Raw genomic sequence first — 71,101 nt, 5'->3', positions numbered from 1 at the left:
CTGTGTGGGTGATCGATGCACACCAACCTCACTGTTCGCAAGCCTTTTTGAACACAGAGCTCAGCCCAGGCTCTGGCTGTTTCCTATCAGCTACTTAACTATTTCCCTGGCAGCAGGGATGCAGTGTTAGCAGGGGCACTGCCAGAACAGTGGGCAGCAAAGACGGAGTCAGGGCGTTTGGGGCTGTGCAGTCTCTGGGCTGGGTCCCTGCTGTGCTGAACCTGGACCAGCCATGCCAGGCCAATGCAAACCTTCAGGAGCACGCCTGGCCCTTGCTCCTGGTGGTCCCTGGCTCTTCCTGGGGACCTTCATGTACCCCAAAGGCAAGCTGACAGGCAGCACCACCCACACCCTCACTCTCCAGCCATCTTAGGGAGGCTGTGCCGGGGAGGGTCCTGGGGGCACCTCCTCCAGCGTCCCCTCCCATGCAGGGCAGGGAGGCAGCAGACCCATGACACCAAGCACAAATCCTGTTACATGGTCCACAGCACTGAGCGGCAGCTCCAAGCCCTGAGCCTCCCAAAGGATGCAAGGCTGCTTAGGACACCCTAAGCATTTCATGCAGATGAACACTTGAGGCCATCAAAGAGGGCTTAAAAGCTTAAAGCAGGTAAATGTTTAAACTGCTCTAAGCCCTCGCAGTGTTGCAGCTGGGCCAGAAGGAAGTCCCCAGCGCAAAGCTGTCCCGACAGAGCAGCCCTCAATGGCCATCAGGCCCCCACATCCTCAGCCACTCCCAGGGATGCGTTTCTCCCCCCAGCCTGTCCCTCCATCCTGACTGTCCTCCTCAGACCGTGTCCACACGGCAAAGGGTCAGGCCACCACGTCCCTCTCAGCACTGTATTTATTTTCTGTCTAGACATTGGTGGATTTGATATGCAGCCCTCCAAACCCTAGCCGCAACTTCTGCTCCCTCTCATCAGGAGAGCAATAAAACAAATGGGGTTTTGTGGGCAGTTACACACTTAATTCAAGCTCTACTCACTGTAAAGCCTGAATGAAATTACACAGAGTGCAGTTGGTGCCCCAAGAGTGTTTTCATAAATAAATCTGGAGGTTTCAGTGGGATCTTTAATACACACGAAATAGGAGTCTATCACAAACATGCCCTCTTGCTAAAAGACAGCAGCATATATCTTATTCACAACAGCAGATCAATCCACACAGATTTTCCTCAAGTGGTTTCTCAGTGTCACTAATGACTTGTCCCTTCTGGTTGCAGAGAAGCATAATTGCAGTAACAGGATACCGCAAATTATTTCACTTGCTTCCAAGATGCTGAAGCTGCCCTTAAGCTTAATACGGCAAGTTATTGCAGGTATCTGCTTTTCTTTTCTCTGAGGTACCATGAGAAAAGCCTTGCTGCCTGTCTCCTTTCCAGGTCTTGTGTTCCTACACGTTTATTTTTGGTGTGGGAACAAACTGAGCTCTCCAGTTCAGGCTGTGCAGCTGCCCGAGAGAGGACCCTGAGTAGGGGATGCTCACCTGGCTCTGGGTGCTGGATGCTCACCAGCTGAGCTTCACCCACACCCACAGTTGTTTCCCTCCCCAGACTCCGTTTACTCAGCAAGTGCTGCAGGCATAGTGTTTCCAAACATACTCCCACAGGGCAGGAACACTGTGTCCTTTCCTGGAGCTGCCTGCCTTGGAGCAGGGCTTGCTTTCAGACTCCCTCTTTACTTTTAGGAATATTTATTTCTGCAGCATCAACCTTTAGTTTTCTATCTGACTTTGCTGAGATACACACCACCTGAAGCACACAGGCATTGCAAAGTCAAAGCAAAGCAAATTAATGTTTTATTTTGGCACAAGAAACATCATACCCGGCCAAGTGATTCAACATCTGCACACATCCTTCTCAGCATCATCCCCAGCCACCTTCCCACCATGGCACCCCAACCAGTGCAGGGCACTGCTGCCGCTCCTGCTCCCAGCCTACAACATCCCCAAAAAGACCTCTTGGGAGCTTCCCGGCTTCTGTGAGATGACACAACCACCGTTTGTGACCAGTGCTACCCGTAACACACTGCTCCCTCTGAAGTTCAGTCTGGGAAGTGCCCTAGCAGCCACATCCCCAGGCCTGGGCCATGGGTGGGAGGGATGGCCGGCAGATGATGGATCACCACTTTCAGCCCTGTGACAGGCATGAGAATCTACTGTTGGGGCTTTCATAGGTTTTATCTCTACGTGGAGCCATAAAAAAAGGCAACCAAGCACTTTGATGTGGATCAGCACAGAGAGTTCCCAGCATTTGGGCAGCTACCTCAGACTCCTCAGGTCACCAGAGGACATTTGCTTCCTCCAGCTAAGGGCCCAGACCTCTGAGAAAACTCTGCTCCAGCCCCAGGAGCCCGGCATGGGTGAAAATATATTGGGAGTGAAGGATTTCCATATGAAAGGAGGAGTCGACTTGGGAAGAAATAGGAAGACTAGAGAGTGATGCTAACATGAAAAGCATGCTCATGAATATGGGCTTTGTAGGAGAGCCTATAAACACCCATTTCCACACTTTGCAAATGCAGATTTATTTTGCATGCAGGATGAATGCTTGCATGTCCCAGCTTGGTACTGCACTGCCAGAGGGGCTCCAGGCCCTTCCAACAGAAACCTGCAGTGGCATGCTCAGGATGCTCCCGTGCTGCTGCCACGAGACTTGGACCCTGCAGATGGGGAGGGACACACCTGCAGGTCTCATCCCAAAACACACTGCTCCCCATGACTTGCACTGCTGGAAGGGGCATGAGGGGTTTGCGGCATACTGCTCGCAACCCATTCCTGCTGTTCCACTGTATGCAACCCTGCTTCCTAACTCACAGTCACAGTCTGGGAGACCCCAGGATCCCAGCACAGCAAACACTGGGAGATACAGTTCCCTAAGGCTGAGGTACCTTTTGTGTAAAAGGATTCTCACATGTATTTCAGTTTCTTTAAATAAAATCCACGCCCCGACCAGCAAATTGAATCCTTTACTAGGGTACTAAATTTCATACAAATTTTTAAATCTAAAAAAGCATTGATTAGGATGCTATTAAAATAATAACCATGAAATTACATCATGAGACAGGAAAATAGCGAGAGAATTTATAAAAAAAGCCAGGCTTACTCAGCTTTTAATGTTGCACAAGTGTTCACTCAGGCATCCTTGGAATGAGAATTTTGAATTAAGGTTGATGATAGCCAGACATAATAACCTCCATACTGTCTACAAGGCTTTTATTCTATTAATTCCAGCATCTTGAGTAGGATGATAAATTTACTCAGTAGTGATCAATTAGCACCTTTTCTTACAGCTTGTATTTTCTGCAGATACCATCTCTGCAATCCAGTCTGTGCTGGTGCCGAGGGCACCTGCAAAAAAGCTTTCTATTCAACTGACTTTTAATGACTGAGAAGCTTTGCTGCTGGGGAAGTTTTGGTCCCTGGGATGAAAATAAATGGGACATGCCTTTATGTCTCTCTCCTCTGTGCTCTGCCAGTTCTTTTTTGTACAGAAATACCACCCAAGTCCCCAATACATGGACCACTACATTTGTAAGCCCAGCCCTCTGGTCTCTGTGACCTGGTTCAGCTTCAGTTCTCCTCTCTAGGCTCAGACATTTTTCAGGAATATCTTGACCCCCTGAACTGTCATTTTTATCCCACACCTGGTCTGTCACCAAGTTTGTGCCAGGATCGCTGCAAGGGTAACAAGGACATATGCTGACAAGTGGGGCCACTGAAAGCAGGCACCACAAGATGCTACTTCTTTGCAAAGCCACCAGCATCTTGAGGACCCTCCTGTGTCTGGAATCCTTGGAAATTACTATGGAAAAAGAGACAATGACTTCACTGTTGTGAGCTACAGTGAAATAAAAATTACTTAGCAGAGGAGCAGCTGCCCTGGGCTACAGCAAGGGGCTACCTTGCTCAGGATCCCATCTCACCCAGCATCCCAGCTCCAGCTGTAGCACACAGCAGACTCCCATAGAAGGGTGCGAGAAGAGGGTAAGTTTAATAGTATGTCCCAGGATGTGCCACCAGTCATCAAGAATTTGTGGCCCTGGGACTTCCTGAACCAGGTGATGTCTTGTAGCCTCCAGCAGATAGCAGTGTCAGCTGCCCAACCCTGGCATTCAGCCCCAGTGAGGGACACCAGCCAAGGTCCTTTTGCCCACAAAGTGTCTTCTGCAAACTGCAAAGCTCCCCTAGGAATGCAATCCCCATGTAAGCAAGCAACACTACAGTGAGGCACTGAGAGGCTGAGGCAGACAGACAGACATGGTTTTAGACGAGCTCTGGATGGGAGCTGGGCACGGCATGGACTCCCCACCCCCAGCACAGGCCACAGCAGCGCATCTGCTCCTGGGATGCTTCTCCAACCCCACATGCTGATGTGGGAAATGATCTGCCTAGAAAAAAAAAGCACAAGTCTCATCTACAGCTCATCTCTGCCAAGCAGAGCGATCCTCCTCCAAAAGAGGTGCACGGGGAGACATGGGGGGACCCTGTGAGGACTGAGAATTGCCTTAGCAACAATGTCTTGCAAGACCAGGTCAACAGGAGATAAGAAAGCCACTGTCCTCTGTGTCTGTAGTGTGCCATGGAGAGGAGGAACAGGGTAGATGAGTTCCTGGCACTGCTGCAGGAGCGCAGAGGTTACTCGCACAGAGCGTCATCTAAATAGTGTCTTGGCTGTAGACAAAAAAAGCAAAGAGCTTTTCTGATTTATACTCAGGACACAGGTACAATAAGCAATTGAGTAAATAACATGAAATGCCAGCTGGGAAGGGCTCAGGCTCCCAGGGAAGCTTCCCCTTAGGAAAAGCTGATTCTTCAACAATCTGACATTTAAAGTGTCCTAAATTTGTTAACTTGGGCTCCTAACTAGAAAATGCAATGGTGGGTACCACCTCTGTAGTGACAAAGGGGAAAATTCAAGCCCCAATTCCATTGGCCCCTTCCCCTCCCTGGTATTTTTCCATGGCCTGGTTACCCTTTGGACACATCCCAAGTTCCTTCCTGTGGTGGTCTCTGAAATTCATTTAAATCAGGAAATTGCCCTGCCTGTTTTTCTCTGTAGACTACATGTGTCCAGGCTGACAGATCACAGCAGGACTGGATGTATACCATGATTTAACTCTTCACATCCAGGGCCAGGCCTTTTTGAAGGATGCCTGCCTGCTCCATGGTGCAAAGCATGTCAGGTCTGGCAACTCCAGGCAAGCGTGCCAAGTCCACAGCCTCTAGGGCTGTTTCAGATACCCTTCACTGGATCCTCTCTGACTCCTTTTGGTCCTTCTTGGGACTGTTCACAGTGGGTATATGGTCTACTGCATGGTGACAGCTGATGCACAAAGCAGCATGTGGATGCCATTGGCATGCAAGGTGCTGCAGACAGTCCCAGGACACATGGGAGCCAGACCAACAACACTGCTGTTGCAGGCTGGAGCAGGGCAGGACATCTGTCAGCATGTGGGAAGGGGCTTCAAGGAGTGGAGTCACAGGGCTGTGCAGAGCGCAAGGCTATTTCTCAGTGAAAGCAGATATATTGCAGGTGTTGCTACAGGATGGGACATGGCATGGGTTGTTCTGCAGCCAACAAGCTTGTGGGGGCTGAACAGATCTCATGTCCCCAAGGTACAGCTGAGTCACAAGCACCTTCAATAATTAGCGTCAGTTTCTTACAGCTGCATCAGCCTTTCTGGTGCATCAGCTCCCAGGGAGCACCAGTGACTTTTCTGAGCCTGGAGCACTCCTGGCACAGATGCACCACCAGCAACAAGCAGAGGTGCCACATGAGCTCTTGCCATGAGCACTAGCAGCTGTGGAGGCCATGCCTGCCTAAACAAGGGAAGGACATTCACTTCTGCTTTTTAAAAGACTCCCCTGGTCCCCACATAGGAACAGATCACACCCATGATGGGGCATGGCAGCTATGGCACATAGCCAGGTACAGATTTGGGGTTGACTGTAGCCTTTAAACTCTCATTGTGAATGATTTGGAGTGACCCCAGGTCCTTCTGCGGTGGTGATTTATTTGGCAAGATAATATACAGGGGAAACCTTCTGGCCTAGAAGCATATTTCAAGCAGAGCAAGTATCCGGTGCTCACTCCTACCACCAGCAAGCTGCCCAGGCCAGTGCCACCCATCCCGCCTGGCAGGATTTTCTGTAGTGGACCAGGGTCAGGAAGAGGGAGCTTAAACTGCAGGTCTAGACCAGGGCTAAACCCAGCCAAGGTTCCTGTATTCTCCAGCTCAAATGGCCAAGAAGAGCCCACTGCTAGAAGACAAGAAGAGTTGGAAAATATGATTAATAGAGGCTTGGAAACAAAGCTGGACTGATTTCTTTTGAAATGGAGAGCAGTTCCTCAGACAGCAGCCGGCATGAGCCTGCACAGCTTCCAGTTGGAAGGAAGATAAGTGTCTGTTTGGACACTGTCCAACGCAGTGCAAAGGGAGACACATTAAGGAAGCAAGAGGTTCACAAACAAACCCATGGCTCTCAGTCCCAAGACACTGAGATGGGCTTGTAGGACCCCAGCTTGGGCAGGGGCCACCCTGGAGTATGCTGCCCCTTGCCTTTACACCCAGAGACAGTCAGGCAAGATGGCATGGTCACAGCCACCTGAGGGACAGCGGTGTCCTCGTCCCTGCATGAGGCGGAGCAGAGATCGGGCAGGAGATGGACCCTTTCAGCAAAGCCAGCTGGGCCAGGAGATGCGGGGGAATGGTTTACAGACTCTTGGCAGAAGCTCCAGGAGCTGGCCAGGATGGAGAGCAGAGCTGCTGGTGGTTTCAAAGCCTGCGTTGCACTGGCCCTGTGAATCAAATGAGGAGATGTAGTAAACTCATCATGGTGGGATTAAATGGATTTCTTGCTGGTATTATGCCAATGCCATCGAGCCTTGCTTCATATCACTCTCATTTCCAGGGGCTTTAAATAAAAGCTGCTTCCATGCGCTGTTTGTGATGTGAGTAAACAAAGCACCAGCTCCTGGCTGGAGGGGTGGGGAAGGCAGCACTGAGCACCTATGCTGTGCATCACCTTCTGCAAAACAAGGAAGGGATCAGGGTGAGCTGCTCCAAACCAGTATGGGAGGGGACCTTCGGTCCCCCTCACCCAGCAGGATTGCAGAAGACACTGTGGCCTCCACTGGACTATTCCAGTTTGCAGCTGTGGCAGGTAGTTCAGCCACAAACCACACAAGCTAAGGGAATGATTCTTTTAATTAGAAACAAGCCTCATATATTAAATAGCCTACAACACTTAAAGGACTGTTTGAAAAGAAAATGTTTTATTTCCAGGGAGATGGCTCACTTATGACAGCTGTAAAACCCCATTAATGAGAGGATAAGAGCTCTAGAGCTGTTATGAAATCCACTGGCTCATTTCTTGCTTTTAGTGTTGTTTACAATTCAACTTGCACTCAGGATCATTTGTTTAGCAAACATTAGTACAGCAAAGACGAGTTCACTGCATCTAGCACTGCACTCCCAAGGCACAACCATGTGCTCCCAAAAGCCCATCTGCATGACCCACGGCGTGCAGCTGTGACCACCCCCTGCCAGGACAGGGCCAGCACACAGTCTCTCCCCACTGCAAGCACTGGTGCACGTGATCCCAGCCACTGCTTGCTGGGCTCTTGGCAGCTCCCTTGGGTTGCACCAGGCAGCTTCCCTCTGCAGCCCAATCCCATGCAGGGAGGCTTGTAGGTGCCTGTGGCAGCTCTGCAGAGCCCCAGCATAATCCTTTGGGCTTTAACTCCCGCTCCACAGTGCTCAGAGCACCTTGCAATACCCAGCCTTTGAGGGTAGGTCCTTTTACAGCTCCTCTCTTTTATGAGGCAGCAGCCTGGACTATGGCTATGATAGCACAGGGGATGGGAAGAGTGGGGCAGCGCCGCATCCTAATCCTAGTTCCTGTCCCACAAGAACAATAAATATATATGTATATACTCCCACAGGAACTCCACTCAGCTTTGCATATTGAATGGGGAGTCAATTAAACCAGACAGTCTCTCCTTGAACTTATTCTGTATAGTGTAATTAAACACTACCACCAGGTTCATGCACCCATCTTTAACAAGGAGGTAGGAAAACCTGGCTGTTAAAGCTCCAGCCAGCACAGAATACATCAGGACAGAGGTGCCGACCCACCAGTTAGGAAACGTCTGGGGTAGAAGGGCTGCTGACGCCACCAGTCCCAGGCACCTCCTGTCATTGATGCCTTTGCGACACCAACATACGAATGCAGCTCATGTTGACTGTTGCACTGAATTGCAGTGCACTGTCTCCATTTATTTGATTTGTATCGCCCGAAGGAAAATACTTTTGCTGTCTTCATGCACTCTAAGTATTTGGCTTCAAAATAAAAGCTCTGGAGACCTGTCATCACATGCTTTCCTTCCCATAAAGAGAGGGCAAGATCCAGTCTTTTTGAGCTGAATTGCAGAAAAGTGCTCAAGCCCTCTGCTGCTGCTTCGCCTTGCTCAGAGATGACCTTGCAAAGGTTGTTTTTGAAAACAGCCATCTCCTCCTGCTGCAGTTTTACATTAGAGCTGTCACGTCCTGGCTTCCCTGCTTTACTTGGAGGACTTTGATAGCCTTTGGAGGAGTCAGTAAAGTAGCAGCATGGCTCAGGCTCTTCCACTCTCAACAAATGCTCTCAGGACTTGAACTGACATACCCATGCGCATGACCGCCTCTGCTCTTCCACTGGCATCACACAAGAGCTCACGTGCACGGCACAGCCCTGCGTGCCTCTGCAGGATGGGAACAGGTCATGCCTGCTGGGGGTCTGGGTCATTCCCCTCTGTGTCCGGTGAGCTCTGGCAGGATTTCCTCCTCTCCAGGCATGCAGAGAGCCGTGGGGAGGTATGTGATGCGTGTGACTGTGCTGTGCTCAGACCTGCTCCTCTGGCTCCATGCACGTATGCACGACCAGCCCACAGCTCCCAGAGACAGTGACATGGATGTGAATGGCCTGGGTGAATCCAAAAGGAAAGTATGGGGCAGAACTGCTAAGAGCTTGTCTCTGCTCTTGGGAGTAAGGAGTGGAAATCCAGCTTCTCAGTGCAGGTACTGGTTTCTTTCTCATAGCAGATACCTCACACTTGTGCAATGCACTTTCTGTGGTCCATAGCCCAGACGCCCATCCAGAAGCACAACATGGGGGATGTCACTGCCTGCAGGGACACCAGGCAGCTGCAGTGTGCCCTGGGCTCCACTTGCTTCCAGATACCTTCACACCGCCACCTGGCACCTCTACAGCCCCATGCAGCCAGGCACTCACCCACAGAAGCATAGCCTCCCCTGCCACCCCACTGCAGGAGCCAGTGCCAGACAGAGAACTCATTCCTTGCTCTTAGAGGAAGAAAAAGAAAATTTTTGAATTATTTACTTTGCAACTGACTCCAGTCCTTCAGATCAAGACAGTCAGAACACCAAAAAAATGTTTCCCTAAATCTGTATTACTCCAAAGCACTGTTTTGCTCTAAAATATTTACCTTGCTCCAACAACACTGTTAGTGTTGTACCAGATCTTACTCCTCCTGTCTTTCACTTTCTCATCACCTCTCCTCCCTCCCCCTCCTGTTTTTCCCATCTGTGTTTGGAGCAGAGGAAGCGGAGATGAAACACAGGCTGCTGACTCTTCCTGCAGGCTCTGAATCACCCAAACCAGTCGACTCAGTTCAGTGTCTGCATCTCTTTGCCCACTGCTGACAAGCTCAGCAAAGATCACAATGTATTTACTCTTCTCACAGTGCAGTGATGAAGATGAAACATGAGTGCTCAGTGTATTGTTACAGAAAATGCAAAGAGAGGGTCTACAAATACGATGGTCGGAGGATCCAGAAAAGCTCTGACCTGACCCAACACAGGGCCCTGGTTAAGCGACTTACTGAGGGCTGCCAAGGGACTGTGCAAGCATCATGCAAGGCAGCCTGCTGCTGGTTGCAGATGTTACCAGCTTATTCCCTTTGTTAGTTCCCCCCACCACTGCCTCTGAAGGAAAAAAAGAAAGGGTCTTGAAAGCTCCCACCAATTCTGAACTGTGGCATTAAGGATGCAGAGGGAGGTGACCCCAACAGAGTACGGTTCACTCAGCAGTGCCCCGTGGGTGTTGCTCACCCGGAGAGCAGAGCCATCTCTGGCAGCTCCCTGCCCTACTTCTCTTTCATAAATGCATAATCGTGACATTATGTTACATAATTTATCATGTTCCATCGAGATTGGGGTCATCATTGTGCAGCTTATTCCTCTGGGTGTTCAAGCTGGCGGGGCGGGGCAGAGGCAAGAAGTGCTTGCAAGGGGTTTTCTCTGTTGGAGTACTGATTTTGTGAGGCCCTGTGCCGCAGGCTCGCAAACAGCCACTACTTCAGAAAAAGCTTTTAGAGTTGAGGACAGAGTCTAAGAGACCCTACCCCATTGCACACCAGCAAAGTAAGTTGCACAGAGACCAAGGCATAAGTTCAGAGCAGACCCTGGTCTGCCACAGGGGTGCAGGGATGGCATCCCCTGCCAGCACCATGCACGTGCCAGATCTCACACAGCTCCCTGGTATGCTGCTCTAACCACGGGGTGCCGGAAGGGATGCCAGTACCTCAGCAGAGGCTTCCCCAAACAGCCTGCTGCTTTTCCAGTGCTCCCTTAGGTACCAACCAAGGACACAAGAAAGGGGCAGCCACGAAGGGGTAAAACCCTCCTGGCTGCTGCCTGCCCCACCTGCGGTACCCACAGGATGGGCTGCACAGCCAAGCAAGCCAGCATTTGCTGGACCGGCATCCTTGCAGAGGAGGGTTGCACACTCACAGCCACGGTCAGACTAAACCAGCCAGAAAACATCTGTGCAGAGCAGCAGGAATTACAGTGCAAGGACTCATTTCCTAGAAGGTGCTAACACAAGCAGGGGTTCTGGATGCCAGCACCCCCACGGTGCCTCTGCACCTCCCACGGGATAAGCTGCACGTGCGCCATGTTTCCGCATCCTCCACCCACCAGGAGGATGGGGCTCAGCCTGGCCTGGGACATGCGCTGCCTCATCCTGGCTCAGCCCCTGCCTGGAGCCCTGCTCTGCACTTCCAGCTACAGCTCCCTGTTCTTGACACATAGGATTTCACCAAGATCCAATAACTTAGCTCATCTTTTGAGCCACCGCTCTCATCCCACCAGCGGCAAGACGGCTGGCTCCAGCCTGCATCCTCCCTTGCACTGGGGCGGCAGGCATCTCTCACCTCTTCCCCAGCCTGCCGGGTGATGAGCTTTGCAGGCACAGGACTTCCCGCATCAACCCAGTCAGCTCTTTAATCTGGAAATGAGTCTATCAGCCCTGGGAATGATGACACTGCGCCGGTTCTGGAGTCTCCAACATTCACCCCAGCAAAGCATGCACAACTACAGGACCTACCCATCAGGGAGGGGAGACCCAGCCATGGGCAGGGCAGAGGCACTGCACTGCTGATGGTCACTGCCCATGCCATTTCTCCCAACGCCACAGCAGGGACACTGTGCACGCACACCACTGATGAGCCCTGGCACAGCCGTGTAACCACTGCCTACCCCCAGACCTCTTCACAAGACGGGGATGCTCAGCAAGGCACCACCAGGAACTGATGGCAGACAGCAAACAGCCCTTGCTGTCCCCAGAGGGAACTTGATTGTCCCATTAATATCTTTAATTGATTGCCACTGAGTTTTGCTGTGTCTAAGCCTGTGCAATGGAGGAGTTGATGCAGCGTGGTACCCAGGAGCTGTGGGAAGGGCAGCTGCAAACCCAGCACCAGGCAGAGCCTGGGACCTTGGCTCGGAGAAGGACAGAGCAAGGAACACCCCAGTGCCACCAATTCCTCCCATAGCCAAACGGCCAAGGCACCAAGGTACAAGGTGATGTCCAAACAGTTAAGTGTGTTATACTTTCTGACAGCATGGCTTTTGACAGAGATTTGCAAAACAGAGCTGTTGTCCAATTCTTTTTTATTATTTGGAGAAGACTATAGCCCTGCCTGACAAGCTGGGCTGTTGCCTCCCAATCCAGTTTCCTCGAGGTTTTTAATGCCACCTGACAATGAGCAAAAACATTGCATGCAAACAGATACTCTGACCAAGTTTGAAGTGCAAGAGAGAATTAGAGATGCCATTTGGCTGTTACGAGCAGCTCCTAGGGGGTCAGCTCCTGGTGTTGCATAATTTAATATTTTAACCAATTAACCAAATGACTAGAAAAGTCTTTCCTGGTAAGACAAGCAGATGACACAGGCTGATGATGCCATAAACAGCAAGGAACACATGCTGCTAGTGCCAGCGATCTGAATCACCCAGGGAACAGCCACAGCCCCAAATACACCTTGAAACTGTGAACACCAGGTCAGGCTGGGACCTGAGGGCACAGGTGCTATGAAGGATGAGAGGCTTGGTACAGGGAAGCAATGGCTGAGGACATGACCTGGGGGGCACTGCTGATGAAAGCAACCAGGCTGCCCTGTGGTGGTGAGACCATTGATAAATGACTGTCCTATGCTAGACACAGCACCCAGAGAAAAGTAAAATGCAGGTTAGACAGGACCTCCGGAGGTCTCTGGTCCAACCTTCTGCTCCCAGCACGACTGTTGCAAACACTGGATCCAGACATATGAGTTTTGGAGACCTCAAAGAATGGAGACTTCTCACAACCACTTCTCTAGCGACCTGGCCCAACACCACCAGCCTCCTGGCACAAAAAGATGGGGAAAGCTGTCTGACCAGCAAAACAAGCCTTCAAAGGGAATGGTGTGAAGGGCAAGATATTGCAGGCACAGTTAATGGACACAGACACATGGGAAGTGGAACTCAGCCCTACATCACTGCAAGGGGAGACCAAACACACCTCAGGGCTGAAGCGTGACACTCAACAAATGCCACCTCAATATCACCAGCAGTTTTTCCACAACGAGATAGAGCAAATGCTGACCAGCTTACCAGGAGCTGGGGGACCGACTGCCACTGCAGGTCTTGAGCACAAGGAAGAGCAAGTCCTCCTCCCCGCCCCGCATTGCCTAAACAGCCTGACCAGGACCAGCTGGGGTGCACAAAGCCAGTGGATGGCCAATAAAAAAAAGCAAGTGAAAGCAACACACAAGCGTGTTGTGCAATGGCATTGGGTTGGGTGCCAGGAGACCTGCCAATCTTGCTCAGCTGTCAATCTTGCTCAGCTGTCAGAGTTCTCCCAAGGTAGCTGCTGACGCGCAGCTGAAGGAAGCCCCTGTACCAGCTAGATCAGCCTTCCATCATACCTCTGTTAGCCTTTTTGTCCTGCTTATACCTACAGGCATTTGTCATTGCAGCCTCCTAGGGTATGGGTGTGTGGCACAGTGGCCAGGGACCAGTGCCCCGTGCTCTGGGATTATGCCCTTCCCATGGGCATCTTCCTATTTCCTTCCCCCTTCTTATGACTGAGTCAGTCCCTGCACAAGCCCAGTGCGATGACAGTGAACCAGGCACGTGAGCTCTTGCATAGGGCCTGTAGCCCTGTGGAAGGTGCCTTGGGGCTGGGATGGGTGGCAAGCCTTTTTGGGGTGCAGAGGAGCAAGCCAGGAAACAAGTGATGCTGGATGCACAGCCCTGGGGCTGCTGTGCAGTTTGATCCCCACTCTGTGGATGGGCAGCCCATGGGTTGCACTGGCTTCTGCCTCTGCTCAGGGAGGTGGAAAGAGGCATTTGGGGTGCAGAGCAATCCGTGCATCCGTGGGGGTGAAGGTGGTGAAGGCAGGAGCGAGAGGATGGAGCTGGGTAGCAGCCTGGGGGTACTGCTGTTTAGCCTGTCTAGAGAGCTCTCCATTCCTCAGCCATGAAAAATAGCTGCCACACTGCTCTTTGGTGAGACATAGCCAGGAATATGTCCCAGCCATGCAGCGGCCTCCTTCAAAGAGAGTACAAAGTTCATGAGAGTGCAAAACGTAAGTTTGCAATTTGGTAATTTGTAGAGAAGAAATTAATTGCTACCTGCACCTTGCCCCGGTCTGCCTGCTGTGATGACTGGTGCACACGCCAGTGCAGGAGCTCCTGGGGAAGGATAATTACTGGGGGAGGGAACTGCAGGAGTCCAGCATGGCGATGAGAAGTGCCGGTCGCCCTATGGACTCGGCCAGGGCTACGTACTTGTGTGCATCGGGCACACCGCGGTTAGAGATATTCGGGTTATACTGCCCGTTCCCTGCAGCAAGGGTAGGACTCTTCCTAGATGCTGAATGCAGAAAGCCCCTTCCTCCACCACAGCCCCTGTCAGGGAACCACCAGCCTGCGCCAACCATGCTCTCTTTTGGGGCAGGAGGCAGCTGGAACAGGTCCCAGCTTGAGATCATGCTAAGGTCTCGGCTCTTCAGGCTGCCACAATACATCTTTGAAAGCATGTTTCTTTCTATTTTCTCATTGCTATTGGAAGCAAAAGAGGTTATCTGTGCAAAGTCCTAGCAACCCAGCAGCAGTGCTCCCTGGGGAGGGGTGTGTAGGAGCCCCATCCCCGTGTAGCAGAGCAGCGAGGAGCCACTCACCCTGCCATGGGACTGCTCCTTTGGAGCATCACCTCACAGGGTACCCACCTTCCCACTCCCAGAGGAGCCCCCTCCTCATGCTTTGCATGCAGGACAGGTTTTGGGTGTTGGCTCCTCTGCTTTTAAGCATGTGTGTGTGAAGCACGAAAGGCTTATCTGCCTCTCCTGGGGATGAAAGGCAGCCATCACACCCACCCTGCAGAAACCTGCCCAGCTGCACACCTCCATCTCTGTTCTGCCAGGTGGTGCCTTGGTGCAACGGCTGGAGAGCCCCAGGTTGGTGCCCGCAGAGAGAAGAAAGGGAGCAGGACAGCACCGCAGATGCTGCGGCCCAGCAGAGCAGTCGGTGGGTTGGAAAGCTCCACGCTGTGAAATCTGGAAACAATCGGCCAGGAATGGGGTGTGCAAATAGAAACTCTGGAGCAGTGGCCAAGAGCTGCCCCAGCACATGTGGGCCAGCTTCCCAAAGCTGCGACTGGGAGAAGGCGCAGGTCTGCGTGTCACAAGCTTCGCGAGAGGTGAAGGCAGCTGCAAAAATAAAGACCAGAATAAAAAGCCTAAGTTTATGACAAACTGCATGTACATCAGGAGCCTACAAGACTGATGAAAGAAGCAGTGAGCACACGGAGAAATCTCTGCCTGGCCCAAAAAGGCAGAGGGTGACAAATCATGTAGGCAGCAACCCAGAAAAGGAGAGGTATCTGATAAATAATTCAGTTCAGCATTTGGGAGGCAAAAGCCAAACAATACAGCAAATTATAAAATAAAACAGAATTGTTATAAAACGCTTTCCATCCTATGAGGGCTTTGGGAAGATGTTAAACAATAGCTACTGAGGTTAGATTTTCAAAATAGCAGGTCTGACACATCAGCGAGTGCAAAGGAGCTGGGTAAGGAGCTGCCTAATTAGCGCCTGTGACTCCCTGGGACTTCCCCCTGGGGTCCCAGCGCTGGCGTGCTGCCTGTACCTCCACGGAGTAAACAGGATGTCCCAAGCCGGTCCAGCTGACATCAGTCCTGTGCTGAGGGGTGAAACGGCCACGACCCGGTTCGATCGATAAAGATTTGAAGTGGGGAAATATCATTAGTGTCAATTAGCATGATTTTATGGAAAACAGATCTTGGCACATCTATGTTCTTGAGGTTGCCCCTATCAGTCAAACTTGTGATGGTGCTGATGTAAGAAGCTTGCGTAAGGCGCTTGGCAAATCCAGCTACTTGGAGCAAGCGTGCGACTTAGTACATTGGAAATCCAGACACTTTAGAAGTCCCAGAGCCTTGCTACAAACATGGCCCAGCCACTGAGCTCAGCTGGGGTGTTTCCAGAGGCCTCTGGTGGGGATTAATTCACAGCCCTCTATTATTTAACACCTTGGTTTCTCAGTGAAGGCAGAAGATGCCCAGGCTCTGGAGAAGTGATCCTGGCACAGACACGGCCCCAGGAGCAGGCTGTACTGGTAGCACAGCACGCGACACCCGGGCGAGGGGGGGCTGCACCCAGGGAGGCTGGGGACCCCCCCCCAAAAGGTGCCTCCCCAGGGAAGGGACTGAACACAGCTGCCCAGGAGAGGTTTGCAGCCCCCTGCAGACCCGTGCCCAGCATGGGGTCAGCATTTCTGGATGAGGCAGGGAAGCTGGATAAAGCCCAAAGAGGAAGCTGAGGAGTGACAGAGGAATGGGAAGACAGACTTTTCCTGGAGAGAAATTCCTGGGACACTATCCATGCAGGCCAGGAAAAAAAGGTTAAAGGGCTAACTTGATCCCAGCTTATTAAAGCTCTTTCTGATGTGATTAAAGCTTTGGCAGTGCCTCTGTTTGGCAGATAAGGATGCAAGAAGGCTGCGGGTGGAAATAAGGCATGGATTTCGATGTGTGAGGGTAGCTGTCCCCTGAAATGCTCTGTCGAAGCCTGTGGTGAGTTCCCCATCCCTGGCAATGCTGTAACTGAGGTTTGGGTAGGCTCAGCCTGTGTGCCCCTGACCTGGCTGTCCTGCCAGCTTGTCTCTGAAGCCATGTGAGGTCCCTGTGCATGAGACAAGTCTTCACCAGAAATGTGTTATGGAGAAATCAGGAGCAGGTCCATTTCCACCTCAGAGGGAGCCTGCAGTGCCTGAGCAGCCCCAGCCCTCAGGGGATGTCCCACTCGGCCACGCTCAGGCACTGCAGCTTGGACAGAAACTCAGGCCCGTCATTTTCCTGCTGAGGACACAGCTGCTTCCTTACAGATGGGGACACATTGCTTCCTCATGGCAGGTGATAGAGGGCACACGGCTGGAGGGCAGGACTGCGGCCAAAGCGGGTGCAGCCGCTGTCACTGGGCGCCCTGGGAAGGCCACAGTGTCCCCATGCCAGCCTCACCTGCCAGGATGTACCAGGGTTTGGGCAGATGGAGAAGCTATTGATGGGCTTTCATAGATATCGGTATAAACACAGCCTCAGGGAGGGATCTGGATTTACAGCCGACATCCCCCTGCTTGGCTTAGCCCCATCCTTCATCGTTCACCTGGAGCAACAAATCATGGTCCCTGTGGACTTGTCACTTGCCAGGTTTTGATGAACACCTCTCCTAGGCAAATCTAGGTGAAGACACCTATTTGCTCCATTTTAGAAGACAGTTTGCTGCTGACAAGAAGCAGTAAAGAAAACTTGGCTGGGTAATATACTTCTTTGACATGCATACTAGAAACAGAGGAGTGGGTAAAAAGGTGATGATAAGCAGCATGATTAGAGACCCACAAGGGGAAATGAACATGCACGTCAAATTGGAGGCAGCAGAGCACAACACCTGAGCCATGATTAAAGATGGATCCTGCAGTCTGTCCCTGTGCAGAGGCTACCGACTTCTCTGTGATTCAGCATATAATTGGAGTAATTACTCAGAGCTCACCCTAAGGAGCATGGTGGAACATCATGTCAGGTTGTTTCTCTCTCTGGTGACGTGGCGGCTCCTTGTAAATCACTCTGAAGTACCTGGGAGTGATGCCGGAGGAGCTGGTTGCTGGCAGGGCAGCTCTGTGCCACCGTCACCATGCACAAAGGCCACAGCTGAGCAGGGCTGTGCTGGCCCCTGCACCCAGGCTGTGGCAATGGAGCAAGAGTCCCTCAGCCCAGCACACTTGGCAGCAGAGGTAGTGTCCAGAAATTAATTACCCAGCAATCATTTAATTCATACTCCTCTTTTCCCCTCAATCCTCCACATCAGGACTGCTTGGCAGGCTGGGCTGCCCATGATCCCTGCTCTGCATTCAGAGCTGCATCTAATCCCTTCCAGCAGGCAGCTGCCCTTCCTGGTCGTTTCCCTCTGTGCCAGCCTCGGCACATCCCTCTTAAACAGCCCTCTGCCACCGGCCACCTCTTCCTGGGGACAGAGTGGCTGGAAGGGACATTTCTGTCTGGCCCACAGCGACTGCTGCCAGGGCTTTGCACACACCACGAAGCCGGTGGGATGGCAAAGCCGCGGCAGAGGGACCTGGCCTGGCTCTGCTCGTCCCTGATCCAGCACAAACCAAGAGCAGCACTGACAGGCATGAAGATGTGGCAGATCCCGGGGAGATGGGAGGGTGCTGTGTGTATTTTGAAACTTGAAGGGCAGAAGACTTTGCGCTGCACAGGCCACAGATCACAGACCAGCCCACGGCCCAGTTTCGGTGGCTCTTCTTCTCTACGGAGTCAGTCAGTAGTGCTGGAAATCAGCCTGCGACTTTACGCAAGACATGTACATGGATGCTTATCACTTCTCAGAAGCCGCATAGCAATCCCACTCCCTGCACCCTGGAACGTAACCTGCTGAAAAGCATGTGTGCTGCAAACCCCAAGGTTTTCCGATTTTTCCCCGTGGCTGCTGCTCTTGGGGGACTTGGGATGGGCCCTCCAGCAGGCAGGGAGCCTGCTCTGCCAAGTGCCAACTTGGCCAAAGCTCATGGGGCTTCCCAGCACCGGGTCAAGCGCACAGTCCATTTTCCTGGCTGCAGCGGTGCTCTGCTGGGAGGTGTTGATTAGCTTGGCTGGTTGCTAATTGCCAGGAAGAGCCCAGCATGGAGGTCAGGGCAGCTGCTCTCTGAGAAGAGGAAGGCCAGGGCAGCCTCTGCGTGGGATCAGCTTGGTTTAGCGGCAGCGGCTCTGGCCCTGCTTGGGCAGAAACGATCCCACCAGTGCCAGGGCTGGAAAAACCCTGCTGCTGGAGGGTGGTTCCCTTTTAAATTCCATGGATTGACACTGTTTTTGAAAAAACACAGCCAAACACTTCAGAATTTCCATCTGCGTCTCACCTCACATCTGCATCTCACATGTTGGAGGAAAACAAAGACCACAATATCCAAAAAGTTCCTCCAAGGTGCATTGAGACAGCAGGGCCACAACCATGCAGTGAGCTGCTGCTTGCCCTTGTGTTTAACAGCAACCAGCACTTTCCTGCTCAGTTTTAAATTTTTTTTTAAATTAATTCCCCCCCCACCAATTCACCTGCAGCTCTGCCCTGGGCCTCCTGCCTCAGCTTCCCCCAGCAAAATGCCTGCGGGCACGTGCAAACACCCATGTTCCTGCTCTGCAATGAAGCCACGCGTGCGCATGTGCCAGGAAAAGCACTGTCCCACTGCCCTGCAGGACACTGCCCGTGCTTTAAAGGCTGAAGAGAATGACATGAAAAATCTCACATGCCAATGCACAACGCACACCCGTGTGTGCTCGCCCTCACTCAGACACTCGTTCCCTTTGGCCAAATGTCCCATAGTGCAGATGAAAGGGACACCCTGCATTTTGGGCCAGGTGTTGAATGAAGCTGGTCTATGAGAGCCAGTGAGAATGTTTAAAGCCTTTTACTTATGATGTCTAATAATGATAAGCCTCCTAAAAAGATGAAAGATGCCCTTTGGTGCACTTTGGAAGCAAGAATAAGGCAGGAGGGAATGCCAGCCTTAAATTACTGTGAAAACTGACACTACCTTTTAACATTCAATGTGCAAAAAGCCCGTGTCCCACCACATCTTGAAAGAAGCCTCTTGCATTATAAGCGAATGGAGATAATTCATGCCTTCTCCTGGCGGGTACAAAAGCTACCAGCAGATATTGTCTTTCACGCTATCATTTTTCCCTCTGGAGGCATAGGTTCGCAAGACGTAAATAAATCCATGCAGAAAGCCTAGTTGATGTTCTCATAATGCAGAATATACTGCAGAGAATGGGAGCCCTGGCTATGGCATGGCTTGGGAGCAGGGAGCAGCCAATGTTTGGGGCTTTACCTGGACAGGCAGAATAAAGCACCACATCTTGATTTATTTTGTTTTTGGATATATATACAAAGAATACTCATGCAAAGCCTCCCTTGCAACATGCATGAAAGGTGTTTCTTTGGGGATGAAATTGCCTATTGGACTTAATATGACCAGCAGCAGGTTTTTAGTTTCCACTCAAGATCTCGAGGCTTTAAAGGGGACAGGTATTTTCACCTAGCATCGTTCTGAAAGAGGAAAAATAGCTGAGGCCTCTGGGATTAACCGCCCTTTCTGTGAGAAACATTTATCACTGTTCATACAGCTCTCTGCAATCTTTATTTCTATCAAATGCCTGTGACCAGAGATCTTTGCCCTATCTGAAAGCATTTGTTCCCCATCAAACACACATCATGCAACACTCCCCCATGCATACAAATTTCATCTTGCTAGAAAATTACAATTTCTAGCTCAACCGGGCAAGGAGTTTTGCTGGTCCAGTATATGCTGTGGGACACGAAGTGCTGTTCCCAGAGGGGAGGTTGAAGCAAGGGGAGGATGCGGTGGTGGTGAGGGGTGATGCCTCCATCCTCCTCCACAGAACCCTGAGAAGCCCAGCTCCAGGAGAAGGGTCCCCAGGCGTGGGACCTCCCTGTCACGCTTTCAGCCTAGGTTTGCAATGCTCCCCAGCAAGAGCTGCCCCATGGGCCAGGAGGGACCTTCCCAGGAGATGCTCCTGGACACCATGAGCCTACCTGCTCCCTTTTCTAACAGCAGTGCTCAGAAGAAGCCCCACAGGCTTTGTACTGGTGCTGGAGGGCTGGGAATGAGCCAAAAGTGCTGGGATCAAATTTTCTCCTAAAACAGCAAAACACCCACTGCCTGTTTGCAAGGGGGAAGGGACAGCCATGACCCACATCTCTGCCCCATGACAGGGCGCTGGCAGCACAAAGGCAAGCAGCCCCACAGCCTTCCCCACACCATGCCAGCCACGGGCAACGGGCTAAAAATGGGAGGGTGCTTTCCTAAAACACCCCTCTTCTCTAATTTGCTTTATTTGAACAAGGTGAATGCTGGTACAAGAAGAGGAACCACCCAAACAGCACCAACAGGACCTTGTGCTCAGTGTGGGAGTCAGGCTGGAAAACCCAAACCCTTGCACACAAGCCCAACACAAACCCTGGCAGAAGTTTTCCTTCTGTGTTGTCCTATCACTGCCCTAATCTGCGCTCCGCAGGGAGAGCCTACCGTCATGCTCAGGATTGGGCTTACCCACTGAGGTTACCCCAGGTTTCTGCTCCTCACACTGCCAATCCAGGCAGCAAAATGGCATGGCAAAGATTTATATTTATTCATAACTACGGAAAAAGCATATATCTGTTCCCAAAAATCCCCCAGTTTGTTGCACAGGTTTATCAAAGGGCTGGAAGGCAATAGCAAGCCAGGTTTTGTAGCAGTGTTGGACATGGCTGCTGGTGGCTCTGAGCTGCTGTGAAGGTTGTAGGAAACACCAGAGCTGAACAGCAGACAGAAGTTACGTGCATTGGATACAATACCTTAGTTCTTCTTCCAGCTGGAAAATAAACTATTAAAGGTTTGCTTAAAAGGGGCATTTTCCCTGATTGCCTTTGATACTTCCAGCTGTAGAAATATCAGAATATTTCCAACAGTTGTTCGTTAATGGCAGTTTGAAAGAAGAAACCATCGCCTGATTATTTCCAAGGCAGCAATGAAACCGAATTAACAATATTTGAAAATATAAAAAGTAAACTACAAGCAAATGGTTTGAACTTCAACAATATTTGCAGCTGATAATGGTAATGTTAAACTGGTGAGATGCTATCCTAATGACATGCTCACAGAAAATGAGGAGGAATATTTGCTTCCAGCTAATTGCCGAGACCGTATGCTGTGTAATACCACAAAGTGCATTCTAAATAAATTATCATTTGATCTTGAAGGTTGAGCAACAAAACTTTTCAATTGCCTTTTCTCATCATCAAAGGAATTTTGGGATTACAGGGGAGATTTCATTTTTTCCACTCTGGGTGCATGGAAATGCAAAGGCATGCCCTGACAAGCCTGTTATCTTTATGCTTTGCCATCTGCGACGATCTTGAGATGTTTCCCAGCTCAGAGACATTCCCTTGTGCATGAAGTGAGGGCTGCTGAGACACACTGTTCAGGGTAGGGATGGTGGGACCCAGGCAGAGAAGCTGCCAATGCCTGAACCCTCCCCGGTGCCGCTGCCCAGCCCGTGCTGTGCTGCAGCCCCCTGCGATAGGCACACTCGCAAAGACCGGGCAGCGGGAAGCAAAGTGGCCTTTGGTATTGCTCTTAGCCCAGGACACCCATTCGAACTGCACACAGCTCTAAACGAAACGAGCCTGGTGCGGCTCCCTGCCCCCTGTTCACAGCAGCTCACGCAGGCGAGAGGCAGCATCTCCCCCTGACATCACCCACCGCGCCAGTCCCGCTACTGCTGAAGCACTGCAAATGCAACTTGGCAATGAATTACTCCTATGCTACAAACCTCAGAATTCACTGATTTATCATTTTCAGCATAATTTATCATTTCAGCATAAGTGCTATTTCTCCTAACATTGCAGCTCTGTTTGTACCATCCCAGGCAGGTGTCCCAGAGCGAAGCCTCCCCTCTCCTGGGGCAGGTGCCTGCCCCCTCCCCTGCCAAGTCAAGCCTCAACTCTCTGTTGGCTCTACATGAATTATTTTCTTCTACAATGAGCAGTACTTTTTTTTTTTTACAAGGCCTGGTTAAAAATAACATGGTTTGATCTCCTCTATGAGAAAAACTGTGACATGAAGGGGAAATTAGAAAAAAGCAAATGAACTTGGCTCTTAACTAAAACCAGACGGCAGCGGGGCATACTGTGCTGCCAGGGGACCTCCTGTAATGGCACCATGGAGCTCCCAGGTCTCTGGCTTCTGCAAGCAAAATGAATGGATTCACCTGTGCTCCCCACACCTGGAATTTGGAGGAACTAGCATGCATTTTACTCTGTTGAGATCTGACAGCTTTCTGAACCTGGATGGTCTGTAGGAGGAACACGGAGAGCCCGGTGCGTGCCCAGGTGATGGGCAGCGTGCAGGCAGGCAGCCCCAGTGGTGGTGCCAGGACCCCCAGGACATCACTAATGTCCTGGTGCCCTCCCAGCCACTGAGGGTGCCTGCAGAGTGAGCTCCACCTAACAAACACCTTCCCTGGGCAGGTGTGGGACAGCCACAAACGTCCTTGCCTTCAGGCCACTGCTGCCGGCCTCAGCACTGATTTAGCTTTGGTCAGGTCCACGCCTGCTCTTGCATTACCAGAAGGCTGCTATTCTACAAGCAACTATAAAGGGCTTGGAGAGTATCAATTATGGTTTTCAGACAACTGATCCACAAAAAGCAGAGTTATTTTGAGAAGGATAAATGTAGCTGAGACCATTATATATAATTCACGTCCGCCCACAGCATTCCTGCTCTGCTGAGCGCCGTGGCACTTCCAACTCCATGTTCTGTCCCAGATATGACTTTGGGGGCAGAGGGACTTCACTTTCTAGCACCTCTGCTTCTCCAGGAGGACTTCTGACTTCAGGAGGTCCCCCCTGAAGCATGCCTTGCCACCCTCACACACCGCACACATGCACCTCTGCTGCAGCCCTGGTGCTTCTACAGGCACGTCCCCAGCACCCTGCACTGCTTCCTTCCCAGCGTGCATGCGATGCTCTGGGTACCTGCTGAACTGGCCCATCCCACCACAGCAGGGTGGGCATCACTGCCCCGTGAGGGATATAAAAATGAAACAGGGAAAAGAATCCACATCACCCCAGGACACCTGGTTCCTAGGTCAGCGTCCTGTCCCCTCTAGTCCAGGAGATTTGGCACTGGCAGCTGAAAGTTTGGCCAGAAAATCTAGACGTTCCCTCCTGGCTCCATGTCAGACAGTGGTTTCTCAGCGTCTGCTTCTTCTTCCTCTCTAAAATCAGGACAATATAGTCCCTTCGCAGGGAGGAGGCTCGGCTGAGCAGAGGCTGCAGAAACCCGCGGGCAGGAGGAGCTGCAGAATTGCAAACACCAATAATTTTGTACTGGAGCCCACAGAACCATTTTCAGGCTCCATATGTGATGCTGCCGGCACCCAGTCAGCCTGCCTCATGCTCCTGCCCGAATTCAGCTGACACATTTATTCATTAAGAACCTGGTATTCTGTTTTTATGACGTGTATGACTGCCTTGGCACTCCCTACTCAGCCCTGCATCATTTAAATGCTTCCCCTATTATTATTATTTGATAATGCATCCTATTACACACAGCTCTTGAGGGAAGATGAAACACTCAGTGCATTTTATATCCTTGTTCTTTGCTGGAAAAACCTTGCTGAAGCAGTGACTGGCAAAAGAAATTTAGTGGCATCTGCTGAAAAATTTTTGAGGTTTACAAGTAAATGACTCACGATAGGATATTTCATTACATTTGGTTTAATAGTGCTGACTTCTTCTATTTCCTATTTTTGCAATGTCTGCTGCTTTGAAAATGCGAAACACTGGTATGTCAGCATGGGCACAGCTTGCTGGCCTCCAGTTTTTCTTCCACTGTATACTATTTTCTTCTAGATCAGTTACTGCATCTTTAAAAAATGTAGTGTCCAAAGCCCTGCTCGCCGGTCTCTTGCTCCAGGTCATAACTTTTTGACATGGACAATTTGCTATCTGATGACTCTCACACCAGTTTTCCCATTCTTTTGCCAACTTGGAAGTCAAGCTGCTAGCTCGGAGTTGCCAGCCTCCTCCTTTGAACGGTGGCACAGGACTAGCATCCTCCTTGCCTTCTGCATAGGCGTTATAGTTTATTCCCATTATTTAACTGGAATACACCCCGATGCCACTGGATTCCAGGTACTGCTGTTTCGCTTCTGCTCTGTGCAGTGGTTTACAGTGCCAGGACATCTTTTTCAATTATCGGACAAAACTTGCTGGTGAGCACCTCTGCCTTTTCTATAGCACTAAGAGTTTCCCAAACCACCGAGCAGAGATCCTACATAATTGCAAAATGTCATTTGTTCCCAGAAGAGGGTGCGAACGTTGCCAATTCTCACTTGCACCATCCTTGTCCATAACCTGAAGGCTGCTTTAATCCCCAGAGAGGTGCGCTGCCACTCTCTGACCTGACACTGGCTCTGCAGCACCTGGTGGGGTCCCTGTCGGAGGACTTACAGATGTATCACGAGTGACCCTGCTCATTTTTTTCCTAAGAAGGCGCTGAAAGCCCATGGCTTTCCCCTATGGAAGATTTTCAGTTGATGCCTGCGGCACAAGGGATCATGGTTGGTGTGACACAAGGAGGCATACCACAGCTGATGCACATTGCTCTGTGCAGAAAATAGCCTCTGTGTCAGCTCCAACGGGCTAACGGCGCAGAGGCAGAGGGTGTTTTCAGGACCGGAGCTGGGGCTCTGTACGTGCAGCCTGCAGGGATGCACACAGCCAGGCAGAGCACAGACCGGCGGCTTTGGCCAGGTAGCCCATCACTGGCATGGAGCAGGCAGTGGCTTTCCTGCCCTGCGCCCATGGAGCCACTGCTGAAGCAGGGCCCCCGTGAGCCTGCCGGGGCATGGCTTGGCATGGGCAGCAAGTGGAGAGAAATCCCATCCCGGTACCCCCTGCACTGGGGTGCTTTGCTTCAGCAAAGCAGAGAACTGGGGGACGTGCTGACAGCTGGGATGTGTTCACTGACTGGCGACGCATGTGGTTTATCTGCGAGCCTCCCCTCCAGCTCCCATCCAGCTGTGGCCAGCAGCAATCCCTGCAGCACTGTCAGGCTTTTCCCATTTGTATATTTTTCTTTCCCTAACAGTTCCCAACACCTCGTTGTCTCTTTGACCACCAAGTGGGGATTTGCAAGGAGCTGTCTACGCCACCTCCCAGATCGCCTTCCCCCTTTCCACGGCTCTTCCTTGTACCCTTGGGTTGTGCCCTTCTGCATCTGCACTAGCCAGCATCTGTCAATGGTGAATTTTGTTCCCATTTAATTACCTATCTGCTCCATGTCACCCACATTTTCTGCAGCTCTTCACACTGGCTCTGCATTTCCCTCTCCTGAACAGCTCAGCATCAGTGGCAGGTTCTGCCACGTCACCATTCACCCTCATTTTCCAGATAATGTTTTTTGACTGGTTTTGCCACAGGACCATAGGGCCTGTCAGTTCAGCTGAGCATCCTTTACCTGGGCAGCTCTCTGTGCCCCCATTCCACAGCCAAGGGGCTCAATCTCACATGCCTGCTCATTTTTCCCCTACTGCTGCTGGTGTTAAGCACTCTGTATAAAACTTCCCTCTCTCTTGAGCATGGCAGATCTTGCTGGAAGGGTGCAACTTTGCTGTGTTCCCCAGGCAGCCAGAAAAGTCCTTCAGCATAGAAAAAGAGATGACTTTGAAAGTAAAAAGCATGCAGAAAGAAAATATACACCTTTTCTTTCCGACATGCTGCCTAGAGCCCCATGTGCCACAGGGCATTTGCAAGCATTTTGTTCCCTAAACTGAGACTGTCCTTACTACTTAAAAGGGTCTGTTTACCCTGACCAGCTCCAAGGAGGGGATGTGTTATGACAAAGGCCCCAAACCTTTTAATACCTGCAGGATGCACTTAGAGCGAGCAGTCTGTAGGTGATAAGCGGAGATACTTCATACAGTCCCTTCTGTTGAACAGGACTCTGCGTGCAGCCCATGGCTTGCACAGCTTTAGGATTGTCACCAGCAGGGTCACAAATTGCTGCTAAACCGTGGCTGAGCAGGAGTGGGAGGATAAGCTGGCGCTGGGGCTGTGCTGGGGAAGGCTGGCACTGAGGACAAGCGCCCTGCCAGGGCTGCAGGGTGCCAAATCCACCCAGAGTGAACCAGGAGAAAGAGCTCGAAGGTGCCTGTTTGGAGGCAGGCTGGAGCCCCAGGGCACGGTTTCCCACCTGCCCCAACAACGTGAGCAACATCTGCCCCCGGAAAAACACATCTGGCTCTCAGGAACGCCCCTCAAATCTGAGCATCCCCTTCCCCAAGTGGGCAATGCCAAATCCTCCTGCCAGGGCCAACCCACAGCCAATTCTAGCAGCTCCAGACTCTACTTTGTTTTAGCTTTTTCTTCCGACAGGCAAATTGCCTAAATTAACATTGAGAATTTAGGTAGAATATAGCTAATTCCTCTGAAATATCCCAGTAAGGTAATTTCCTCCAAGTGCTCCCCCCATTAGCAGCTGGTTAGCAAATATATAATTCAGAGAGGAGAACTGCATAAACTGACCCCTGACAGCACTGAAGAGAGTAAGACTGGGCAGCAATTTCTTAGCGATTAGTAATTAAGCCACGGAGGCTCATGACAGTCAGGGATGGAGCTACTAAAAACCTGGCTGATATATTCACAAGTGAGGTGCTAGGGAATGGGTCCCTCCATGGTTCTGCAAAACATTTGAGGAAAAGCTCACAAAACAATGCAGCAACATAATAAAAGTCTGCATTAAAAGGAAAAACCAGCCGTCGCCAACTGTGTCCCAGGCTTACTGTTCTTTTTTTGCCTCTTTCTGCATTCCCTCGGGGCAGATTTCATGCTCCCCATGGCTCTGCTGAAGCAGAGGGGTGGTTCGGGCACCTGCTTGCTCTGCTGCAGCCAGGCATTTCTTAGGGGAGGCAAAATAATAAGTTGGCTTTTTTTTTGTTTTGCAAAGTCAGGAACTCCATCTTAGTGCTCAAGCCCGTTGTTAGGTTCGTGTTATTCTTGGCACGCTGACCGGAGTGCGCTCAGTATGAATAGCAGAGAGCTGAAAAGTAAATACTGTATCCTCTGGGAGCAGCAGAGAGGGGAGGGTGGTTATATTGCTTAATGAAGCACCCCCAGCGCCTGTTTGGGTTAGGCTTACAGTAATTGCTCCCTAGGTGAATTTATACCAACAATTGATCGTTTCAAATGGGAAAGAAGTACAAATGAGTACAAGAATAAACACTGACAGTGTTACGAAATGCAGGAGAGGAGAGCAAAAATCCCATGCAGACCAAGCTCAGGGCTGAAAGCAAACCTGGCCAGAAAATATGGGATACTGTTTGCTTTACATGCATGTTCTCATGAATGCTGAACAATACAAGAAGAAAAATTGAATTTTCTCCTTAAGCTCAAGCTATACAGCTACTTTCCACAGCCTGATCTACAAAGAGTTCAAGGAGACCCCTCTGCTTTCCTTCTCTGTCCCAGAAAAACATGGGGCTCAGCATGAGCACCACTGTGCTGTGAGCAAGCAGGTGAGAAGACAAGGAGCAGGAAGCCTGCAGGCGTGACGGAGGAGCTCCGCTGAGTAACCTTGGTGTAAAACCCGCCGTCCCCTTTCACGGGCCCTGGCCGGGGCCACTGCAGCTCTCCTGTGAGTGCAATGCTCACGGCCTGCAGGGCATGGCCCCATCCCCTGCAGCCAGCCCAGCTGGTGGGGCTGGTCCCCTGCTCCCCACAGCCCTGTCCCTCCCGTCACTGTGTGTCACAGCAGTGTCCCCCCACCTGCCATTCACCTAAGGCTGCCTTTTGCCCACCATGTTTCCAGAGGGGCCCCAACCAACCTGAAGAGGGCTCTGGAGTCTGCAGATCCCCTTTGCTAGGCAGTGTACCAGTGCTGGCCCAAGGACATGGTGCCAGCCCCTGGAGACGAGGAGTTGCCAGTCAGCCCCAAGGCCACTGCTGCAAACCCCTGGTCCCCAGCAGCAAACCGGTGCTGCTTAATGTTTTCTGAGCATCTTTTACCGTGCTTGTGCTAGCAGTTGCTAGTGCTGGTTGTGATGGACCCAGGCCAGCGACATGGGGACCAGGAAGTGATGCTCAGGTTTGACCTTGTGTGCCTTGAGCAGCATCTGCCTGAGGCTGGGCTGCACAGCAGGAGGGTGTTGGAGTACAAGGAGGGATGGGGATGGAAAGTCCCTGTTCTTCCAGGAAGGGCAAAGGAAGGGCATGGGATGGCCCAGCAGCCACAAACTGGCAGGGCACCAAGCACAGGAACTGGCTGTGGGATGCCTGCAGGGGTGCTGCCCACCCTGGCCAAACACGGCAAGCTCTACTTCTGCCCCAAAGCGGACCTGGCGGCAGCGCCCTTCAAAAAGGCTGAGCTGGCAGCCCCATGCCACTCAGCCCCAGGCTGCCGCAGCGGCTTCAGCAGCTGAGCTCATTAGTGCCTGCAATCAGCAGGGCATGAAGGGGAGATAATTACACAGGCAGCATGGCCCTGGCTGCGTGCAGGGGCTATATATAGCGCTGTGCGGGTCTACGCTGCCTGCAGTGCTTAGTCATGGCCCCCGGGACCGTGCAGGTCAGGGGGTGCAGGCACTACCACATGGGGAGCTGCACTGCTGGGCCATCTGCAGTGCCTGGGGAAATTAAATGTTTCCCTTACAACGTTTTTCCTGGATGAAAAAAACGCAGTGAGTTTCCCAGTGGACTGCCACGTTGCAAGGAAAAAACTGGAAACGTTTTTTTTGCAAAATACCTGAGCAAAAGGTTTCAGCCCAGGGGGCCAGGGTGGCTGCATAAAGGCATACCCCTCCTTGCAGTCCCCCACAGAGAGGGAAAGGCGCTCCCAAGCCTGTGGAGAGCATCACCCGGCCACAGGCAGAGGGTGCCCAGCACCCGGCCTGGCTCTGGGGGTGGCTGCATTGCAGGGGGGGCATGTGGCCCCATGCAGCCCTGGCTCCCGACACTGGCAGCCTCAGTGTCACCCTGTGGCAGTGCCGCCCCAAAGCCATCATGGTGCTTCCATGCCAGCCCCGACACCCAGAACCACCCCAGAGCTACCCAGCCCTATGGAAAAGCTGCATTTGCTCATTGTTCCACCGCTCCCCAGGGCTGATGACATGAGCCACCTGGCCTGTATTGCCAGCATCGCCATTTCCAAACTGATAGCAAGGTCCTGCCCTGGCACGTGAGGCCTTCTGTGTCACCTGTGCCACCGGTGTGCCCTGGCCAGCAAGCACAGGGCTGAGTCCCTGCAGCAGCAATTTGGGCACAGCAGGGGCTGTGCACATGGGGCAGCCCCAGGCACTGCTCGGGGCAATTGCAGGGGCCTCAAGACATGCTGGGGTGGTGACGAAGCGCTGATGCCAACCACTGAACCACGACACTGCATGAGGAAGCCCTGCCCTCTTTCTGTTTCACCCAGCAAGGCTGGGAAAACAGCATGGCACTGCCAGGGCAGGGGTGAGGTGGGTGGCTCCCAGGGCTGCTCACAGCCACGCAACGTGGGGATGCCCCCACCCAACTCACACCTAAATAAGAGCAAGCACTGACCAAGCAAAGCCTCCCTCCAGAGTCCCCGGAAGGGTGCGTGCTCTCTGGGCATGGCAAACCCTCGTCTTTCACGGTGCATCATCACGGTGTATCACCTGCTCAGAATCCTACCCCGCTGCAGCCTCCAACACCTTGGCTGCTTGCCTTGCCTTGCTTAGTGAGGCCTGATCACCTTGTTTTTTCATGAAAATACAAGTCTAATAGAGCAGGCTATTGCTTCTTTCGCTAGCCCTTAATCATCTGTTTGCATTTCCTTCCCTGGGGATGTGAAGATACTTAAAGCAGAGCTTGTGTGCTATTTGGAAGTGGATCGATTCAGCAAACCAAAGAGGGCAGGGTTGGGGCTGCAGGCTGCATCTCAGCCTCAGTTAGAGGGAGGACAGCCGCTCCCTCAGTAAGGATAAACATTCATTCACTGACACGGGAAGGAGCCCAGGAAACTCCTGCCACCCACTGCATGGGCTGTTACTAGGTTAAGCCATAATTAAGTCTCCGTCCCTCTCCTGCACGTGCACAGAGATGCACACAGAGACACACACAGGCATGCGCACTCACAGGCATATACCAGCTTGGCATAAAAAAAGCAGGGCTGGAAGTGTACACCTCTGCGCGTGTACACCTCTGACAGAGACCTGCGCAGCGGCTTGCACATGCCAGCCGAGACAGGATTTACTTAGGGAGCAGAGTGCTCATGCCTGGAGCCTGCTCGTTCACAGCACAGGCAGTTCCCGGCTTCTTCCAAACCAACCCTGGCTATGGTAATGACGACAACCTTATTTTTACAACCCATTTTGTATGCTGGCCCGTTTATTTTCATCACTCGGTAGAGAGAAGACATGGGATAATCACAGTGATAAGCTACTTGGGGCACCACATTCAACTGCCCAACAGATACACATTAACTACTCTTTAATCATGATAAGAGGAGCATGAAACCTCTTATCGCACAGGACTTCAGTTGTGCCGCAGAAAAACAGCTGAGTGTGTTTTACATCTGCAGCTTTTTCTTGTACGAAAGGTTAAAGGCAAAGCTAGAAAAATGAACCTATTGGTACACGCTCACTGAACGCTTTGAAGGCAAGATAGGGCAGTAAAGCTTTTATTGCTAAGAAAAACCAATGGGAGCCTTTAAAGCTCACCTAGCATTCAGTTTTTGTTTGTAAGTAACCCAATTTAAAGCAGCTTTTCAGTCTTTAAAACCCTCTCGCCTTTCTGGAATGCTTCAAAAGGAAGATGACCTGAGGACGGCGTCTGCGGTCCAGAGGGACCAGACGGATGCTCTGCATGAGATGCAGAAACGGGCCACCGACAAATGCCAAAACGAGGCCCAGCTGCCCGGCTGTGGCCTCCTGCTGGTCATCAGACAAGGCAAGGCTGCACAGCACCCATGGAGCCAGCACCCTGCCATGTGCAGAAGCAGTGGTTGCCTGAAGGCCCTCAGCTGTCCCCATGCCGTGGAGGCTGTGGCACAGACGGGCACCATGGACTTGCCCCAAGCAGAGCCAGGTGAGAGCCGGGAGCTGGTGACTGTGAATGTCCTGCTCCCACTACCGGACTGCACTTTCTCCTGGAGGGCTGAGGCTACAGGTAGTGGGATACTGAACGCTCTTAGGATCTGCAGGGATCCCCCTTGGCATGCAGCTTGGATGAGGGCTGGCCACCCTTCCCGAGGGACTGCTGGTTCAGCTGCTATGGCTTTGCAGGGCTTGCTGCAGTCAGAGCTGCTCCCAGGGGCAGCGGGTGCCCTAGTCTTCAGGGATTGGAGTGTTGCAGTTTCCGTGGTAAATTCTGACCTCACCCTCACACTGGAAGTACTGGTCAAACACGTCACTGTATCCATGGTCTCTCCACCACGTGCAAAGCTGCCGGTTCCATGTGCAGTCAAGCACATGGAAGAGCTCTGGGTGCTCCATCCCCACCATGGTGAAGAAATCCTGGTCCCCGAGATGGCCCTTGAAGTGGTACTTCTCTGTCAGCTTCTGCACCATGGCAGGTTCCAGCAGCTGGTTGTAGAGCTTGGACTGCCTCATGGCTTCCAGGTTCAGGAGCAGGACGCCACTGTTGAAGCCGGGCAGCCCGTCAGGAGGGGGGTCCCCCACTTTGGTTTGGGGGTTCTCGCGGCGATACTGCCAGAACGTGTGCCTGTGAAGAGAGGAAAAACAGGAACAGGGGAGTCAGGGAGCGCAGCCCAAAGAGCAGCCACCTTAAGTCTGGGCAGGTCTGGACCACAGCACAGGATCTACCACATCCCAAGGGATCTTGCAGTGCTTGTCTTCTGCTGGCTGGAGGCACCCAGCCTCCCAGAGCATCCCGGTGCTTCATGGGATGTGTCTCCATCCCCCTGCACAGGATATTGCTCAGACCTCAAAACACCCTTCTTGCTTTCTCCTAAAGCCCCTTTTGTTTCTACCAGCATCGCGCTGGTGAGCCAACAGGACAGAGGATCGCATGACTGCTCACATGGCTGCAAATGTGAAATGTTTTGTCTCACATGGGGAGACGAAACCACATCCCCAGTGCCTAGGGCGAACCACCAGAAGTGCCCCCACGGCTGGTACATGCCAGGAAAATGTCCTGCAGTTAATGGGATCTCAGCAACAGAGCTCAGAGCATCATTCTTCTTATTATCATTTCATTATGGGGAAGCTTTGGATCAAAGATGGGCTCCAGTTTGAGACTGTGCAAAAAGAAGGCTTGAAATAAATTTGAGTTGCAAAAATATTTCTTCAAAATAAAAATAAAAAAAATAAATTCAATGGCAACACCTCATTAGCTAAATAAGCACTGCCTTCAGCATTTGCAGCCCTAGGAAGGCTCAGCTGTAGCAGCTCTGTCAGATGCAATCCTCACTAGCTATTTTCCAAATGCCAAGGAAAAGAGAGGGGTGAAAGTCACAACGCTAACTCCAGAGGGTGATTCAAATGGGAAAAATTTAGACTGCCTAAGCAAGCAGCCCAAAAATGTGTTTGGCTCTTTCCTCAGCCCTGGGGCGGTGAGCACACCCCACCGTACACACACCAGCTGTTCCCATTTGCAGGAATTGCATTCATCCCATGCTACTACCCAAGCAGCTGGGGTTGAATGTGCCCCCCAAAATCGCTCCCATTCAGACTGAAAGTCTTCTGCCCCCAAGCAGCATCCTCTGCTACAAAGCCAGGGAGCTGAGGGCTGGCCAAGCCTACGGTTCCAGAGAAGGGCAGGGACCCACAGGCCCCACCCCACTGTCTGACAGCCATGGGGTGCCAGCACTGCGCTCTCCTTCCAGCCCTAACACTTAAGGCAAAGCTACAGCAGGTTTTTTTGCACCTCGCTGTGAAGATGCTGGGAGAAACACTGTTAGAAAGAATAAGCCAAGCCTGCCACTGGTTCCTCTCTGAATCTGTCAGACACTGACCAAAGTCTCTGTGCACCTCCAGGAAACAAGAATTTGTTGGTAGATGCTGTGGATTTAGCAACCAAAGGTTTAAAGTGGACCCATGCTTGGAAGCTGAAGCTGGGCTAATTCAGACGCATGAAGACACAAGGACATCAGACCTTGGGACAACTCCAGTGTCACAGTGGGTTCTCCCCCACTGCAAACACTTAAGTTGAAATTTATCTTGTAAGAAGCTGTGTTCAGCTCTAACAAGCACTAGCTCAGAGAATCCTACAGCTTGTGCAGGGATCAGACTATTAAATCCACCTGTCCTCTGAATCCCCTGGATCCTAAGAAGAGCCAGGACAGCACAGGACTGTGAGAAGCCTTGCCCAGTAAAGACTGGCCAAGGCAAGAGCTGGGATTCAGCAGGCACCACAGAATTATCCCAGCAGAAAATGTGGATCTATTAATAATGTCAACTGTGAGCACCCTTTTCTTCCCCTGATCTGGAGAACCACGACCATCACACAGCATCACTTCCTTACAACTCTCCATTTAGATGCTTCAGATTCAAACCCCTGAAATTTCTCATTTCATTAAGGGTCTTTACACTGCTCCCTTTTGCCTGATTCAGGACAGAAAGGGTTTTTGCAAGCACCAGTTTCCCATGGAAGAAAGGCTCAGTTTTTGAGCAGGCATCTGCATGCCTCCTAGAGAAGGGGAGCGGAGGACTGGCTGCCTCATCAGAGCCCGTGGGCAGCAGTGATCATTTGATCTAAAGGGCAGGGAAGAGATAAAAGGGCTCTGCCCATGCAAAGAGCAGTTATGTCTTGGGGACAGGCACCAGGCCACCGCAAAGACAACTCATGGATGCTCATGAGAAAAGGAAGGCAAAGCACTCTCCACGCAGCATTACTTCAACCTGCAAAGACAGGAACCAGCCCTGTACCGATCAGGCTCCCAAGGTGCTCAGGTCCAGGATCTGAGCAGAGACTGTATCAAGCCCACCACCGCATACTCTGCTCTCTCTGCTTCTCTCTAGCAGTGCCAGGAAAGCCATCCCCATGCCCTAAAAATTATGCTGGAAGCTGGCAGGAGGGAGAGGGGTAACAGTGCTACAGAGGGAGGCACCCTTCCAGCTCCACAGCAGCAGAGCCGACTCCTTTCACCTTCTTACCTCCAAAAACACGCTGCCCAAGCCAAGGGATGAGATTACAGCCCCTGCAAGCAGCTAGAATAGGAAAAATGCAAGTGCCCAAGCCCTTGGCATCACCAGACCATGGAGGGGTGAAAGCAGATCTGTATCAAATGACTCAATTTTTCAGCAATGCCGTTGCCCAGTGGATTACTTGGTGACTGCTGATAACAAGAAGGGAGCAACGTGCCCTCTTCTGCAGGGAGAGGAGACAGACCGACAAGCAGCAATTGTTCAGCCCTTCCTCCTGGCGCTCGCGTAACAGGGCCATCCTCCCCCGGCTGCGCACAGGGACCACAGAGGAGCGGGGCTGGGGGGGGAGGCCAGGGCCATCCCTGGGGAGCGATGCTGGGGCGAGATCCAGGATGCGACGAGCTGCAGGCGGCTCCACAGTGCTGACAGCTTGGGAACCTGCTCACAGCACCACACCACAGCCTTTTCCAGTGCTGGGCTTGGGCCAACCAAGGGAAAGGTATCCTGGCAGAGCTGCCGGCAGCATCTGTTTAGCCTGGATTTTGTTCGGCTTTTGTCTTTCTAACGAAGGGACTTGGCACTGTCCTTCTGCAGGGGCCAGGACAGAGAAGAAAGGCACCTCCACCCAGCTGGAAGTGGAAGGAACGGTGGGTTCAAGAGCATCACTTTCTTTGGAGGAGATGGGGCCAGGGAAGCACAGCAACCAGCCAAACAGCTAACCCAGCCTGTGCCCCATGCCGCTCTGTCCTCCCTGACATCACCCCTTGGCACTCACCTCAGATTCTGGCAGAACATGGGGGGAAAATCCCAGGGGCTTGATGAGTGTGCTGCCATGTTGCAGGGAGGGGGTGCTGGGGGTGCACCCCTTCTTCCCCCTCCCCAACACAACCATTAAGGAACCAAACCCCAGTTAGATGCAATGGAAACATCTCCCTGCCCCAAGCTGTTGGAGCAGCCAGAATCTCCCTTGGGACAGGCGGTTCAGGCAGGGCAGCGTGCCACCAGCCTTGGCTCCGGGGTGCCCCCCTCCCCACACCCCGGCAGCAAAAGCCAGGGAGGGAAGGCAGCTCAGAGATCCCGGCGACGGGATACAACAAGGCAGGAAGCTGCTGGCTGGGAGGAGGGGAGGAGAAAGGAAGAGAAGGCATTTCAGGCTTTTGTTAACCGCCCTGGCCCCTCTAGACAGGAGGGGAAAGAGATGACCCTGGGCCTCCGACCCCGTAGCAGGGTGCAGAGCTGTGCGGGGCCGCTGCTGCAAGCGCCCGCCTGCAGCCCTGATGGGCTTTGCTTTGAGGAGCTGTTTATAAACAGAGCTGGCGTGTGCTAGGAAACATCTGGAGAAGAGCATTTCCAAGCATTCAAATGCCGGGCCCAGGCAGCCCAGATAAAAAATCCCTGCTTCCACCAGGACTTCCCTTGCTGGCCCAGCGCAGGGCGCTCCAGCCGCACCTCCACTGCCTGCAGCCCGGCAGTCACGGGCCCTGGCTTGCAAAGCTGCCATCCAGTGCTTTAAAATGCCTCACTGGGAATAGCTGCCAGAGGGGGAAGAGGCTGCTCCACCTATCAGCTGCATTCTGCAGGTCCCTCTCCTGCTTTCATGCACAGAAAGGGACAAACACTGGGTGGGGGGAAGACTTTGTCCAAACCCATGAACTTCTACTCGTTTACTTCAGCTCTGGGTTATGGGACAACCTCATGGGATGAGCTGGAAACTGCTGGTAAAGCAGCACGGTGCCCTTGCTGGAAGGAAAGGCAGGGTGGAGGAGTTACTGCCAGCTGGGTGACTAACAGCAAGCCCAAAGCACTGGCCCCATAGGCAGCAGACTGGGCTTGTGTGCCTGTACCCACCTGAGATGTTTAAGAGGCTGCAACCCTGCCACACCAGCTGCACAGCCGCCACTGGCATTGCTGATAAGGACGTGGATCCTCCCCATGCGGCTGCCTCTCCAGAAACGCGGACAGCCTGCAGGATCCCCCCAGGCAGCTGGGGAATTAAGGACCCAGGTCAAAAAGACATGAAGCGAAACCAGATGCCAGGCTAGCCCCAGGGCAGCTGCAGTCAGAGGATGCTTCTGGAAGGCTGCAGGGTCTCTGAACACTGCTGTGCACTGCGTGAGCCTGAGCAGCGTGGTACCAATGGAGGAAGGCTGCACCTCACCAAAGGGGGAAGCGAAGCCAACAGCCATGGGATAAAGCCACAAAAATAAGCGGTGTGCAAGATTCTGGATGTAATAAACATCCCTGGACCAGGAAACTCTTTGCTGGAGCTCACTGGCTTGCTCCCACCTCTTGCCAGCGCTGGCAGAGTTTGGACGAGCTGCCTGAGAGATCAGGATGGGCAGCAGCAGAGGGCCAGCACCTTGAGGACACACTTTGTCAACCAAGCCTCTCTCATGGGGGTCTGGGGGACCCTGAGCCCCATCCAGCCAGGCACGGAGCTCCTGGTGCAGAAGGGAAGTACGGGCTGCTGGCCGTCCCTCTGTGCGCCACTCTGACAGCAGCCCTGCCAGCCCAAACACCAACTAAAACAACAAGTGCACGCTCTTATTACCTCTAAATATGCTTTTCCGTTCCTGAGCCAGAAAACAGATGGCTGGTGGCGTTATCCCCAGCTGCAACTGCTGGCAAACGCTGCTGTTCCTGTGCAATAAGCCATGAGGTGCAAGCACGCCGTGCACCTCCTGTCCATGCCACCGCCAGTGCTCCCTGCAGGAGGATGCGGTGCATGGCTGCGGTCCCACCAAACAATCCCCATGTGAGCTGCCCACCTGCTCGTGCCCAGTATCTGCAGGGCCCCAGTGAGCCAGCTTAAAAGTAACCTGGCTCCCACAGCAGCCTGGAGGATCCCTGACAGCGGCTTTCGTCCTGCCCAGAGGAGAGGGTGTGGGCGGCAGAGAGGGAAGAGTGACAGCATCATCCATCTAGGGAATGATAGTGGCTTTCCCCCCATAACCCTCAGCAAGAAGTAAGAGCACAGCCAAGACACCTCCCTGCACCTTTCTCCTCCTCCTGGCTAAACCCCACTGTGGCAGGCAGCTGCCAGCCCTTTACCATCACTCTGTTTGACCAAGATTAACCCTCAGAAAAAGGCCGCCTCCTTCCAGCTCCCCCCACCCCTCCCAAAAGGCACTGCTTCAGTGAAGATGGGCCCTTCCAAGTTTCTGCTGCAGCTGCAGCAGGAGGAGGGCAGCTGCCTCAGGGGCTGCACCCAGAGCAGCACCCGACCCATGCTCCCCCTTCCCGCCCCAGCGCTGCCAGACCTCAGCTGGGTGAGCTCAGCCCTACTGCAGAAGGAGGCTTTGCAACAAAGTGGCCCTTGTTGCTAGCTGCTTATGTCCCATGTGCAAACACTAAACCCCTTAGGGAGCTGGGTGGCAGGTTCAGTACCAGCCTGGCCCAGAGCGCCTTAGCTGAGACTGAGCAGCTTGTGTAACCCAGGAAATCCCGGCTCTGTACTTCTCAGGAGCACCATGCCCTCAGTGATGTGCAATGGCATCACCAACACAGCGGTTCCGCTGACTGTGGGGGGAAAATGTCACCCTGGGGCAAAGCAACCCCAGTGCCCAGCCTGGGACAAACAGTAGGATGCACTGGTGTGCACACCACAACTGTCTTACCCTCCTCCAATGGGCTCAGAGCAAGGGTCCAGCTCAGGCAGGACCACCTCCAGCCCTCGCATGGAAAATGCTGGTGAACCGACGGACTGAGCTCTTCAGTGAAGACATCAGTAATTCCTTAATAAAATTCTCACATAATGCACAAATTATGTCTGTACAGCACTGGTCTCTACTAGAGCATGGTCTGCATGCCAAACTTTTAAAAGGCCTGTATTTGGAGAGGCAAATTGATTCTCGATGATTACACTTCTGCATGGACTTAGCAGTCCAAAAATGTGCACACACAAATAGATGATTAGTAGCAACTTGTGAACGTAGGTTGCAAGCAAAACCTTTTCTTGGGACACAGATTTTCAAGGCCAGCCCCCCATACCACCTAAAATTTTCACACTCCATGCTGGTGCTAAAATCGCCCTCTGAATAGAGATGGGACCATAAATCTCTCTGTCTGGGTCCCATCGGTTTCCTTCCCGCTATAGATCAAACATCCATGGTGCAAGCGTCGGCAGAGGGATCAGCTGCGTGTGTCAGACCATTTGCTCATTCAGCGCCGGGGAAGGACGATGGGCAGCCCGTTCACAGGGGAACTCAAACACTGCGGGTCTAATTATTGCCAAAATGGCCAATTTCTGTAACTGTGAGCAGGCACTGCTCTGGCAGCACTCTCCTGTCTGCCTGCCTGGCTCAGAGGCATGGGCAGCCTCCCCCAGGCCACCCTTGCCCACCAACAGGGGTCTTAGGACCAGGGCAGATGTTCTCACTTCAGAGATGCTCACCTGCTGCTCTAGGGAGGAGAAAACAAAGGTCTCCATCCATGTCCAGGAGTCCCAGCTGTGGGACACTGCGCTGCTGTGGGGGAGTCCTGACATGAAGGGGAGCTGCCCCTGAGCTTCCGAGAGCAGGAGGGTGTTGCAGGAGCCCTTCCAGAGGATTGCCAGGAGCTTCCCCATGTGGCCCCAGCACAGCACCACACCGCTCCAGAAAGCATCCCAGCTATGCAGCAAAGCCTCTTGATCTCCTGCTGCTTGTTTGTTTGTTTGATGATGTCCTGGTGCAGGTACTCCAGCAACCCCCACGGTGTGCTTCCCAGAATGGGGAAATGGACCCAGAAACCCTGCTCACACCAGTTCTGCTAACACCCCTTTGCACAAGGCAGAGGAACTGATTTGCCCTCTGCAACCTCTCCACTGGACAGAAGGATGCTTTCCAACTCCAGCTACTGGAGAGGACAGCTGGGACAGCCCCACTAGCTGGAAAACCACAGGGTCCTCCAAAAAAGTCAGCTGTGTGGGTCTGCAAAGTGAAGCATCAGAGAGGAAAAGGCCAAAGAGACTGCTGGTGCAGACCCTGCAAGAAGCTGTGCTCTTGGCAGCAGCTCACAGAGCTGGCGGCACAGTGCCATGGAAAAGGCAATGTAAATCCACCAGGGCAAACTGTGCCACAATTCTCCACATGCCTGAACAAGCAGGACTTTCCTGTCTGCCCAGAAACACCAATTTCCTGCAGAAATCTGAGTTTGCCCCTTTTCCAAGACCCGTGGGGAGAGATGGCCACGCTGGGAATTCACACCATGCAAACTGCCCTGTAATCTCACCACTACAGAGTCTTTCTTCAAAGTCTCGTGACAGCACAGCAGCTCTGGAAGATGCCACTGGTGTGGCACCTACCTCTAGACACTGAAACTGAGATGGTCAGGAGCTGAAACTGAGAATCATAGAATAGAATCATATAATTATTAAGGTTGGAAAAGACCTCTAGGATCATCAAGTCCAACCATCAACCCAACACTACTACGCTTTCTACATCTTCCTAAAGTTCAGGAGCTGTAGACAAGTGCAGGTACAGTAACTGATACATGCTCACCTGACACACATCCTGGACTTGTGTGCTATGACCAACAAAAAAACGGTTAGCAAAGTCACAGCAAACTTCCCAGGCAGCCCTTGCCAACGAGGACCACCACCCACGCATGCTCTCTGCAGGACAGCAAAGTTGTCGGAGGGAAAGCTTGAACCCATGCTTGGAGAGTCCTGACTGCCTGACCCAAACATACACAAGTGTCTTTGTTGTTGGAAAAAATAATGTTTGGAATGTCCAATATCTCAAAAAGGACAGTTAATAGTATTAATATTATTAATAGTATCCATGCTACTAGATGCACACTTGTGGTTGTCAGGTCTTGTCAAATTTATTCATTGTGTTTAAATGACGTTTCAGGTTTGGCTGGTAATGGGAATAAGTGCAACGGGTCCTACGTATTAATGATGTGCACAGATGTAAACAACAAAACCATTTACCTTCTTGAATAATTTTTTATCAGAAAGTAATGCTGAATTCCTGAAATCAGTTCTGCTGCCAGTTCCTTGCCGGTTCTGCTTGTTTTGGCTGCTTCTTGACAGCCATTGCCAAAGAATTCCTAGAATCGTTCCCCGCCGCACATCAAGCAGCAGCACTTGCAACAAACGAAGTCAAAGCCTCAAAATGGTTTAAAATCCAAAGTGTGCAGAGTCCATCTTGCAGGACTGTGAGCAGGCAGCAGCAGTGTCACCATACCTGGCAGGGCACAAGCAAGGCAAATTCTCCTGCCTTCGCTGACTGAGGGGCTTGGGAAGCAGAGAGCCCGTCATGGCAGGCAGCTCCCGCTCCCCCAGGGCAAAAGCACTTGGAAAAGAGCAAAGTCTCCAAATCAGGGCAACCTGCCTGCATGAAGAGCCCAGGAAAACAGGCAAACTCAGGCAGGAGGACCTACCTGCTGGGCATGGTCATCTCTAACTCTGGAAAGCCCACCTGCACTGCTCTATCTTACAACCACCACCACTGCCTCAGCTGATACCCAAGGAATCCAGCTGCTCCTCCTTGCTCGCAGCTGTCAGCAGTTCTGTGGGAGTTTTTTATATCCCAAGTGAAGGTACAGGACGTACCGTCTCAGCCCAGATGCGCTGACAGCCTGGCCTGACTGTGGACTCAGCATTAGCCTGCTCACAGCCCGGGATAACTCCATTCCTATTCCAAACATCTGACAAACTGACTTAGTGCTGTGGCTGCTGAGCTCCCAGCAAACATCAAGCACTGCAAATGCCGTGCCTCCAGGTCTGGAGGCTGCACAGGCTTGGTTCCATTCATTAATGGGCTTTTCAGGGTTATTTTACCAGCTCTCAAACAAAACCCATCTGATGAAGCACACAGCACAACTACAGCAGCTCCCACATGATCTCAAGCAGGAACCAAGCTTTTGCTTTCCACAAAATAATGTCCCATTCAAGCTCTCCCTAGGTTTCAGGCAGCAGCAAAGGCGAACGGCCTTGCAGCCATGCAAGTGCCAGTCCTTCACAGTCTGTAGCTGTCCCTTTGACGTAGATATCCTTTCCTGCAGGACAAACGTTTTATCATTTCCAGCACTGTGGATTCCCAGGATGCCTCCAGCTTTTATTAGCTTCTTGTCCTGGGGTACAGCAGTGAAGATCTCACCCAATGACAGGAATGGAGGCAGCAGCCACCCTTCCAGCCCCAGCTACATGCACCCTAGGACCTGAGAAGGTCTGGGACCTCTCCTGAGGTCCACCATCACAGGCAACTAGCAGGTACCTTGTTCCCAGCTGGAGAAAGAGGGTAAAAGCACCTGTGGGTTAGGTCCTCCCCAATGAGACCTCCAAGGCAAGTGACGTGCGGGCAGCACTCAGGGCCCCAGGCAGTGCTGGCACTGGTGGGCACCCAGAGCCCACCACAACACAGCAGCACCATTAACAGCACCAGCACCATGTATGAAGCGAAAAGGTAGGAATGGTTGTGGGGATGGGAGTGGGGAGCACAGTGCAGTGCACTGGTCCAGGGTCAGCCTGAGGCTGCTGAGAGCAGCTGTGCATCAATTCTGCTGTCCTCTCACACGCTACCAGCATGACCAGAGGGAGCTATAACCAGGAAACTGAGTAAGAATACAGTTTAACTCTGCCTTCAGTAATCAGGCTGTTTTCAGGACATTTCTGGGAGTGCCACAGTGTTCCCTCACTCTGTTCATCTCAGCTGTGGGGCTGCTTTGAAATGGGGAGGCTTCTCCCTTTGGCACCTGGCAGTTGAGCTCCTGTGCCCAGGGACAGGCGCTGAGCCAAGCCAGGCTGGCAAGGAAGCCCCCAGGGAGGTCTAGGCTGCAGCAGCATCTGTACAAGGACCTCCCCTGTGCCCTGATGCACCTGGGGGTGCCCCAGGCATAGCCTCTGCTGCTCATGCCTGGTCAGGAGGCTGATCCACAGCAAGCTGTGCTTCACTTGGCCATCACTCAGCCTCACCACAGCCAGGACCACATCTAAGCCGCTCCCCAGGCCAGGCATACAGCTTGCACACACCCTGAGGACAGTGACCTGCCAGCTCACCTGGTAACCAGCTTGCAGGCTGCATCTGCAACACTCGCCTGCATGCTTCTCAGGCTTCTCAGCAGGGCTAAGAGCACAGGAAGGCCTGGACTTCTCAATTTGGCCAGGATCTGGCATGAAAGGCCCAGTGCAACATAGATATTTATATAGGGCATTATCACTCGCCCCCTGTAGCCTGGTGAATGGGACACTGCCAGGACACCTGAGTAGCTGAAATGCTGCAGGGGACAACAGGATTTTTAATTAAGATTATGACTCTGTAGAAGCACTTCCTTGCCTTTTGGACCAGGCAAACTTCAGATGCAGATTTTAATCTTTCCATCAAAATTATTCTCACTGAAGCAGGAGGTCCTGGTCTTGGCTGCTGTGTGTATCCTGTGCAGGCAGACACATGAGCAGGCATATGTCAGTGCTGAGAAGAAGCTCTGCCTGCAGGCCAGCATGCAAATGTCAGCCTGGCAGGAGGCATCCAGTACTGCCATGGAAAGCCCACAAGATCTAAGAGCCTAATGCATAGTATTGAATGTTCCCAACAGCCCTGGCAGCGGGGCAGCTCCTTGCAGGACAAAGCTCTGCCTGCCACCACATCCACAGAGGTGTTGATCATACCTCGTGTCACACATCAGATCCAAAAGCCACAGGAAGGACAACACGTCTGACCCACGGACAGAGTGCAACTTCCTTGGCTGCAGTTGGACAAAACCAAACCTGATGCCGATGGCCTCACACCTCAGACTGACTCCTGCACCTGACATGGGCTCCTGCAACCTCCCCCCTCCACACCCAGGACCTCCTGCCAGGCACTGCCCTGCAGGGCACAGTGCGGAGGCAGATCTGAAGGGCAATCTGCGTACAGCTTCAGCGGGGTGACTGCTCTCCGCAGGCCACTCCAACCCACCCTGAGTGACCCCAAAGGACAGCCCCAGGCTGTGCAACAGTTAAAGACCAGCGTTTGCCTTGTAGGAGGACCAGGAGATCCTGTTGCTCAGAAAAATGCATTTGTCCAAGACAAACAGCAGCCGGGCATTGTTTCAGCCTGAGTCAAACAAGTGGAAACGCTCCCATACCATCCTGTTTTGCTGTCTGGAGGTTTCCCCCTACCTTCAGGATGTGCAAGCAGGCTCCAGGACGTTTCCTATTTGCTGTTCTCTTACTCCTCTGTTTCCCGCAAGTGTCTGTACCCAGTGCACAGTGCACTCAGTGCACCAGCCGAGCGCTATGCAGCCCCGGCCCGTGCCTGGAAAGCCCAGCCGACAGCCAACACGCAGCCGGTAGGAACATCATCGCTTCCCAGAAAACAGTGCATCATTTACAAAATAGGCCAGTCTGCACCCACTTACCTCCTCTGATGGGCCAAGTAGGTAACAAGGGTCCAACACTGCCAAGTGGATTGATTTCCATCCATCTTCCCCATTGCTACTGAGAGGAGAAGATGGCACCCAGACCTTTCCCAGCCACTCGCCTACCCTGCTCTAAGTGTACCAGTCCACAACAATCTGAGCAAGCTCAGGAAAGCTTTGCTGGCTCACCTCTGACATTTTGCCCCATTCTGGCTACCCTGCTTTTAAGGCCTTGGTGCTGAATGTGTGCCAGTGCAGCCATGGTTCACACCGACACAACCACTAGGCAAGGGTGCACCCACACTGCTGCAGAGTCACAGGCACAGCCCCAGGCATCGTGTCCTGCCTGGAAAACACCTTCTGGGCTGCTGTGGGAGCAGGTACCAGGACGGTGGCATCTTCTTCAGCTGCAAATCCAACCACATCACCTTGCTGCCCTTGCTGGGAATGCTTTGAGTGTAAAGAAGCAATGCTGGGATAAATCCCCCTGGGCAGCATTGGTGCTGCAGAGAGCTGCATGAAGGGGGGAGGAAAACACAAGTGGAAAATTGAGAGATCCCACTAGCACCCCCCACAGTCTGGTAACCCTCCTTCATCCCCACAACCACTTTCCAAACTGATGCTTCAAGCCTGCGCACGTGGTAAATCACACGGCCAGAGCTGGCACCTCTTATATCACATCTACAACACATTTTTATCTTGCTAAAAGTATAAAAATAGCAAAGTTTTTTTTTTTTTTTTTTTACAAAGACACTTGTGCTTTGCTTTGTCAGCTTGTGTTTTCATCTGGAAACCGTTTTAGCAGCAAGGTGTTAGCCCCATGGGGCGGAGGGCTTGGTGGGGGGGGCAGGCTGGCGTTTGCACAGCTCGCCTCATGCCGTGTGATCTGGTGACAAGGATCAGGAACTTGTTTTCACATGAAGATCAAAACAGCACAAGAAGAAAAGGACAACATAGCCCAAAGTGACCCAGAACGTCAAAACTGCAACAACAGAAAGTTCAGCCCAAAAATGCAGCCTATGAGGACTGTTATTGCTTGGTTTGTTTGTCCCCACCGTGGGCGGCAGGAATGGGGAGAGCACGGCTGTAGCTCGGGTCAGATATTCAGTGCTCAGTCCTGCAGTCCCATGCCTTGTCTCTTGCCGTGCCGGAGATCTCTCCCTCCAGTGGAGCACCCCAAAGCTTAAATCAGTCCCCTCCAGGCATGCCCAGTCCCACAAACCACATCCAGGCAGCAGAACACCATCCCTGCTCCCCTAGCTATGCATGGAAACAATGCAAAACCGATCCCCGCATAGACAGAAACACAGAGTGACCCCACCATGGACTAATTGCATGCAAACAAATGCTTAATTTATCCTGTTACAGGCTGCACTGCTAATGAACAGGATCTGCCCTGCTGGGCAGCGCTGACCGAGGCTAACAAACTGACACAGCCCCACGGCCACACTCGGCAGTCGCTGCTCCCTCCATCCCACTTTAAGCTCTAACAATTGGATATGATTAACTGGGGCTGTATTTACCATGCTGGACACCAAAACCCTGCCAGGACACCCAAAGCAGATACAGCAGCCCTCCGAGCTTGGTGCCACCTTATGGAGAGGAGACCTCAGCATCCACATTCCTCTGGTGCCAGCTCTCCCTGCCAAGAGCACAAGCCAGGAGGGGAGGTGACACACTTCTGCCACGGGCACAGAGATGTCTTCTTCCAGCCTGGGAACAGTGGTGACTTCCACAGTTTGAGCAAGCAGAAATGTCTCATGAGCATGCTTTCAGCAGGTTTGGGCTTCTAGGTGACTAATGACCACCAATCCCCTGCTGGTGAGCTCTTTCTGTCCACCCTCATCCCATCTGGATGCACATGCAGCAGGAACGGCTGCTCCAGATCTTTACAGCTCAGCCTTGGCACAAGAATGTTGCTGGACATGTCCTAGGAGGTTCAGTTATTGATCTCACTAATAAGGCTTCCAGTGGGGAAGGAAAAGACATACCGAGCTCTTAAGCTTTGTTATCTTTCTGCAAGAACATTTCCATTAGGATTAGAAAATCTAACCAAGCCATCTCAAATGCTCATACTCTGCTCAGCTGAGAAGCCGTTAAGGCATCCTGAGTTGATGATCTGATTTGCCCTGGACTAAGACAAAACCTGAGGTTAATTCTTGGAACAACACAGGCTAAACCAAATCACTTTAAGGACCAGCCTGGAAATACGTGTGGCCCTGAAGCCCACCAGTGGCCTGTGAGTGGGAAGAGTGGGACCACGCCTCGGTGCACGGCTCCCACTGCTAGCTGCCAGTACAGTCAGCACCGGCTGGCAGACCAAGGGTCTGAAGAGCAAGTCACCATGGGGCTATCCGCATGCTTGCAAGCCCAAGCCACCAACAGAGTTGCCCACTCAGTCTTTCCTGGGGGAATATTTCTTCAACAGAAGGTGCACCGACACTCCAGGGTCCCAGAACCTCGCTGTTGCCTAAACTCAACCCCTACATTTTGCCTACAGGAAAATGAAGCAACAACCAAATGCCACCAATCGATGGGCACTGGAAGACACATCTCTCCACTGTGTTAGTCATTTTAGGCATTTCCCAAAAGATTTCTCACATCAGCAGAGGATGGGGTTCACACTTGCTACAAGCAAGCTACTGGCTGTAGAAGGCAGACTGATCCACTTAAACCTCATGCCAGGGGGGATTCCCCAACTGCTGGGGCAGATATTTTGTGGAAAATGGGTGGAGAGCAAAGAGGAAAGCTAGACAGCAGGATGCAAAGCAACCACACTGCTCAGAGCGAGTCCTCAGGCAGTGCTGACCATACTTTCCTCTTCGTCAGACTAACACGATGCACGAGTACAGCTGAAACGCACCGGTCCCAGGTCCACCTGGACTAGGAAGACATTGTTCCTGATTGGGCAGAGCTGCAATATTCACAGCCAAAACCTCTGAGCCTTGACGTACAAACTGATGCTCCAGAATGCAATCAGAGCACCTCAGCAGGGATGGCTGGACAAATGCACCTCTAGCAAATGTGCTATAGTCTAGGTATGGATTTAGGCACTGACGACCAGGAACTTGGTTCAGGAAGCCTTGTGATGGTGTGTGAGAACAAGGAAACCACAGCAACGCTGTATGCTTTGTTCATACCTACCTACAAGTTTCAGATTAAGTCCCACTGGAGGGGTTAAAGCAGGGAGCTGCTTCCCTCTAGATTTTCTTCCAAAATCTGACCTGAATCAAGGAGAAGACATGCCAGGTACCCACTGCCCACGCCCTGCTCCCCACAGGGAGGGGGCTGTACCTGTACACTGGCTGCATTTCCCTGGCAATCCCGATGACTGCTCCCTCTGGGAAGTTGTTGAACTCATCAAACAGGTCTCGGATGTTGGTCTTGTACTTCAGGTCCAAGTCTACCTGGATGATCTGCGTTATTTCTGAAAGCACAAAGAGGAAAAATCAGCTCTACAAGACAAAATCATACCTAGCGGTTACGAATGGTGACGTGACAAATTAAATCCAACAAGGATTTGGTGCAATCAGCCTCATGGACAAGATTCAGCCAGTTCAGGCAAACGCAATCCAGCTGCAACCTCTACATAAAGCCACCAACCTTCAACTATCATGACAGCATTACCACTGTGCGTTTTAAGCACATTTTACTTTGGAAACCATTTCTGGTGATGTCCTGCTTCTATCCACTCCCTCCTTCCTTCCAGAAGAGTGGTTTTCCATATGACTGACAAAAGCAAGAGGTAGCTCCAACCCAGCATCCCCCTTTCTGGAAGTGCTTCTGCAGGAACAGCCACACAGAACCCCATGCTCACCCTATGTACTTCTGGGAAAAGCTACCAACTCCACGAGCATTTCCCAGCTCCAGCCCCCGCAGCATCCCTGGCTCAAAGCATCAGAGCAATTCCCAACACAGACAACATCAATAACACAGCCAGCCACATGACACCCTCAGTAATACCTGCACAAGCTCATTAGGTGTCAGCGGCCTGACTCCAGCTCCCCCGAGGGCAGAGATTACAGCCCTCTGCCTGCACAAAACTGCTGGCAGTCTGTGGCAGCCTGGAAAACTTTATTAGGGCCAGTGGTACTCTGTCAGAGACAAGGAGGGTTGTGCAGACATGGAAGCATCTTCCACTTGCAGTGGGAAAGTCAAGAGCAAGGAGAGGCTGGAGGCATCATTATCAAGGCCAGGCCTGAGCTCATTAACAGGGTCAGACCCCTGCCCGCATTTGTCATAGTCTCCTCTGCAGCACATGAGACCAATTGATGGAGATGTTCCTTGCGAGAGGGTGCAGGAGATGTGCCTCATCAAGACTGCTTGTCCTGGGCGATCCGGGGAGGCTGTATGGATTGCAGCAGGCCAAGTAGAATGCAGCAAATGTGAACACTACAAGAGATCGGACTGTCCCATGGGTTCCCCCAGTCCTGGGCAAAGCCATGGTCATCTTCCGGCCGCCCAAGCTCAGCCCCACTCGGGGAGCACGAGTGGAGTTGAGCCATCCCCCATGGTGTTATGTAACGTCAACGCTATTTATATGTGTTCTAAAAGCCAAGTGCAAATTGGTCGGGTTGCTTAGCTCTTGGCATTAATTGGATTAAAAAGACTATGTCAACCTGTTTTGGCCCCCACTCATCATGCACAGGTGCCTTTATAGCTTTCTACAGGCTAGATGTGCACATCACCATTGCTTTCACAACAATCAGCAAACAAGGCCCTCATCCTTCCTCCTGCCCAGTATTTGCAGGCAGGAGGATGAGCCCAGCCTGCCCTTACCCTCTGCTGCCTGCGCCCTCTGTGGCTAGGGGCAGGGCTTCCCACCAGGCTAGCATTTCTGCGGCTCTGCCCATGCTCCAGCATTCACACCACCGTGGCTCCTCACTCCCTCGCCCTGCCATGCTCGCGACAGGCTGCTGGCTATCCCCGGCCTGCTGAGAGCAGGCGGCAATCGCTCCGTTTTCAGCCCCCAAGGCCACCATTGGGACTAGAGACCTGGAGACCTGGGGACGCTGGGAGCAGCCAGGTATGGGCAGCTGTCCTCTGGCACAGGAATGCAGCTCTGCCATTTCAAATGCATTCACCACTTGGTGTTTGTGTTTCAAGCAGACACTGGGATGTACAGCAGCTCTGAATTTTTTGCAGACCCTGCACTAATCCAGGGCTCTTGTCAATTGGTCATATCTACCACACTGTCCTCATTTAAGGAGGAAAAAGCCTTGTGAGGTTAAGCAAGAAATACACTGCTTACTCGGTGAAGCATCCAAGCAGAAATATAAATCAAGGAGAAATAGTATCTAAGCTACAACCCAGGCTGTATCTCAATTTATTTTAACATCCATCACACTCTGTCTGCTAAAAGGAAAGGCCACACTCCCTTCAGCTGGCAGTACAGCAGTCCCCAGGACTACCTAGTATTTACCACCACCATAATCCTCTGTTTGCAAAGATTTAAAACCCAGGCGTAGTAATTCACTACAGGCTAAAGCAGGTCTTGACCTGAAAGCAATTTCCCTCAGCCTTCCCAACTGCCTTAGAAACCTCTAGTGCAACTCAAGCAGATGAATAGGCAGAGCAGAGGATTTCTGCAATTGGGAAGGAGACATGTATCCCAGATACCCCAAACCCCTCCAGTGGCCCACACCACAGCCGTGCAAAACCCTGAATCCTTAATGCTACTGCACTTGAGAATATCCAGACTGGTCACAAAACTCCAGGGTGAGGAGACCCAGACCTCCAGGGTGAGGGGACCTGGACCTCTCGCACAAGCTCAGCCCAAGCAAAACAGGGTGGGAGTCTGAGCCCTCCATAGCACTGCTGAGGACGGGGAGAGGGGCTGGGGTTCCCAGGAGGATCCCAGCACAGCTCACCCCAGTGCACAGCAGCCTTCCAATGCCTCATCAGGTTTCAATTAAATCAGCCGTGAGGCACGTCATCTGATTGTTCTCTAAAATTACAGTTGAGCGCTAACTGCAATTAATCACAGCAGAGAATGAAAGCTGAGCTTGGGGGAAACTCCAGTCCCAGCCCTGCCTGCCCCAGCACCAGCACCCCACACTGGTCCCACACTGTGCTGGCAGAGCCCCCCTGGAAAAATTCACTAACAAATTAGACCCAGAGAGTGCAAAGTACTTTACTTTTTTTTTTCCCCCCCTTCTTCTTCCCGAAAGCAAGCATGAACTGCAACACTGAGACAAAAATGAGCATGGGTGACATTAAGCGCTGCTTCACCAGATGCAGCTTGCATGGACAGATTAATGGCCAAGGTTATTTCTCTGCCTGTGACTGGCGAGGGGCCAGACACTAATATTTATGATGTATCATGCTCTTTCACCCTTTACCAAGCGCTTTGTCCTGGCTGCCATGTGGGGGCGGAGGAATCACGTGCTCTCTTAGGCACAAAACTGCTTGGAGGGGTCCAGCTGGAAATGTGGGAAAAGGCTGAGTGTTTTGCTCAGCAAGCAAATTTTCTGACTTTGCCATACTATATATTACCCCCTGCTCTGTTCAACTCCAGCTCTTCCAGCCATAGTGCGTAAAGGGGAGTTACACCACTCAAATAGGAGATGATCTCCATTAGCAGTGACAGCTTTACGACACAGGCTGGCCCCGTTTAATGCTCGCAATATTCTACTGCAGCCTTGTACCAGCAGCTGCAGCAGGACTGCTGACTGGGCTTGGCTCAAACCCTCCCTCTAGCCACATCCAGAGGAGGAAGACCAGCTTCAGGGATCCTACAGCAGGGTCTCCAGTGCTGGAAACCTGGAGATAAGACAGCACCAGTGCCCAAGGCACCTTGCACCAGGGCTCAACTGCTGAAGAGAGGGAGAATCGAAGTTACCCCAGAGCAGGATGCCAGACAGATGCCGGTGCAGATCCCCTCTCATGCAGGTGCTCGCTCCTTCCCTGATAGCCTCAGCCCAGCAAGGGGTTACAGGCAGGCAGATGTCACTTCCCTGTGTCCTGCCGCCCAGCACCCTCTGCCAGGACCCAGCAGAGCCATGCTGGCATGCGGGCAGGCACCATGGGTGTGTGCCAAGGGGCCCAGTGGGTTGTCCGGATGCTCTGTGCAGCACCCTGGAGCTCCTCTGGCATGCGGCAGCTTCTGCAGGAAGTCTGATGGCCCTTCCCAGGAGGCATCAACCCCACACCCTACCTATGGTACAGTGGGGAGTGGGGACAGAGCAGGATCATAGCAGGCAGCTGCATGGTGAGCCGGACCACCCCACCAACACATGGTGCTAGCCTTGGGAGCAAATTGCTCTTCTCAGAAGAGTCAGGCAGGAGCGAGAGCAGAAGCAGAGAGGCGCAGGGAGAAGCAGCATTGCTTTGGCCACCCAGCCAGGGCTCTAGGGAAGCTGCGCAGCAAGCAACCCTGCAGCAGCTGTTTACTCCTCCAGCCCTTCTTGACCCACAGCTACTGTTCAGAGCAGCCTACAGCTGGGCATCCTTGAGCCTGCCTGTAAACTAGGACTCCCTTCCCCTAGCCTGAGTTGAGGGGATGGCCTGAATGAGGTTTAAATAGTGGACTTAAAACAACAGAAAAGTGGATGGATGATGGATGGAGGGTCAGGAGAAGAGATGCAAAGACAGGCGCCTGCATGGAGCCTGGGGGAAGCTGCCAAGCACATAAGCCTGTGGGCACAACTCCCTTGGCTGCTCTGGGAATGACAGCTGCCAGCTAGAAACTTGGCAGGAGCAAAGAAAGATCCCCATCTCAGCTCTCTGTCTTTTCCTGCTCCAGTGCCTTTGTCACCAGTGAGACACTGCCTCCCTGGCACTGCAGGCAGCCAGGGCAGAGGCAGGCAGCAGCAGTGTGCACTCCCCGTGGGGCAGATGATGCTGACACCCTCCATGCACAGTCGGGGCACCCACAGGTCACCTACTAATGGCCAAAACTAGTCTCTGGAGCATGACACGTGATTTGAGAGGCTCCTATGTGAGCTACAAACCTCCTGGCTACCAGGCACCCCTGGGCACAGGTGTGGGGAGCCCAGGGTGATTCACCAACCGTGCATTGGACTCTAGTAGATAGACAAAGCAGAAAAGCAAGACCCTGCAGCCCCACAGCTTGGCCTCTGCAGGCAGCACAGGCTATTCTGCAGGCAAGCTCATTTACACTCATCCTAACAGCCTTCTCTGTACAAGGGCTGCTATCTAGCAAAACCGAGCCTAGATGGCAGGCGCAGGGCTGGGGCACGAGTGCTGTCCTTGGCTCCAAACCCTCTTCTTCCATACAAACCACACCAGATCTGGGGAACAGGGATGCCACCACCAGCAGCCACTGTCACCCTGCAGAGAGAGGAAAGGAGCAAAAATAATAACAACTTGTGTCCAGGAACAAACAGCAAAATGGAGAGCTGCCATCACAATGCAAAGGGCAGAAGCTGTACACCAAATGGCATGGTCTTCATCACTGTTAATTGAGTAGCAGTTTAACAGCTTTAGACTAGAAGCAAAAATTGAAACCTCCTGGAGGTGGTGTAGCTTTCCAGCCCATCGATGGGCTCATATTGGCATGAGCTCAGCTCCCTCGTCAGAGTACAAAATCCTGCCTGCAGCTGTTCCGGCAGCACAGTGGCTGTAGGGATCAGCGGGATGGCAGGAGGGGACAGGCCACCGCCCTGACAGGCTGCACTGTGCCCAAACCTCAGACACACCCCAAGGCAGATGCCTGTCGCCAACACTGATGGCAATTTGGCTGTGCTCCCACCATCCTCTGCATAGGGTCTCTACCTGTCTCAGCAAACCTGCTTTTAAAGACCTAAGCACCCTGGTGTACCATGCCAATGAGGAGAGGCTCCTCTGACACGTATCACATGGGAGCACCCCAATCTCCCTGTGCCTCCTCTGCATTACAGCAGTGACTGCGGGGGCCAGGGGCTTGCACCTTGTGCCCATGCAGAGAAGAAGAAGAGATGAGACCGAGGAAGACACTGCCGGGTTGGCCAACCATGCCCCACGTGCTGCGCAACCCAGGCACCCTGCTTTGCCTTTCCCCACGGAGCCAGCAGCAGCAAGTCCTGCAACACAAAGAGGCAGGAGCTCCCTGCATCCTTCTGGAGACTGTGTGTGGGTAAAGGGCCTTGCAAGGGCAGGGCAACGGGCAGGTACAGACAGCTGCCAGACGCTGAGCAGCTCAGAGGTCCTCTGCAGGGACAGAAGTGGCTGCAGCCAGCATGGATGACCCCGTGTAATGAAGGGATGGGAGTGTCCCCTGCTGGCTGCAGCTCTGGATGTTGAGGGGCTGTGGCCAGAGGTCTTGGGAAGGGCAGCGGGGCTGGCTGGGCATTTTGCCACTTGATTTACCAGAAGGAAGAGGGCCGGGCGGCCCAGACTCTCTGAGCTGGGGTCAGCGAAGCTAAAGGGCTCTGGTCTGCAAACACATGGCCACACCTGGACACCTTCCCTTCCAACTCTCTCCATCACTTCGAGTTTGGCTCTGACTACCAATTTTTTTAGCTGTCCCCATCATGACAGGGGGACACCCCAAGGAAACCAGGAGCTGTGAAGGACCAGCAGCAACTTTGGGATCACTGCCCTGGGCAATAAACCTCCTGCAGCACTGCTCCTGCAGGCAGTGTGTCTGCCGGCAGCAACGTGTGACTCTGCAAAGCCACCGGCACTGGCTACAAAACCAGGATCCTCCGCCCTCGCTGTCTCAGAGGGACGTGTGGCCAAGAAAACCACCACTCCCACAGCCAGCACCAATGCCAGGCGTGGGCACTGTGTGGGTGGCAGGCTCCAGCGGTTCCCTGTGCAGCCTGGAGGGTGATGCCCAGCAGAAGCAGCCAGCCTTCTCCGAAAACCTGAGCTGCAGCAGCGACCAGAGCATGAGCGCAGCTGCAGTGCCAGGCAGCGATGCCAGTGCCACAGCAAGCCCAGTGTGGATATGCATGGTTTATTTACACAAACACACCGGGTTGTCCATCCTGCCCTTCATTAGAGGCTCCCTGTGTTCGGCTTGTCCCCCCGTGCTGCTGGCTGCCGCCGGATGCTCTCCCTCCTGCTGTCAGCAGGGCTGCAAGCAGCTTCCTCTCCAGCTGTGTGCTCCCCCTGCCAGGCCTTATTTTCTTCACAGATAGTCTCCCCCTCTGCTTCCAGGATTAATCACCACTGCCCACGCAGCTGACCCCAACAACACCAGAGAGCCTTGCCCAGAGGAAGGCAGCCAAGGCAGGGGCACGCACACACGTGTGTGTGAGCACGACGCTCTGCAGAGCTCACTGCCAGCATATCAGTGGCTGTGGGACTGCAGTCCCCCTCCCCAGGACCTGGTGCTGCTCTGGAGCCCACCCTCCCAAGAGAAGACAATCTGACAATGCCCTACACCGGTGGGCTTGCCAAGGTGCAGACAGCTTACCTTCCAGCTGCCTGCTTAAATGCAGATCCTCAGCTCTGCTGTGCAGCCAAGGGTCCCCTCTGCTCCCTGGGGCAGCCTAGCAGCCGCCCCCCCCCCCCCCAATTAAGCAGCCTCCCCTCCCTGCAGACAGGCACCAGGGGAGGGCAGTAGGTGAGGGGGGATGTGCTCAAGCGCCCTGGCTGCTGACCACGCCGTGACACAGGTTTCTGCAGCACTGATTAGGCACCCAGTGGAGCAGCGCAGAGGCTTCTGCACAGCAATTCCAGCCTGTCAGCTAATTAAAAAATTAGGCTGCCTGCCAGAGACAGATGACAAATCATCACTACCACCCATACAGGGCAGGCACCTGGCTGAGCTGAGGGGTCTGGTGCAGCAGCAATGGCCCTGGGTGCTGACAGCAGCATCGCTCTGCTCGCCTTGCTCCACACCCCGCAGCCACCTCCAGAGGGATGGGGAAGACTCGGCAGGAGATGGATGCTTTTTGTTCCAGGAAATTAATTTTTCCTGTGCATCCAAGTGTCTTCTTGTAATCCATCAATGTCTGAGGGACTAATATTTAATGGTGCTCAACACCTTGGCTCTTAACTGGACTCCAAGGCAGAGATACCGCTGAGCATGCGACAGCTTTCAGGATGGAGCTGTAAGCGCTGCTTGCTATGTATTTAATATATGGTGCTGCTGGAGAGGAGCGTGAAGACACTTTTTGGAACTGGAGGAAGAGCAGCAGGAAACCTTATAATCAGACAAAATAAGGTTTAATTCCAGGTTGCCATAAATTACAAAGCAGCACAGATGGAAAGCAGTGAAGTAACGAACGGGTGAGATAGAAAGGGAAACCAAAAAGAGATACAGGAAAATAAATGCATTAAGGTAGATTATCTCATGTCCCAATTAACTGCACATGGTGGGGGAAGGGGCAGCTGGGCTGCAGGCAGATTTTGTCCTTGTTTATTCTTGCTAAACTCTAACAAGCTACGGCAGAGCTGGGAGCAAGGCTGTGGGGTAGAGCAGCCCTGGCATCAACGACGGATGACGCCCAGCAGCTCCCACCCTTCAGAGCAAGGGGCTGGCTGGGGAGGGAGGGAGGAGGGCATCAACCACCTGCAGCACCGGACACTGAGACCCCACCATTCCGCAGGGAGAGGGGAAAGAGCCGTACACTCCTGCCCTGGCCTGACAGATCTAGGACATCCAAAAATAATCAATGGTGGCACTGCAGCAAGGGGTGGCCAGCAGAAATTATGAGAAGTGACACCGTCCCTGGCGGCTGTGGGTTGTGCTGGCCTCCAACAGTGGCAGCGTCACAGGGAAGGGGCCAAAGCTCCCGGAGGGCTGCCAGGCACCTGCCGAGTAGTACCCACATCCCCTCACTGCAGCAGCGTTTCCCAAAGGCTCCTCTGCAGCAGGGCTGGGGCCGAGGGGATCTCCTGCCAGGAGAGGCACGTCCTGCAGGCAGCTGGATGGGGTTAGCATCTCATCTTGGCAGGGGAGGACCCCCCTACAAGGCCATAGCCTTCAGCCTTTACCTGGGGTGGGCTTATTTAGAAGTCTGTTAGTGCTTTTTGGGAGCAGGCAACATGAAAACAACTCCTGTGGCACAACAGGCTTGCCCCAGCAAGGAACAATGGCTGGCATTGCGCTCCCTATTGCTCACAAATCCACCACTCCAGCCTCTTCTCTTCTCCTTGCAGGATCTGACATGAGCGAGCACAGCCCAGAGACAGGCTGGGAAAGGAATCTGGCTGTTTTTCACATGGCTGCAGCATGAAGCAGGGAAAGAGGTTATGAGAGCACACCAGAAACTGTTGACACTCCCTCCATTCCTGTAAAGATGGAAACATTTTTGCCAGAAAATAAACCCTTCAGCTACTGCAGCATCCCATGGGAACTGCGGCTTGGGAGCATGTGGCTCTGGGGCCACCTCTCACGACTCCACCACAGACCCCAGTTTTCTGTGCCTCTTCACAACATCTCCACTTTGATAACACATGATCAGGCCTGAAGCATCTGGGACACAGACGCTCTCCTCCTAGCACTCTCCCAACCCACTGCATCTCTGCGTACCCCCAGTGTGGTGGGGCTCAGCGACAATCGCAATGCTTAGCCAGCAGGGAAGGATCACGAGTGACGCACTCTCAAAATGCTCATTTATTACAATGTTAAGTTGCTGAGTTTTGTGGGTAGCTGTACTGTGCACCAGGAATTGCTCTGCAGCTGACAGGAGGAAGAGGAGGTGGTGCCCCCCCATTGCCCTCTGCCAGGCTCCATGTACAGACCTCTGATGCATATGTCTTTGTTCACAGTGTGACACAGGATTAATGCACCGTAACTCGCTGCACACAGGTGTCGTCGAGGGGAAGCATTGCATACAGTCAGCTGGCACCCCATGGGCCGAGCCCAGCCCAGACAGTCCCACGTTACGGATTTGAACGTTGCAGCTGCAATAGCAAACCCTCACGCGCGCACACCTACAAATTCCTGTTTTCCCAAATGCAACAGACCATGTTTTCAGGACACTGCCTGCCTGCTATTACAGAATCACACTAGCAGAAGACAGCTACTTGTCAAGGTGCTGTTCCAGCAAACACTGTTTTCCTGATACCTTTGCTTAACACATTCCCGCCCGCTCGCAGGCTCTCCATCTCCACAGCCAGCAGCAGGAGTGCTCTGGGTGCCCGGCACCGGCACAGGCAAGGTGCCCTGAGAAGGCAGAGCACAGCTCAACACTCACTCCAACATGTCTCTTCCCTGGCCTTTGCCCTTCTTCCAGCTCTGCTCGGTGGGAAAGGCGTAAGCTGATGCTCACAGAGGCCACTGTCTCCAGGCTGGGACTCCCAGAGCAGGCAAAGGCTGATATCAGTTTCATGAAAGACCAAGTCAGAGCCAGCAGCTGGAGCCTGCTGCAAGCAGCACCAAACTCCAAGTGGCCCGGGGCTTGGTCATTAACAGGCAACTGGGACAAACATCATTATAATCTGGTCTACACTTAATAATCAGTACAGCCATTGGTAATGAGCTGCATAAAATACCCTGTTCAGAGCCTGAGGCCAGGGACACCACTGGGCCTCCCATTTGATCTCAGTGTGCCACAGCCATTAAGTCCAGACACCTGTTATACAGCCGATGACATGGCTCCCTGTCGACGGCTGCTTCCCTGGACACTGTGCTGCTCATTCACCTGCAACAGCTGGCCGTGCTTCCCCCCACCACATACAGCCACACGCCCCACGACACACTCTGGCACGGCTTGCAGCTTGGGGAGATCCCAAAGCAAAGGCAGTGTCTATAAGACAGCAGCTTGCAATGATTTTCTCTTCCATGGGGCAGCTCAGCAGCTACAACATCCCACAGCAAGAAACTCCATGGATCACAGCACCTGTGTGAATAACCACTGCACTTTCCGTTTTAAACCTGCCTCTCACCAACTTTGATGCCCCCAGTTCTTGTACGAACATCTGCCTTGCATGGTTCGTGGCTTCGTTGCCTGCATTGTAACCACCTCAGCCAGCCCTCTTCCAGACCAGAGGGTCTCAATCAGCCAGGTTCGTCCCATACAGAAGCCACTGCGCTTCTCAGTCCCTCTTCCAGGTTCTTCCCAACAGACCATACTGATATGCCATAAATTTTAGAAATACGTAACGATCAGTCCTGCTCTGTTCTCTCTTCTTGTAGCTCCTCATCTTTGTTTAGTCACACAGAAACTCACCCACTTCTCCCACTGCTGCCTAGTTCCCTTACAAGCTCCTGATGAATAACCTTAACAAATGTACCTGCAGACCAAGCTCCAGAGTTTTCAGTCAGCAAGTCTCCAGCTGTGTATTCACAGTACAGTACTGCCCAGCTCCTACTTCTCTTATCCATCGCCTCTCATAAGCACTGCAACCAGTGGTCTTAATAATTTAGTAGTATCTCACCCTACTGATTTCAGTAATGATAATTCCGTCAAGTATTTCCTCACCAAATATTTTCTCCCAAGTATTTTCCAACACATCCACTTTCTTACCCCAATTCCTAATACTGGAATAAACCAGACAGGGAATTGGCTCTCTTCTCCTTATCAGTCCCATGCTTTTGAAGTATTTAGAACAGGCAGAGGGTGAGCCGAACAGCATTTAGCCGGCTGTTAGCTACACACCTTCTGACGGCTCTCGCTGTCTGCTTGCAGAGCCTTCTGCAGGCACATGGGTTGTCCCTGGGATGAAGTAGGCATCAAAGCAGAAGAGAGGCTGGGCACGAGGAGAAGCTATCCTGCTGAGCTGCTTTCCGGGAGATCTGCATGCCTGATTTTATAGATACGCTTGTAAGAGATCCTATTAGTGGAATTAAACGTTGCAGCCACATGCCATCCTGCTCTGCACTGTTCCCTCCACCGCCTGTGTGAAGACACAGAGCCGCATTAGCACAAGCCTATCCAGGCAGACATCACAGCTGTAGCTCTGCTCAGCCGCACCCCACCAGCTCTGGTGGAGCAGAGCCGTGTTCCCTTCCCTGCCCCACCAAAAGCAGTACCAGGATTAACGAGTTACTGCCTCACCAGTGCCTGAAAGAAGCAGCATGCTGCACAAGGGCTAACCTCGCGCACGGCAGAGCCCAGGAGCCCTCTGCACCCTGAGCTCATCACCCACCCTTTGTCAGGGGTTCTGCCTTCATGTTGGGTGGGTTAGTGGGAGAGACACCCCGACAGCTCCCACACACAGTCAGGCGGGGAGGAGGAGACCATGTTCAGAAATGATGCTACCCTCTAGGAAGATTTCCAGCTGTTCTGATCGGCCAAGAAACCTTGCTGCCTCCAATTTGTCAAGTATCACCTTCAGCCAAGTTCTGCTGAATACCCTCACTCCACGCGAGGCACGGTACCTCCAGCCAGGTTTCAGCGACTCCCCTGAGCTAACAGACTCTACTCCTCTGTCTGAGTTGGCAGAGGTAAGCCATAAAGCTGTTTCTCTGTCCTGTCCCATCTTCCCTCTGCTCCTTCTCTTCTCCCACATGGTCACTGTGCTGCAGCACGGTTGGCAAAACCAACAGTGTCAAACACCAAATGGTAGTTTCCAAAGCTCTGCCCAAGCTGCTGGATGCTGAAATCTGTCCCTTGGCCCACCAGCTGCTGAGGACACCCAGTCGCTAAACTAATTCCCCCTGAAAACCACCTTACTTGGGCCAAGGACAGGGGCCAAGAATTCCCTGAGGAGTCCACAGCTTCCCCTGGCTGCCCCTCTGCCACACCTTCTCCTGCTCCCTTGCCACAGCATCAGGAGCCTGTCCCGTGATCTTGCCTTCCAGGCAGACCTGCCCAGACGTCTCTCCTTCATGTGAGGAGGGTGATAAAAAGCTTACCAGGTCCTCTGAAGTTACATGACTAAAATGGCAAGTGATTAGAGGGATCAAAGCCATTGAGGAAGTGAGAAGCCACCTCTGGATAGACTTACTGAAAAGGAAAGTAAAAAGGCCTGAGTCCTTGTCCTTCCTTCCCCTCCCAGCACTCTTCTGCAAGTCCCAGGATCATTTCATGCTGGCATTGTCCTCATCCTGGCAGCTCCTCCTAAGCCTGAACCCTGCTCATCCTCTCTCTGTGTAACTTTCCCATCACTTCTCCCTTGCAAAACCATTGTGATGCATCAAGCCCTCCTCCAGCTCCTCGGGCCTGGCCATGCTGCATTAAAACAGGATTTATGAGCCTGAAGCACAGACAAGAGTTATGCAGTCTGCACTTCTGCACGCTGCACACCAAGTCCCCAGCTGGTTTAAATCAGATTAACTTCACTGATGTAAGACATTTAAGGCAAAAGAGTTCCATGATTTATACCAGCTAAGAAGCTGTTATATTATAGCTTGGCAGCTGCAGGTTTTAGAGCTGAAGTTTTTTGGGCAACGATCCCAAGCAACAGTGAAAAACAGAGCAGCTGAGTGGCAAAACCCATTTATTCTCAGTGCAATATGCATACAGCTAGCACGTGTTCCACAAAAGTTTGTTGTTTTTTTTTTTTAAAATAACCCTGGTATTCACTTGTAAGTTCCATTAGTTTGCAAAGTCAGTGCCCTGTCACAACCCCAAGGCTTCAAACAAATCACTAAGCTATGATACTATGAAAATGCTTCCCTTGAAGAAATTATAAATTTGGGCAACATTAATGCAAATGTTGCTAGCTATTGAAAAAACCCTATAGATTGATTAACACAAATGCAAACAAACACACAAGGGAGTTTAATATTCAGATCACAGCCCTCACTTCTGCTAGATGATGCTTAAACCTCCAGTCAGATCTGGCTTCCACAAAAACCTGATGCTAATGCTATGGAGCCAGATGTGCCTTCAGAGGTGCGCAAAAAGATGCAGCGTTCAGGGCAGGTCAAATGGCACAGATATGCACCAGGAATAATACTAATACTGCCTGTAAAGGAAAGTTTAGTCTTTTCTCCTCCACCTTAGCCAAGTGGCTTCTTCACACCAGCAGAGGCTGGTTTGTCAGAGCCCCGAGAGTGCCAGGAGCCCAGTGCCATTCCCACGCCACCCACAAGCCTGCAAGTGGGCAGCCATGCTGCAGCCTTTCCTGCTGCCTCCTGTCCAGTGCCGGCTCTGTGTTAGGAAGCAGGGAAGGGGCTGGGTAGACCCGGCAGCCCCATAAATCACCAGGCACTCAGCACAGTAAAGCTGACCTCCCCTGCAAGGAAAATATAAATCAGCTTTACTAGCAACTTCTGAAACAAAAACTGAGCTCATAAAACTGTAAAAATGCCTCTTTAAATATCCTGTGCCCCAAACAGACCACTGAAAGCCCTGTCAGACTGAGGGAGAGCAAATAAGGTTTCCAAGAGATGAGACAACCAGTGGATTGACGAACGGAGAAGAGGCATTTCAGACTGAGCAGCTTCTTGCTGGCAGGCGGCATGTCACCGATATCTTTAACACATGGTAAAGACAGGGTAGGGAATCGCGATGAGCGAATTAGCCAGCATTAATACCATCATTTGTATTCAGTGTACTTCAAAGCACTTGCAATGCAGACATCACCAGACAAAAAACCCCTACCCAAGACTAATAGAGAGCAATGTACAGCACATTCGCTGGAGACCACAGAGTAATGATCGGCAGGGGTTGGATGGGACACTTGGGACTGCCTTGCCCCACAGCTCCCGAGAGGGACGAAGCAGGCCACCCTAACCTTCCCTAACACCTGACTGCACAAATTAAACACTACTGCCCCACAGCTTAATGACCTAGTAAGGGACGGCTGTGCCCCCAGACAGGGGCATGTCCAGAGGAAGCCTCACAAACCAGTGCAAAGGTAGGAGCTACTGGGCAGAGCCAAACTGGGACAGGGCTCAGCAGGGGCACAAGGGAGTCACACCCGCTGACGTCCCAGCAAGAGCCAGACTGTGCCTGAGATCCATGGTAAGAAATCTGCAGGGAGTATTATGGCTGGGTAGAGGCTCCAGATGCCAAGGAAGCTGCCAGTGTTGGTGGTGCCAGCCATGGAACAGCTATTTCAGCAACATACATGCACAGGAATGGGCCACCACTGCATGCCATCCACAAGCAGCTTTGAGAGGCTGGTCACTCTCCCCCTAGGGCAGGTGTACAGCCAGGCAGGACCCTGGGGCTCCCTGCCACTGCTGCCACCTGCACCCTGCCACGGCACAGGGAGGGCACATGGCCAGTGGCTGGCCCGGGAGAGGATGCTGCCCTCACCGGTGCATCAGGCCAGCGGGACAGCCAGCAGGGAGAGCCCAGGGACCAGAACCGGGAAAGGACAAGGCAGGGTTGGCGAAACTCCGGGGAGGGGATTCAGAGCCCAGGGACGCAACACCCTCCTTGTGTGATTGGGCCAAGTCTAGAGAGCACGTGGGTCCCAGGAGAAGTGCCTGTGCACAGCTGGGGAAGGAAAACATGGCATCAGCTGAGCCAAGCCCTCTTTGCCAGCTGCCTTGTTTTCCTGCAGATTTATTGTTGTTCCTGCACTCAATAACAGCAGAGCAAAGGCACAATAAGAAAACTTAAGTGATCAGTGGCTGCTAATCAACAAAGCTTTCCAAGAGCTCACCAAAGCCAAGAGGAAAGGCTCAACAACCACTGTCTGCTGACGCTTCCTAACACACAGCCAGGCAGCTGCACCACGAACATCAGGCACCTCTTTCTGCTGACACCCCATGGGGAAGGGGGCCATAAACACATACAGGGCAAACACACTTCATTCTGTCTTGCACCTCCTACTGTCTCAGGGAGTGAGGGCAGGGCCAGCTGCTGTGCAGCATGGCTAACCTCCTGCCACTCCCGACAGCAGAGACCTGGATGTGGGCAGACTTGGACCGAAAGGTCCGTCACTCTGCAGAAAGGAGCAGAACCCCAGGAACCCACCCCAAAAATGTTAGCCTTCTTTGCATTCCAAATAGCAATGGATAACATCTTGGTGCAGAAAAAGAGAGCCTGTGTTGCCGGAGGCAGCTGCTGCAGCAGCTCAGTGGAGGCTTACCTTTGGGCATGATGCGATGCATTGCAACTGACAGGAAGAAGATCGAGTCACTGTAGTACGTCCCTGATCCAGCACTGAAGTGTTTCTGCATGGCTTCGACAATTGGAAACAGCTTTTCCGTCAGCTCATTTACATCGTGGACTATTACCTAGGAGAGACACCAGAAACACCACTCAGCCACCATCTCTGGGGACTGGCCCAGCGCTGGCAGCCTTTGCTCAGCCTGCACCAGCACGGCATGAGGTGGGGAGGTTGTTAGAGCACAGATGCTGCTAGTTGGCACTGCAGCTGCTCAACGGGACCCAAATGCCCTCGCCCCTATGCATCCCCCTGCCACGAGAGCCAGCTAAGTGCAGCAGGGAAAGGAGGGAAGGATTTTTACAGCCATTTCATAACTGTGACTTGGGCAGAGACTCAAATCCACAGACACAATCAAGCGTGTTCAGCGTTTTGTGGTTTTTTTCCCGGTCTGTTCCCGTTGCCTGATGCAACCACATATCTGGTCTTCCATATGGAGTCCATCAGAAGAGAAGACTGTTCGCTCCAGGCTCTGGCATCCTGCCGTTCTGAGGCAAGTCGGACCACGTCACTTACCCTGAGGACCAAGACTTGCTCCCTGCTACAGAGTCAGGCTGCAACAGGGCCAGGGACACAGCCCGGATTTCCTGAACCTCAGCCCGGCATGGAGGCAAGCTCTGCAGCACATCCTGCCAGAGCTGGAGGGGGGGAGGACGGGCCACGGCACGCCAACAGAAATCTAAACATCAGCAGTTACAGCATTGCCCAACATCATCTCTAGATGGAGCTCAGGCCGCTTGTGCCAGAGCTCTGCTCGCACTCAGCCAGCAATGCTCTGCACTCCTCAGCCCTCCCGGAGCCCATGCACCAGCCCCGGCCCTGGCATGCCTGCGCACGTCGTGGCTGTGGGCCAGAAACAGGAGCAACTGCAACTGTACCTTGTCAGCTACTGAAATTTTACAAGGTTATAATTAATTTTGGTCAAAGTCTGAGGAATAGGAACTTTCATGCAGCCTCATGCTCATTATACACACAGGAGGATGCAGGTCACTGAATCATAGAGATAACAGAAGGGATTTTCAGGGTAATTAAGAGAGAGAAGGGACACGACCCCGGTGTGGATAGCAGGGGGTGCAGGAACTCCAGTGTGGAGATTCGAGGTCACGCCGCCTTCTTCAGGCCAGGGACAGCAGGAAGAGCCCAGAAGGAACTGAAAGCTGGTGAGGACACTACTTTGCAGCAGTATTTGAATTTTGGAAAGGGAAACCTATAGCCTTTGTTTGAGGGATACAGAGACACTTCCTTAAGCCTTCAGCAGGGAACTCAAGCCCATGATCTCCATAGGCCTGTCCCAAACTAAACTATTCAATGGTTCTATGATTTCACTCCTTTTTCCTATTAAAATTTCATCTGCTTAAGAGCAAGGAGCCCTGCACTACACACCTAAACATACAAGATACAGCATTTGGATTTTTTAAACCTAGACCAAAGCAAATGCTTCAGAGGAAAAGGTGGCTCCGTAGCCTGAGCTGGTGCAATGACCATCCTCTATGGGATGTACAAGGGGCTGCTTTGATGCCCAGCAAGGCTGGCACAGAGACAGAGGCAGTGAGCGGTCTGGAGCTTCTTCCTCCCACGCTTTTTTGCAGAAAATGTTACCCAGATCATAGCGCTCTCACGTCAGAGCAGAGCTCACCAGAGGCAGGGAGCCGCTCATGGGATCCGCAGTACCCTGAATAAGGCAAGGTGATACCTGATCCTGAACCCAGGCACAGTGGCCGAGCCCACAGTGGGGTACCGCTGCAGGACAGTCAGAGCAGAGTCCCCGCAGCTCCCCTCCTGGGAAAGCACCCCAAACACCTACCCTTGGCCAAGGGCTCAATGCCGGCCCTTGCCCTCAGCCAGGTGCTGTACAAGAGCCCTCGTGCAGGCTCTGTGGCCAGCATGCCCCAGTGGGGCGGCCACGCTGCTGGCGTCCCGGCTGCTGGGCTCAGGGCCAAAAGCCTGCAGGAGGGCGGCAGGAAAAACACAGAACAACATGTACCAGGAAAGTGCATTGGGAGAGCTCGTCAGCAGTCACACCTGGCTTTGGATAGCAATGCATACATAATCCTTCCCTGAGACACCACAGGGGAGGAAATTCCATTACTGGGATAATTATGGCAGCATCTCACCCCAGCCCTGCGGAGCTGCGCAGCCGGCTTCACCATCATGGTTAGCACCAGCAGAGCTACAGGAACAGGTGGGAAAGCGGCATGGCTGCAGGGAGCAGATTGGCAGCACCAAGCGCTGCTGATGGCAGCGATCCTGGGTGACCAAATGCAGCAAAACACCACTGTTCTCCAGGTGCAAAGGCACTGACTGCCTGTGCATGGAGCTGAGCACCACCAGCACTGGGATGCGTGATGCTCTGCTCCTGGCCCAGCTTGGTAGGGGCAGCTTCAGAGTCTGGCCAGACTGGAGAAGTATGGAGGAGAAATACAGCACCTGTAACCACCCTTCTGCATCCAGCAAAGGCAGCCTGAGGTCTGCAGAGCACATAGGAAACAGCTGTGCAGGGGGGGAAAAAAGTCAAACCACTGAAATGTCGCCTCTGAAATGAGCAGAGCGCTAAGCACCAGTGGACAAAAATCATGGGAAAAATACTACCGAAACTCATATTCTCCTTCTCTCCTCTGCCAAAGAAAACTGGAAAAATTGTCTTTTGACCACCCTTTCGTTAGGCACTTCTGCAAAGCAAACTCCTGAGCAGCTGAATCTTCCTTCCGCAGCCACAGGCTGGCCAGCCTCTCCAGGTCTCTGAGGGTTTCTCCTCTCCTCACTGCTGACTTTAGCACAGCTTGTTGATCTGCTGCTAATTTTGTACTTTGTTATTTATTTGTGTAGCAGCTTTCAGTAAATCCCTATAGCTAAATCCAACCATGTTTGCTGAGGACATTAAGAAAAGTAAGTTCTAGGGGTTTCCTGGGCAAGGACAGTTTTATAAACACGTCCTGCACCGAGAAAAGACCCTTTCAACCCACATTTAATTTCTCGTTAACTTTCTCTTCTTCTTGTGACGGATATCCTTGCAGCTGTCTTGTAAGAGCAGGATCATGGCAGCTCAGTTACATTCACCCCAGTGTGTCTTTGCACAGCACCAGACCTGCAAAGGAGTCAGTGTTTGGCAGCATCCTCCACGGGGCTGATCTAAACAAGCAACCAGGAAGAGCAACGAGCAGAGCATGCAGTTAATTTTATTCTTGGAGGGGAACGGAATAAATAAGCGATATGAATCAGCACAAGGGGTCAGAGCATGCAGCCCAGAGTTGCAGGAAATGGGATAAGTCAGGGCTGTTTGTAAGCGCAGTATCAGCTGTTGAGACGTGCCCAGGCTTGCTCCCCAGGCACTTCCCACTCACCAGGTAGTGGGAGAGGCTGCAGAGATCACCCTGCAACCCACAGGACAGCACAAGCTCTCTGCAACTGTGAGCATAAAAGCCCTGGTAAAAGCCCACCACAACCTCCACAAGCCAGGGGTTAGAGGGCAAGGCATGGGCAGGAAGGCCAGGCCCTGGGTGGGTACCAGCGTGCGACAAGTCCTTCCTCTGGCACTGCTGCTCACAGATGCTTTCTGGCCAACTTTCTCAGTCCCCGCTGCTCTCCACCCCACGCCAAAAAGCCACATAGGCACCACATCGCAGAGCACCAGCTCCATCTGCTGCTCGCCGTCGGCATGCAGTGCTCCCAGCTCCACATGTGGGACACATCTGTACAGGCACTGTGGGCCCAGTGACGCCACGTCACCACTGCCCCACGACCGGGACAGCGAGATCTGCCCTGCTCTGCACAGCAAGGAGGGTCCTGCGCCCAAGCTGCTCCCATGCACCCCATCACGGTGCATCCCAAAGCCCCTCCGCTCTCACCCTCTGCATGCTGCAGCTGGCTGCTTCAGTTTCCAGATTTTGAAAGTTCCTGATTTTGCTGAAATTTCAAAGTTCCTGAATCAGAGATAAGAGCTGGCCCACAGCCCTCCCCAAGGGTTGGGATCCAGGATAACTCCTGGGTTTCACTCTAACAGAGGACCTGACTGATCCCAGCTCTGCTGGCAGGGGGCGGGGGGGAGCAAGGGCAGCTCCAAAAGCAGAACCCAAATCAAACCCTCATGAAGAAAAAGAAAGTTCAGGGTTTTTATCAATCTTGCCTCAGCAGCTCAAGCTGCCCTCTGAGCACTTTATCAAGCCTTGTCTCTGAGCCTTCTCTAGGACAACAGCAAAGGAACCAGGACAGTGTCCTGGGGACACCAACAGAACCAGGAAAGTAGAGGTGTCAGGATGGAGATGGTTTACTGCTGGAGCTACCTCAGCATCAGGATGAACAACACTCAGCAATTTAGCAGCACCAAAGGTCCAAGTTAGGGTGATGTTTCCTGCTGATAAAGAGCAGCAATGGGGTAGGCTACAGGAAGAATAGAGGCGCTGTCACCTGCTGGTGTACCAGAAACTAGCACAGTATTAGGGGTGAGGTCATATGCTTGAGAAGCAGGCAACAGCCTCTGCTCTGTACTAGGAACTCTCCCTAAAAACAGGTAAGTGGATACATCTGAAGTGTAGTGCCAACAATAGGCCAGCTGATGAAACCAGGATACATCAGGCTCTGCCAGGCGAGAGGGAACAATCTGTCCCGCTGAGTAGACGCCAGTGAGATCTCACCCGAGCCCTCCACACCACGCTGCTTGCTTACACCCAAGAGATCAGTTCTGGTGCAAGACCTACTCAGCGATTCATGAGCCAGGCTTTACTGAGTCCACAAGCACCTACACAGAGAGGCCCACCCCACAACAGACACATCCCTGCATGCCCCCACCTCATGTAACATTCAACTCAAGCCCACGCCCCCCTGGAGAAGCAATGCTGGCAAGGCTGCCTGCAGAAGGGTTTGCTTTCTGAGAAGAGCTGACAGCAGTAGGGCAGCCCCACACACAGAAGGTGTCCGCAAGGGATATGCACGCCATGGTGGCCCAGAGGGTCCACCCACTCCAGGGAACATGATACCACAAACCTGAGCTAGGCTGGCACCAACTGAGCGCCAGCACTAGTAAAGTGCTGTTTAAGAAAGGAGAGAGGTGGGATTATTTACCAACAAATGACCTGTATGAACATCATTAAGGTTACCTCTCAGCAGAATTCCGCTGACATTAAATAGCTGAAAGATGAGGAATGAAACTTTACAGCAGAAGTAGACGATGCTTCCAAGCAATACTCAGCAGCAGCACCTCAGGAGAGGAATGTCAAGTTACCCGGGGTCTCTGAACTTAACACTCCACCAGCTTTCAGACACCTGTTTGATGTGAAGGAAAGCCTGATTTCACATGGATTGCACCGACTCATTTTTGGGAGGCAGAACCATTTCTCTGGCAGGTAGCAGGATAAACATTTGCACGTGGAAGCGCTCCAGCCTTTGCAGGCTCTCCGTTCCCCTTCTCAGGAGCCGCCAACAGCAAGACACCAGCCTTTTCTGATCACGGTCTGCAGCACCACTTGGGAAGCCGCCTACACACAGGCACACGTGGTCCTTGTGCCAAGGTGCTGAACCGGGGCTAACAAGAGGGTCTCCGGAAGAGGAGCGGCATTGCTCGGAGCAACCGCTGCTCTCCAGCAAAAGTGGCTTGCCAGAGGCGCTCCGGGGCCACGCAGCCACCCGGCCCTGGGCCAGAAAACCCCTGCGCCGCCCCGGGACACCTCCCGGCCGGCAGCCGCAGGGAGCGCGGGCTCTCGGCTTGCGCAGAACAAGCCCTTCAAAGGCTCCGTGAGACCGGGGAGAGACGCGGCCCTCTCCGGCGCGGGCGGGCAGCAGCGGGGCGCCACGGGGGAGCCGGGGCAGGGGCTGTGGGTTAGGGGAGTTTGCCTGTCGCTGGGCTGTTTCCCTCGCCTTACGGGAAGGCTGCCGTGCCCGGGAGCCCCGCGGGCCCCGAAGGCGGGTCCCGGAGAGCCCCAGGGGGTGCCGGGGCCCGCCAGCCGCAGCGTCCCCGCGGGTGGGCGACCGGCCAAGGCCAGCCCCGCGGTCGCGCCCCCCCCCCGCCCGCCGCGCCCGCACCTGGTGCCGGAAGGCGGCGCCCCGCAGCAGGTCCCGCAGCAGCCCCAGGCCGATGTCCCTGCTGGCGCCCTCGGTGACCAGGTGGAGGTGCAGGGCCTCCCCGCCGCCCAGCCGGCCGTGCCGCAGCAGCGAGCGCAGGGCCGCCTGCGCCTTGGCGGGGAGGGCCGGGCTGCGCTCCGCCTTGGTGAACATCAGCAGGAGGTGCAGGTCGCGGCCGCCGCTCCCCGCCGCCGCCGCCTCGCCGCGCTGAGGGTGGCGGTGCGCCGGAGCGGGCGGCGTGGCGCGGAGGCGGCGGGTGGCGCTGGAGAAGGTCTCTCCGCCGCCGCCCAGGTAGTAGAAGGCGCAGACGGCCAGGGCGGCGGCCAGCGGCAGGGCGCAGGGCTGGGAGCGGGCCCAGGCCCGGGTCCAGCCCCAGGCCCGGCCCGCGCGGCCCATCGCCGCCATGCCAGGGGCGGGGCCGCCGCGCCGTGCCCCGCCCATGGCCCCGCCCCCCGGCGCAGCCCCTCACACCACGCAAAGGTTTAATCAAGCACAGTATTTACAATCCTTACAGCATGTACAATCCAGTAACTACAAAGGTAATAACGCGCTTCTCATTTACACTGACAAACTACAGAAAACTACATTTCAAGTTTTGGATACAAAGGCTACAACGTTATTAAACGCGAACGAGGGCAGGTTATACATTCTTTACAGTTACAATGTAAGGGGAAAAGAGTGCACAGGAGAAGGAAAGCATTTTACTGCTGGAATGCTTAAAATACACCCAATACAGACAGATACACAAATAAAGAAAAGAAAAAGTTCATTATTTCAGACAGAGTAACCCCTCCGCTGGAGGAAACAATGATTTCTTAAGTGATTTCTATCAAAACATGGAAAAAAAATCAAGGATCCTAACAAAAGTGACTAGGATTTTTTCCTCCTCTATCATCTCCTTCCATGGGAAGAGAAACAGGAAAATACTGTACGCAGAAAGATAAAGCAAGCGTATGAAAGGGGATATACCAAAGTGGTACATTCATCCTTTTCCCCAGTATTGCCCGCTGGAGTTGTCCCCGTTTTAAAAAAAATGTGCTTTTGTGCAAGCATGAGAGCAAGACATTTTGGCTACCGGGGTGCACAAAGAAGTGGCATAAACTAACTTAGGAAAAAGAGTCCACCCGTGAATGGGCTCAGAGGGTAGTTTGCCAAACTGACCCTCAAAAAACTTTCAGTGTGTTAAATAATCAGCTCAGTCCTTTTAACAGTGTAAAAATATTACATTCTTAGTACTTAACACATTATTTGTCATTTTTTGAAGTCATCGTTTTGTATTCATGCTGTTATTTGAGATTCTCATGATCAAAACACAATCCATACTTAAACACAGATGGCTGCAGAGAAGCACCAAAGTCCTGGAGACAGTGCGGCCAACCCTATGCTTATTCTAGTTCTCACCTTTTTCTTTAGTGCTACAAAGTTTTTGTTTTATCAAGGAGAACTTCAAATTTGGAGAACTTCAATTTTGGACAACATGTGTGTACTAATGTCATACTGCAACACAGGAGAAACTTCCTCTTGTATGGGGATTTGCTGGTAGCCGCTGGAAGGTCTGGTTACATTTTCTGAAGCTATTTCAGCTCGGTATATAACCAGGTAAAACGTAAAACCCCCCAGAGTGATAAATGCAGTTTTAAAGGATCCTGTATTAACATTAGAAGCCACAAAAGGTACAATCCAAATCATCTAAAATCAGTGGAAGTACGATTTTAGTGACTTCCTGGATTAGGACCTAATTGGTAAGGAAGCCGAAGTCTCCAGCCTACTAATGAGCAACTGAAACACCGTGTTCAGACTGCAATATCTAACAGCTTGTGAAAGCAAAGCAAGACTTCTACCATCTACCACCTTCATCCAAATTTATGGAAACAAGTTCCAGCGTGTCTAATATAATTCAGTGGCATGATTAATGATAATTCAGAAATTTAAGTTTATATGCACTGTCCTGACATTAACATGAAGTGTGAAACCTTATGAACAATCGAAACGATTTGGACCACACAAACACCATTTTAAATCAACATGCAATTTCAGTAAGTTATACCTCTGAAGTCAAGACACATTAGAACACATATTGAGCTCCTCAACATTTCCAAGAGATCTTTGGAACACATGATATAACTCTGGCTAAAAAAATATTGTAAAAATCTTTCAATGGGCTATCTAGTAAATTACTAAAAACCCATGTGAAAGCTGATTTTAAACTGTGTTCAGGATCTACTGCTTTGTACCTCAGCAGCTAAGACCTATTGTACTTCCTACCTACGG

The 71,101-nt window shown here is 52.5% G+C and overlaps 1 protein-coding gene across 1 annotated transcript; it reads right to left on the bottom strand.

Annotated features, from left to right (window-relative positions):
* Positions 1–31,100: 31,100 nt before the first annotated feature.
* On the bottom strand, positions 31,101–69,274 carry XXYLT1 (xyloside xylosyltransferase 1). Its single transcript, XM_075098925.1, has 4 exons — positions 68,792–69,274; positions 62,699–62,846; positions 47,162–47,294; positions 31,101–32,159 (listed from the first exon to the last, which is right to left on the bottom strand). Exons 1-4 carry the CDS (start codon positions 69,269–69,271, stop codon positions 31,763–31,765), a joined length of 1,158 nt encoding a protein of 385 aa, XP_074955026.1. The 5' UTR covers positions 69,272–69,274; the 3' UTR covers positions 31,101–31,762.
* Between the last annotated feature and the right edge of the window lie 1,827 nt (positions 69,275–71,101).

Source organism: Phalacrocorax aristotelis, chromosome 7 (assembly GCF_949628215.1).
Source record: "Phalacrocorax aristotelis chromosome 7, bGulAri2.1, whole genome shotgun sequence".
Classification (NCBI taxonomy): Eukaryota; Metazoa; Chordata; class Aves; order Suliformes; family Phalacrocoracidae; genus Phalacrocorax; species Phalacrocorax aristotelis.
This window is presented reverse-complemented; position numbering and strand designations above follow the sequence as displayed.

What these genes read in the sequence shown, in the direction of transcription:
- XXYLT1 (XM_075098925.1), bottom strand. Translation starts at nt 69,271, where the DNA reads ATGGGCGGGGCACGGCGCGGCGGCCCCGCCCCTGGCATGGCGGCGATG. An exon ending in GCATCGCATCATGCCCAAAG is followed by an intron (nt 47,295 to 62,698) that starts GTAAGCCTCCAC and finishes TTGTGCTTTCAG; the next exon opens with AAATAACGCAGATCATCCAG. An exon ending in GAAATGCAGCCAGTGTACAG is followed by an intron (nt 32,160 to 47,161) that starts GTACAGCCCCCT and finishes CTCTCTTCACAG; the next exon opens with GCACACGTTCTGGCAGTATC.